At 42.1% G+C, this 72,089-nt stretch overlaps 1 protein-coding gene across 2 annotated transcripts; it reads right to left on the bottom strand.

Annotated features, from left to right (window-relative positions):
• Positions 1 to 23,638: 23,638 nt before the first annotated feature.
• Positions 23,639 to 53,818, bottom strand: LOC124146125 (probable G protein-coupled receptor 85). 2 transcript variants are annotated; one of them, XM_048387195.1, is made up of 2 exons: positions 53,741 to 53,818; positions 23,639 to 28,184 (listed from the first exon to the last, which is right to left on the bottom strand). In XM_048387195.1, exon 2 carries the CDS (start codon positions 26,026 to 26,028, stop codon positions 24,535 to 24,537), a length of 1,494 nt encoding a protein of 497 aa, XP_048243152.1. In that variant the 5' UTR covers positions 26,029 to 28,184; positions 53,741 to 53,818; the 3' UTR covers positions 23,639 to 24,534. The 2 variants fall into 2 exon arrangements, with proteins under 2 accessions (XP_048243152.1, XP_046372207.2); XM_046516251.2 differs by lacking the exon at positions 53,741 to 53,818 and adding an exon at positions 40,520 to 41,650.
• Positions 53,819 to 72,089: the final 18,271 nt, after the last annotated feature.

Here is a 72,089-nt window from a genome sequence, read left to right as displayed (position 1 = left end):
GAGATAGTCGGAAGTTTAGGTGTGGTGTTAGTGTTATCAAATGATTGAAGTGCTTGAAAAATGACGAGTGCTGTTAGGCCAGATTTTATCAGGAAGTTCGATTAGAGTTACCTCCCCTGATTATCGTAAACATTAGAGCCTTGATCGTTCGAAAAGTTTCGTGATGAAACAGGCAGTTTCGACCCAGCGTGCGTCTTATCTACTTGCCAAGTGCGGATGATATACGTATCTGAAAACACCGAAGCGATCCCAGCTTCCAACACAATTCTGGAGCCATGACCAGAGACAGGCCTGTTTCAAGATATTCGACAGTGGCAAAGTCTAAACCTTCATGATAGCACTTACAGTAAACTACGGTTATAACGAACTCAAAGGGACCACTAATTGTAGTTCGTTATAGCCGTGGTTTGTTATATGCATATATACAGCATAACTACAGCAAATAGTCGGGACAAAAAAGTAAGTTCGTTATATCCGTCAGTTCGTTATAAGCGTGTTCGTTATAACCGTAGTTTACTGTACATTAATCGGCCTGTTACGTCTTGTTGCTGTCACTCATTTGATCCGTTGTATTGCCTTTGTGATTATGAACCTGAACCTTTGTTTTTGAATATAATTTGCTAACTACGTATTGATCTTGTGTAGTCTTTTACTTATGTCACAACTTACTTTTGTTCAACTCGTAATAACAGAAACAATGTCCACGTTCCATACATGGATCTAGTGCATAGTTGTCTAAAGATGGGAAGAACATTGACAACAGAGCTTAATCTCCCTTAAACACCAATTAACAATTCGTTTTTCAAATTTAGCCGTCAAGTCGTCCGCTGCGTATCTGGACATTGTCTTTGCTACATTCACGTTGGTTAACAAACCAACCTGTCTCACGGTAATATCATTAAGGAACATTTTCTATCATCGGTATAAATGTTACATGTTTTCACACATTTCATTAAACTGCTCCTAACCAAGATGTCAATATTACAACACATTTTTTAATGTTCTTGTAAATTAATTGAATCAATAACCAACAGTTGTCAAAACGAGAGAGGTGTGTGTATTTTTAAATTCCAGAAAATAAAATAATTTCCTTCCCTTGGTACTAGTTACCTCGGCTGAGAGATGTAATAAATGTTTGGTTCCATTATACGCGATAGCCGCCATTGTCTTTGACTGCCAGGAATCCATCCCTTTGGCACGCACATACACTGGTCTTCCATTATCAGCGTCACGCGAGGCTGTTTAAGACAATGAAATATTTCCAGAGGATTATCGAGGATGATAATCAATCTAGATTTTGATTATAAAGGTTGGAAATGGCAACGTGATTCACGTTGCTCATTGTCAAGCCAAAGAGCATCTACAGTGGAATTTGGACGGTAACGTATGTGTCACATGGGTTCATTGGACTTTCCCGGGCAACTGTAAGGCGCGTGGGGCATTTAATTCATCCCCCTTGATTACAAGGCGACATATTAATGCAACTTGAAATATGCTGGATGATGCTAACTAGACGTTGGACCCTTATTACGAATCCTGACCAAAGTCTTCTCATTCTGCGGTTGTTTCGGTTTACAGTGTTCGATAAATTGTTGATGATACACGCGTAAATCTCAGCAATATGTCATAGCATTTGGCTACTGTTTGGACAGTTTAATGGTAGATGATCCCACGAAAAACGGGTCACGGGTGTCCCTTTTTATTTTGTTGTTGTTGTTTAACGCCGCACTCAGCAATATTCCTGACCACCCGATCCCGTTAGTCGCCTCTTACGTTCATGAGCGTGAGCGTTCATGTCATCACACCCAAAGACTGTTAGAGTCAGCGAAGTTTGTAGAGCGCTATTTCTGCATTGTACGTGCGCACTGCCCTCGATTCTTAAAAAAAGAAGAAAATGGTTGCTTTTTTTATCAAACAAATAATTCCCGGTTGTACTCTGGGATTCTTCATAAAAAATGGATGGTAAATTAGATTTCTGTCACTCCTGGTCAGTGAAAGGAAAATGCAAGTGTTTGGACTTGACGCCCTAAATAATTTGTATAGAACGCAAAACTCAAACAGGGAGTCAATGGTGAAACAGGGAGTGTTTTAGTCACTCTGCAGTAGACCGCCTCCGTGGTCTTGTGGTAGAGCGTCCGCCCGGAGAGCGGAAGGTCCGGGGTTCGATCCCCGGCCGCGTCATACCAAAAGACGTTAAAAGATGGTACTTGTTGTTACCCTGTCTGGCGCTCGGCATTAAGGGGCTAAAAAAAGGACTGGTCGGCTCGGAGTCAGTATACTGTGTCTGAGTGGGGTATTCATGTTAAACTGCGGCATGGTATCTCAGTGAGCTAGCACTATAAATCGGCATCAGTCCGGACTAGTACAAGCAGCCACACAAACACACACACGTACATGCACGTCGCTATATAAGTGCAATAATCTTGGACGCGACGTTAAACCAAATTTGACCTCACCTCACCACACCTCACCACTCTGCAGTAAGCTGGAAGGAATCATGGATTCAGTGTCGTAAGGGATTGCAGTTAAAGATAGAATATTTAGAAGGAAAGGCCACGACAACATGATTAGAAAATACGTATCCGGTCGTAAGTCAGGTAGATCAGCGAGTGATCGATTGAGTAGAGAGAATAGCATTGTTCCAGATACCATAGGGTCTTCCACATTCATCCCATATTGGGGTTTGATCCAGGGTCTTCTGCATGACGAGCCATCGTTTTAACCACTAAGCTACCCCACAACCCTGTTAAGTATTGAGGGTTTTACCTTTTTGAAATAATTGTCTCACAAATTGTCAAGGTTTTTATTTTAATTTATCTTTGGAGATATTAAGACGTGTGTATGGCTAAAACTTGTCCTTACATCGGATTTTGCCACTGAGATACTGTCAACAATTATTCTTGAACCAATCGGTGAGTATAAAAACGTTTTCCATCATTGCAAATGCAGGCCGAAGAAGTAGATTTTGAAATTCGACTGATTGTTTTGTGATTGAAAACGACGCTGTAGTGAAGACGACGCTGAAGATCTATTGCGTAGAGAAAAAAAATTTAAAAAATTTTTTTTAGGGGGGGGGGGGGGGTCAAAAGCGCCGATCATAACCCCGATCTTGATGATAAATTGCTGAGGACATTTGAACAGCTTCCGCTCTCCGTCTTCCATTTCCGTATCTTGTTAAAAATCAAAAACATGTTAACATAATGAATTATTGATCACTTTACATCCACAAGTTTTTTTGTTATCATTAGTCATCGCTGTTTTATTCAAAGCATTCTCCAACTGTCGACTTCTTGCTATCTTGCCCCAAACCCCAAGATAAAAATCGACAGGTTCAGACCCTCACAACGGAGACACAAGTCCCTTTGCTCTTCCTTCGTCCGACATGTCACGTCTTCTGGAGGACACTTGCTTGAAATTATTAGCCAACATGCAGCAAGTCCTTGCCCCGCGGACACAATAAAGGTCACTGCTTGGGGGCACTGCAAGGATGCGCCCTCTGTCGGCAGCTGTCCATCACTCTGTGCCTGGGCCCGAATTCTCGGCTGGGTCTAATTACTTTTCTGGCCAGGACTGACAATTCTTGTCGTCAAATACGACTTTTTGTTTTGTGTTGAATTGCATGATTCTCAGGACGGGTCAGAGTTGGAGGCAGTTCATCAGATTATTGACCGGTTTAATGCAGTCTGAGATGACGTTCCAACACTTCATGGCTATCCGAGGGAAGATCTTTTCGTTAAGGAAATATTTAATTTGTTCCGTGCACTTTTAATGTCATGATAAACAAGTTCTTTACAATGTTAACCAGGACCTTTAATTTCGAGGAGGTGCACGTGCTATCTGAAGTGTCAGGACAGAAACAGTTAAAAAAAAGACACCGTTCGATTTCATGTGATTTGAACATGATGGATAATGACTACATAACCGGAGCTCTCTTTAATTTCCTTGACAAAACCGAAAAGAGGAAAACCATCCAACAAATAGTAAAAACACCCTGGAAAAACAATAACATGTCCAACCACACTGGACAAACAAACCAATAAATCAACAATTACCGGAAAAGGAAAATCGTTCAACAAGAAGATGGCAACAAGGTGACGTTTGGAAACTTGGAAAGAAAATTTGAAATGGACGAAATACATCACTTCACAGACATTAATACTCTTTTACAATTTTTTTCAGGGTGATTTTCACAGATTTGTTTGTGCTGTATTGATGAAAAAAACCAACGATAACGATCCTGAGAATGAACAATGTGTGGAACTGATTTTTGTTCAAATCCGTCTTTGTGTGCTGTCACGCGCCGCTTCATGTCAAAGGCTGCTAGGTTTTGACTTCACAGGGACATTCTTTGTCATCGCTGTTTGGTATTTACAGGAACACGTAGTGCACGTGCTTGGGTGAATGGCATTTGGAGAATCAAGTCTCCCTGTTTGTATTTGAATACATTATGCATCTGTGATTGATAATCGTGACTGGTAAAATGCTGTGATAACGCTGTTAGATTCCACATCAAAACGTTATTGTAGTAAAGCAGTTGAGTGTCCAACCGATTCATGCACTGTCAATCATGTTCACATCTCTACTTGCACATTTACATCTTCTGTACTGTCAATGTACATTTTCCGATTGGATAGTGATCCATCACCACAAACTTGTGATATAGTCGGAATCGTACTATGGCCTCTGTTTATGGCAGATATTTTGTTAGGGTTATGTCGATTATATTTCAGATTATGGAAAGGGTTTTGTCGATTAAATTTAAGACTATGGAAACGGTTTTGTAGATTATATCTAAGATTATTGAATGGGTTTTGTCGATTATATTTAAGAGTATAGAATAGGTTTTGTAGATTATATTTAAGATTATTGAAAGGGTTTTGTAGACTATATTTAAGATTATAAGAAGGGTTTTGTCGATTATATTTAAGATTATAGAATAAATTTTTATTGGTTTTGTAGATTATATTTAAGATTATAAAAAGGGTTTTGTCGATTATATTTAAGATAACGGAAAGGTTTTTGTCACTTTTTACTGATATAGGTAGGGACAGTCCATTTTATAATCTAGGGATTGATTTTGGAATATCTGAAAAAACAACTTTGCCTCATGCATGTTTTACAACTAGGCATGCCGGAATCCCATGATACTGGGTACAAATCCCATATTTCGCGCTGATTATGATTCTTGGTTTGACAACACCATTACTGTGCTCGTGGGATTCAGCCAACGGATAAACGTGACCTAGATATCGAGAGGCTTTCCTCTCACGTGGAAAAACTGAAATATTACATTATTCACAGCGGCGTTAAACACATCTCACGGAGTCTCTCTAATCCACAGCTGAGATCTGAGCTTTAGTTTCACCGAAATTGAAATAATCCAGTGTTAAAATCTAAACGCTGTGTCTCACACAATGATGCTATGTTTTCTGATTAGTGTTGTCATACATATCAATTCTTTGACTGGCATTTTCATTTATACTACATAAAGTATTTGCTCAACAGAGCGTTATACAGCTCTTGTTTGAATGGTTGTTTGATCAGGGTTCGAAAAAAGATTTCAAAACGTTTTATGGTTGACATGTGGAGGACATTTCAAATCTAACGCATCAGTGATCGAAACGATGTCCGATGCAATTTCCTATTTTAACTTGTACCATATATGTTTATATGTTCCCGTGTTTGTTAAAGTGAACACTTGACTTGTCTTTGCATGTGTTTATGAATCATACCAGCGGTGGGGCAGGATACACTTACCTTTTTGCGAACACCTGGCAACATTACTATCTGAATAGTCAGTCATAACCACATACTAATAATATAGTCGGAATAGTGCATTAGACAAAGAGATTTCTTATGATAATAGAAATGGTTTTGTTGCTTTTAATTAAATTGAAAGGATCGGAAGGCGGCCAATGGATTAATCCCAACCGCTACCTACAACTAGAAGAAACGCTCAACATCGATGTACTAGTGTTTCAATTAGCTTCGGTTGTAAGGCTAGTAAAGTTGCAAAGCGATCCCTTGTCCTCTTCAGGTGGAACTTAAAACTCTTTAAATGGTCCAAATAAAATATGTATTCTAAATAATTTGAGTTTACCCAAGCGAGTGCACAGCCTTCATCCCTCAAACCAATGAACGTACGTCGGTCTTTGTCAAACACACTTCCCCTGCAGACCTCTTGGCGCGGAGACCTTACCTAACCTCGCCGTCCCTCGCCTGTCATGTGACCTTACTCTTGTGCGACAACACAGTTGATGCCTGTCTGACGCCTGTCCTCAGAGGAAGTGAAGACAAACACGTCATCATTGGCAGGAGACGTGACTGTCTACTAAATAAGTGAATATTGAACTTCCTAGTGCTGCCTTGCGGGCTCGCGATGAACGTCCATGTGTCCATCAATGCCATGCATTTAGCATACATTTAATTACTTTAATAATATGGATCTGTTCACAAGATTTAAAGAGCGTCATATGACTCTTGCTGAAAAGTTGTTTGATCAAGTGTACAATATACAATGTCTCAGTAAAGCTTTCAAAACGGTTTACGGAAGACATGTGGAGAACGTTTCAAAATTTGAGGTGAGGTGAAGGTGAGGTTAAATTCGGGTTTAACGTCGACGTCGCGTCCAAGATTATTGCACTTATATAGCGACGTGTATGCACGTGTATGTATGTGTGTGGCTGCTTGTACTAGTCCGGACTGATGCCGATTTATAGTGCTAGCTCACTGAGATACCATGCCTCAGTTTAACATGAATACCCCACTCAGACACAGTATACTGACTCTGAGCCGACCAGTCATTGTTTTAGTCCCTTTATACCGAGCGCCAGACAGGGTAACAACAAGTACCATCTTAAAACGTCTTTTGGTATGACACGGCCGGGGATCGAACCCCGGACCTTCCGCTCTCCTGGCAGACGCTCTACCACTAGACCAAGGAGGCGGTCATAATAAAGATAAGGATGGTGGTATACAATCTAATGCAGGACAAATAAAACCACATGTACCCATCATGACACTGCTACAACATCTGTGGTACCTCGGCTATCAAACATAGGGTTATTTGGTACCAATATTAAGTGTGATACGTTTGATTTAAACTTTCAACTCACGGATGGGACTCAACCCAAAAAACTCCGAGCAAAATTTGACGCATCAGTGGATGTCCGATGCAATTCCCTATTTTGACCGTGTTTTTCAGGTGAACTGTTTACTTGCCTCAGCGTGTGTTTGTGACAGTGCCACCGCTGGGTCAGGATACGCTCACCTTTCCGCGAACACCTGGTATGACCACTCTTTGATAGTGATTCGTAAAAACATGCACGTTATATAGTCGGAATCGTACAATTGACTCAGCTTTGAGCAGATACATATCATGAATATCGAATGGCTTATATTTGAATAAAGTTGGTGCACCATTCATGGATTTGGGTGATTGTATGTAGATCGTGATCATGGGGTTCCTTGGCAAGGCCTGAAATATCTCTAGCGCTAACGCGGGAGACGAATAGCCGCCGTCACATGGCAGGACATGTTGTCCAGCGTCAGGCTGCAAGGAAACACTCACTTTTTGTGAGTGGCGGGTGCTACCGATAGGGCAGGACAGGGAAGGGCAGGATTACCTTTTCGAGAACACCTGGTGTCACCACTGATTTACAGTCATCCATTCCTATGATTTTCACCGCTATTTCGCCTCAGACGTTCAATGGAATTTGTTTGGGCGGACACTCGATACAGATTATTCTCTGGCGTTGACATGTTAAATTGACACGTTTGCTCGTGACACAGAAGACCCTGGTGGAGTCCGTTCATAGGTACGCAGTTTAAAACCCATTCTTGGTGACCCCTGGATTGTTTTGGCTGGAATGATGCTAAAAAGGCGTAAAACATACCCGCTCACTTACTCACTGACTTCCAACATCTCGCGAAATGTGCTGTGATGATTAACAACCATGATATCTCACATTTTATCAGACCCGTGAAGATCCGGGGTAGAATAGGTCTTCAGCAACCCATGCTTGCCGTAAAAGGTGACTATGCTTGTCATAAAAGTCGACTAACGGGATCGGGTGGTCAGGCTCGCTGACTTGGTTGATGCATGTCATCGATCCCAATTGCGTGGATCGATGCTCATGATATTATTCATGATTGTCTGGTCCAGGCTCGATTATTCACAGACCGCCGTCACATAGCTGGAATATTGCTGAGTGCGGCGTTAAACAATAAACCCAACCAAAAACATTTTATCAGTCCATGTCCAAGGTGCTTTTGTCGAACATTACAAGTCACGCAGAACCACTTCCATGGGTCGTTCTCTCAGCACTACACTCCTATAATTGCCCATTGCCCGATGACGTATAGACAAGGGTATTTCTTACGTCCAGGAGATGAAAAAATATTGCAATATGCGGATTCAAATCATATTTCCAGCGTGATTTCCATCCGCCAGCTCCTCTAATAGACATGAATACGAGGCACTGTCTGATGACTTGGCTTCAGTCTGGCACCCGCAGCAGGAGTCCATCGTCATATGTTTCAGCATATGTCAAGAGAAGCGGGACGTAGCTCAAAACAACGTGATAGATTAAGTATTGTCTGAATTGATTACACTTCGGGGCAATTTGTTGAAAGCCGTTGTGATATGAGCGACTACCGTGTCATCTGAATCAATGTTTATGAGCCCCACCATGATATGCGAAGACAACCTGGCAGCTCTCCCCGACTTAATACCCGACCATATAGACAATATTCATATGGACTAATGACAATCTCTATGGGGTTATTTACTGATGGACGTTCTGAAATGAAGAGCAATAAGTTGAAGTTCGGTTGGTCGATAGAAGAGTATGGAGAATGTGCTTGGAAGGGACTCTGTCGTCATTAAATAATGATATATTACGTATCTATAAAGTGAAGTCAAAACTGTGAAACTTTTAACTTGATCGCTTAAATATCCTTGAAGACTGGGTCAGTCATGAGTCGGTCGATATTTCACCAGATTTCAGATCTCTTCCCGACACTGTGGCCTTGTAGATAGAGCGTCTGCGCGGAGAGCGGAAGGTTCGAGGTTCGATCCCCGCTCGCGTCATACCAAAAGACGTTAAAAGATGGTACTTGTTGTTACCCTGCATGGCGCTTGGCATTAAGGAGCTCAAACAAGGACTGGTCGACTCGGAGTCAGTATACTGTGTCTGAGTGGGGTATTCATGTTAAACTGAGGCATGGTATCTCAGTGAGCTAGCACTATAAATCGGCATCAGTCCGGACTAGTACAAGCAGCCACATATGCAGGTGCATGCACGCCACTCTACAAGTGAAATAATGTTGAAAGCGACGTCGAAAACCATTTCATGGCCGCTCTGTATCACATTACGCGTTACCTTTCTACTGTATTGACATAATAACATGATCTATGATTTCATACGTATAGTTGGCCAATTGCCAATGTAGATGCTATGATAACGTGGTAAAGTCTAAGGGTGAACATTTCCAATAAATAATGATACAATATTGGCCTCGCATTCCGAAATACGCTTGGTCACTGCAACAATGCGAGGCAGATATTAGAGCACAGATCAAGTTAGAGCATAAGTGAATAGAACGCGATATCCTTTGAATTTTTTTTTCGTAATTGGAGGATGTATTGACAGATGAATTTATTAGAAAGCTGCAATATGATATGAATAATAATTCTCTAAATTCCCACTCGCACTATATACATTCTCGCCCATAACAAATGGTCCAATCTCTTAAATCAACATTGTTTTTGAAAGAATTTTTTTATTAATTATGATGATGATAATAATGATTGTTTCAGAAAGGGGACTTAAGTAATCATAACGATGTATTTAATTTCGAAATAATCAGAGCATTAATATATTTAACATATATAAGATCATATATCCTTTACATACGTTTTGTGAAATTAGCAACACAATAGCTATCTTGTGATTACACGAAGTCTTAGAAATATGACCCTCCATAAATCACTCACTATGAAAACTTAAGGCATAAACCATTTCGTTCATGAAGATTTATCATAGGAAAATTGATTAAATTTCCGTTACATAACCCTTGGGAAATTAGAAGCAAATCGTGTGCTAATACAATGGAAATTGTTAAAAAAAAAATCGCACTATGGTTTGTAGCACATTTATAAACCGATCCTTATTTCTATATTCCATCTCGGTTACCGACTTGTTATTGGAACATTTTCACACAAAATTTATGTTCCATTTTGTGTGAAATATGCTGTGTGCGATCACGAACGCTATTAGCAGCTACGTATAAAAAGACGCGCGTTTCACATGTCAACGTTTTAAATATTAGTGATCATCTCGTCCTCATCGCTGCTACTTTGTGCTTGTGAAGACTGCGGCTGACTCATGCTCAGACGTGCATCGCATCCACTTGTCTGCTGGCTTGACGTTAATACACGTGCATATCCCTTGTGAAAAAACGCGCGTTTCAGTTTGCCAAAAATAATGATGCACGTGTTTTGTGTGGAAGTGACGGAATGCTGCCTGAAGCGGACTCTCAGACAAAGAAAGTCGGTTCGACCTTTTTTCCTTTCCAATCCGAAGTCCACAAATTATGCTAATACTAAAATAATTGGAACCGGCGCGCGTGATTATTTGGCTACCATCTGTGTCACAGGAGAACGAGATCGACATTGGGTGCGCTTTTTTCTAATCCTCACGACACTCAAAATTCCTGTACTCGTAGCTCGATAATGAAACCTGTTTACAGAAATGCCTTCAAAAAATACAATCGCATGTGTTGAAGCAGGTTCTCACTGGGTGCGCTTTCTCGCACCGTCAGATGAACTGTTGAGGGGTTGACTTAGCTGCTGAAGCTGCTCTCAGAGCGAGAGGGATGTGACAAGGGTTTTCTCTGTGTACTCCTCTGTTAAGAGGCTTTGATGTTCCTCTGCATTGAAGTCTTTCTCAGAGACTGTAGAAGACAAGGGACATTTATCCGTCAAAGGATTCCGAAGAATGTGTCAGGTTTCCTGTTTGAAAAAGTGACGATTGTGATGACTCAAGTTTTCAAGAAGAAAGGATTTATCAAAGAGAGATGGCATTTTGCTTTATAACTTGATTCAATTAGTAATATTAGAATCTATTTACTTTTTCGTATTGAAATGTTGACCTTTTTATCCAAATCAAATGTGACAAACTGCTTTAATGTATGATTGCTTTCCTGAGCAGGGCAGGAGATTTCAAAATAATAATCCTCATTTAAATTTTATAAAAAAGACATCATTTCCCATGATTAAAAAAACCAAATTGCTTTTAAGCACTCACGTAATGCCTATAGGTAAATGTGGTGTTTTTAATTAGCTCTAAGGTTCAAGTCGTTTCAGTAAAATAGTATGCAAGGGATCAGATGTTGCTGGCATATATTAATTGCATATGGTCTATTTTAGTCCTCCAAATATTTGTTAACCTTCGTTACGTTTTAGAGCCAGTGAGTGAGTGAGTTTGATTTAACGCCACTTTGAACAGTATTTTCGTGATCTTATACCTGTATCAAGCATATACGTCAGACCGAAATCCAGACCCGTGACCAGATGACCTAAGGTCAGATTATCAAATTCTCCTTTCCTGATTGTTATTCATTGTTAACTTTCTCGTGCTTTATTCGAATTGACCTACGTCAGTATCGACACTTTATGGTTTTAGAGTGTCTAATACATGTTTTTTGGTCATATCAAGTTTGCATTATCATATTCATCATCACATATCAGATGCATATTTTTTGTGGAGGGTCACACTAGGTATGAGTAGTAAGCCGGAAGATTCATTCATGACCGTTGCGTTATGTATTTATGCGCCGCTGCGATCACTGAGAATAGACAAATTGTGCGTCAATTCGCACAGGCAGTCGTCTGGTAATCTCTATGTCTCAGTGCGATATAAAATCGGCAGAATCGAATCTTTGTATTAATTTCAGAATAGTTATGTAAAATAAATGAAACGTCTTAATCATATAATTGTAAGCATTCGGATGAAATAAACATATTGTAAAATAACTTATAAATACATTTAACATCTTTCTTACAACAGGAGGACCAAACAATATTAAAAGCAATCCAGTGTGTGAGTGAGTGAGTGATACGTATTCCACTAATATGACTGTGGGGGACACCAGAAATGGGAATCACAGTTTTAATCGAATTCGGACCTCGGCACTACTCCAGTAACATCACGATGATGGACACAAGAAATGGGATTCACACATTTAATCGAATCAGGACCTCGGCGTGATGAGCCAACGTTTAAACCACAAAGCTGCCAAACCACCCAAGATAAACAGTAAACATGAATAGAATGGCATCCTAAAATCAACACCAAACTATTCTGAGATTTGCAGAGATTTTGTATCATCATTTATAGTTTGTATATATAATTATTAGACTATATATAATAAAGGCCAGCGACGCCTCTTGGTGGCTGGGTATTTTCACCTAACGGAGTTGGGGACAATTTAGAGTAGATGTTGTTTTTTTTTATCACATCATCTCAGTGACCTGTCAAATCCGCCCGCCGCTCCTCTGAACATCTTTCAATGCCATGCCTCCAACTCTGGCTTCAAGTGGTCTAAACTGGTTACTATAACCGGATTGTCTCGAGTGCACGTGCTGCACGAGAAGAGGTCTGCGACTTTTGTTCACTGGAGAACTCAAACAAAGACCTTATCTTGGACTTGCCCAATACAATTTACTTCAGAGACAATGCATTATCAATGTTTGTAATTATTGCATAGTAATTGAGTTAGGGGTTTAGAATTTGAATTAACTAATTTAGATGGGATAGTCAGAATTTTAATTGCATTTGATCTCTCCTCTGTTCAAAGATATTCCTTTGTGTGTACGATTAGGGCGAATGGCACTTAAACATGCGCTCCGGTGTATGACACTAACCGGAAGTCTCGCCGCTCTTCTCGCTCTCGTTATAGTCATGTTATAAATCGAGATACCCTACGATTGGAATACGTCTATTTCTGTTAAAACCTCGCTGAAGCCTTCCAGCCTTGTGGTTAAGGGGGCACGGGTGGCCCAGTCGTCTAAGGCGCCGCGATTCACTGTGCAGAGTTGCGTCCCTTGGGCACGCCAAAAACCTATGATTGTGGGTTCGAATCCCGGTTCGCCCCAATTATGTTTCTAGGTTTGTCAGCACCATACCCGTGCTCGTGGGTTTCACTGAAGTGGTAAACGTCTAAGACCTGCATCACTTCGGGCTTTCCTCCCACATTATGCTGACACGCCGCGATATAACTGGAATACTGCTTAAAGCGGCGTTAAACCCAACTCACTCACTCACTCAATATATCCTTTTAAAACATTGAGTACTATATTTCAACCTGGGTGGCTTTTTACAAAACAGTCTCAGCGCTACGACTGTCGTAAGTCAATGTTAAGGTATGGGATCATCTTAGCGCTAAGATCGTATTTTACAACGACACCCAGTTGTTCCTGCATCACTTCGGGCTTTCCTCCCATATCAAGCTGACACGCCGCGATATAACTGGAATACTGTTAAAAGCAGCGTTAAACCCAACTCAGTCACTCACACCTTGTGGTTAAACCCTTGTTAGTTAAAGCTTCTCGGTTCCCTCTTGCGGTCATGACATTACTGGATTATTGATAAAACTTGTGTAAAACGATACTCACTAACTCTCTCAAATCGCTCAATAGATTACAATATATTTATGAAACATGCTACGTTATTTACATCTGACCTTCTGTCAGATATGTCATCCGTGTTCCATGTTTTTTTCCAGATATGTTACATGTATCATAGCTGGACATTATTGTGGGATATTTCACATGTTTTGTAGTCGTTCATTCTGTAAGAAAGATTATCTGACTGTTACAGAACCGTGGAGAATAGGTCTTCATCAACCCACGCTTGCCGTAAAAGGTGGCTGTGCGTGTGGTAAGAGGCGACTAACGGTCAGTCTCGCTGACTTGGTTGATGCATGTCAATGTATCCCAATTGCGTGGATCGATGCTCCTGATGTCAGTCTCTGGATTGTCTTGTCTAGACTTGATTATTTACAGACCGCCGTCGTACAACTGAAATAATGCTGAGAGCGGCGTTATACAACAAACAAACAAACATTCAAACAACAACATGTATGACAGCTCGCATCTTCCCGAGGCAAGAGAGTTAACTGACTTTAAAAATCCAGTTTCCACCCTTGCCGAACTAGGCTGGAATTCCTGGACTCGATCGTAGCGCCACCAGTGACGGTGGCTATTACGGGTTATGTCCTTTCTATGCCTCTCCTATTGACCAATCAGATTCAACCTCTCGTATCACCTGCATTTGCTTCAAACAAAACGGTGGCGCCCAGTCAAGACGATCTGATTGATAATCAAGATCTATATTGTGATGAAACGAGTCTTACATCGCGAAATGCATCAAATCACGTGAGCACCTTGATTAAAAGCATGAAAAGATTTAGAAAATATCTGTTGACAACGCGTTAGCGGTGTACATGCTTTGCAAATCCTGCAGTCGACCGAAATCTGCATGACACTTTACGAACCGGATTTCGATTTCCATGCGCGATTTTGATTGGACTATGCATAGACTCGTTAGTCCAGCCAAAATGTAACTCCATAATACCAGCCTAGTTCGGCAAGGGTGGAAACTGGACTTTTATAGTCAGTTAACTCACTTGCCTCGGGTCGATGGACAGCTCGACATTATTATGAGATATTTTGCATGTATTTAAGCTGTTCATTCTGTCAGATAGGTTACCAGATTGTTACAATTATAACGGTTCAATCAAGTAGCCTTGTGGTTAAAGCAATCATTTGTCACGCTCATTTCTGGGGACACGGGTGGCCCAGTTGTCTAAGGCGCCGCGATTCGCTGTGCAGTGTTGCGTCCCTCGGACACGCCAGAAACCTATGATTGTGGGTTCGAATCCCAGTTCGCCCCGACTATGTTTCTAGGTTTGTCAGCACCATACCCGTGCTCGTGGGTTTCACCGAAGTGGTAAACGTCTAAGACCTGCATCACTTCGGGCTTTCCTCTCACATTAAGCTGACACGCCGCGATATAACTGTAATACTGTTAAAAGAGGCGTTAAACCCAACTCACCCACACACGCCCATTTCTGGTGTCCCACGCCGTGATATTGCCTTCCTACTGCTCATTCAAAGGTTATTAACTTATCATGGCAGATACGTTTCATGTGTTATAAATGTTCATTCAAAGGTTAGTTACATCACTCGTATCAGACATACTTCATGTCTTTTATCTGTTAAAATAAGTTTACAAATAGATGATATCCGACCTGGATCATGTGTCACAGCTGTTCGAATTCACTGTATTAACTCATATAGGAGTTTTATCAGTTCGTCTCCTATCGTTTTTATTTTCAATTACGTTTTATATGCTCTTTCAGATCTCCGTCTTTGGAGCAAGAAAGGCCCAGGCGCCTGAGGCGCCGCAATAACATTTGCAGAGTTGCGTCCCTTAGGCGTGTCAGGAAGTATGATCGTGTGTTCGAATCCCGTTCGCCCCGATTATGTATCTAGGTTTGTTACACCATATCCTGCTCGTGGGTTTTATCAAAGCGGTAAACATCTAAGACCTGCATCATTTCGGGCTTTGCTCCAAGCTGACACGCCGTGACATAACTGGAATACTGTTCGTTAAGCAGCGTTAACACCATCTCACTCAGTCACTCACTCACTAAACGTCCACGACATGCATCACCCGGGCACATCAAAAGGTCTCTTAGTGATATGTAACTGATATAAATAATACCCGTGCTCGTAGGTTTAAGACCTGCATCACTTCGGTCTTTTCTGGCACATCAGTGAGTGAGTGAGTTGGGTTTAACGCTGCTTTTAACAGTATTAGTTATATCGCGGCGTGTCAGCTTGATGTGGGAGGAAAGTCCCAAGTGATGCAGGTCTCAGACGTTTACCACTTCGGTGAAACCCACGAGCACGGGTATGGTGCTGACAAACCTAGAAACATAATCGGGGCGAACCGGGATTCAAACCAACAATCATAGGTTTCTGGCGTGGCCAAGGGACGCAACTCTGCACAGCGAATCGCGGCGCCTTAGACGACTGGGCCACCCGTGCCCCCAGAAATGAGCGTGACAATGCCACTTGATTGAACAGTTATAATTATAACAATCAGGTAACCTATCTGACAGGATGAACAGTTGGCTCATCAAGTTTCCACGTCGTGATTACCGTTCAAGGCAGTGTTGAACCCCACGTTCTCTGTTTAAGGTCTGTTTCAGCAGCCGTTTTTCACTTGTTTGATATGTTTCCTTTTAAGCTGTTTTCTCCTAAGGGATCTGTTTTAGAAGTGTGTAAACCTTAATTAAACGAATTCTGACTAAGCCTCTTTGAATAGGTTTTTAGTTACATCACGACATGTCAGCTTAATGCGGAATGAAAGCCTGAAGTGATGCAGGTTTTAGACGCTTATCACTTTGGTGAAACCCATGAGTAGGATCGGGAGGAAAGAAACACCCATAATCATAATATCGCGTATCAGGGATTCCAACCCTGGATCATAAGATCATGACACGGCTAAGGGACGTAACTCTTCTCAGCAGAAGTGAGATGCCTTGAACGACCGGGCTACCTTAATAGTAAACTTGAATATGTTGTTTAGAGCGTCTTAGGATACGGACATGATTAAGCTATAGGTTGTGTAGATGCTTGGTTCAATATAAATAGCCACGCGAAGACGTTAAACCTTATAAATAGTATTTTTTGGCTCTTTGTAACAACGTTTCAAGGCTATATTTGCCATTTCACCTGTGATTACTGAGGGGTATACAACCGTATTTACCTGATGAGGGTAGCAGCTCTGAAACGTTGTTAAGAACAATAAAGAAGTTGTTATCCATAAGAGTTTCACGTCTTTACGTTCTTCCAAGTTCTAAATAGCAATATTAAATATGTGCATAACATGTTCTATCGAGGTATAGTCTTTTGAAATATTAATGATTGCGTCATCTCTCTGCCATCTCCTCGGACATTCTCTGCTCTTACAGCAGAACATCGTCGCTGTATGGTTGAAAAGATGCCGATGCGACGTTAAATTTTAACTCACTCACTCACTCCAGCAGAACACATTTAGCTTAGGTGCCGACCATTTGATATTCTCTGGGGCTGGGGTTTTATCGAAAAGGACATGTTGTCCCCGAAAATGCTGGAAAAAAGTGATCACGCTTGAGACTGTTAAAAAAAGTGAAATTGCCTGCACAAAAATACTTTGTTGCAAGATGCAAAAATATAATTTAGGCTCATAGTATTAATTTTTAAAAACATCTGGTTTTGCAGATGTAGCTGAAAACATATCTACTCTCCATACAAAATCCCACCATCATCACCCCATCGGAATAATGGTCGGTCGGTCCCTAACAGATGCCGTCCTTCGATGTGCCTTTATTGGTAGAACAATGAAGTCCTAACCCTCAGGCTTTCTGTCAACATATCTTGACATATGGACTGAACAAAGTGGGACAGTGTTTACTTTGATTCGGGATTGGACACACGATAACCTTGCTGCGTCAAACCACGATTATATTGGGCTTGGTCTGGCGAGCTAGTGCGTGCATGCTCTCAGTGTACAGACGTGACACTGCACCGTGACACTACTGATGCTCCAGTTAACCATCTAGACTCAGTCACATGGAACCAGAAACTAGTTGACGCTTTCAGTCAATGGGCTTCAAAATAAATGACCAAGTTTGATTTAACGCTGCTCTGAAGAATATTTCAGTTGCATTACAGCACGGACCTATGTAACTCCGTGATTACAGCATCTCAGTTTGGTGTGTGTGTGAGTGAGTGAGTTGGGTTTAACGCCGCTTTTAACATTATTCCAGTTATATCGCGGCGTGTCAGCTTAATGTGGAAGGAAAGCCCGAAGTGATGCAGGTCTCAGACGTTTACCACTTCGGTGAAACCCACAAGCACGGGTATGGTGCTGACAAACCTAGAAACATAATCGGGGCGAACCGGGATTCGAACCCACAATGATAGGTTTCTGGTGTGGTCAAAGGACTCAACTCTTCACAGCGAATCGCGGCACCTTAGACGACTGGGCCACCCGTGCCCCCTTGATGTGTGAGAAAAAAAGTCGAAGTAATGAAGATCTTGGGGTTCGAACCCGCGATAATAGGGTTCTGGCAAGCTTGGGGGACGCATGGCCACACCATCATCGGTACGTGTCATATTCACTAAGAATTAGATTGACAGAAACTAACATTTCTGAATTTGTGATCTAGTGAGGACTTCGTTTTGTCCTGATATTGTGCTCACAATTTGGAAACAATTTTCTTGTTTTTTGCCAAACAATAGTCAATGAATTGTTGTTATAGTTAAAGGGGGCCTTAAAGGGGTCTTAGACCTGCATCGCTTCGGGCTTTCCTCCCACATTAAGCTGACACGCCGCGTTATAACAGGAATATTGTTAAAAGCGGCGTTAAACCCAACTCACTCACTCACTGTTATTGTTAGAAGTTGTTTTGTAATCCGTAAACGTTAACAATATGATACCCTCTGCCATTAAGCTTCGCATGTTACACATGAGTAAATGAATGGTCTATGATGTACCAAGAACCTGATTGTGTATTTAATCCCGCTGCAATAGCTTTTATTTGATGGTGTTTTTTGTTTAACGCCGCACTCAGCAATATTCCAGCTATATGGCGGCGGTCTGTAAATAATCGAATCTGGACCTTTATTTGATACATACTCGTACCAGCTGAACCCATTTTATATACAACAACCCCTCCAATCAATATCTATTAAGAAACAACTGGTATTTCTATTTGACATAGATGCTTGGGGACTAATGACATTCTCTCAAAATGTTCACTTTCTTGGAAAAACTCGTAATGAACCCTTTCATCGTGGAGAGATGTCCATTATAAAATTGCACATTTTAGGAGCGTGCATCTCCCCATGTTTCAAGTGAGTCTGGTAATATTGTATTTCGGAAGATGAAAGCAACAGCACAAGCCTTAAAAGCCTCCGAGTAACAGTCACGATAGAGTTGGAAATAGGCCCAAATGTACACGTCTGATAAGACTCTGAAGAAAACACTCATTATTTGAAATACTTTGTTGCAATTGTTAATCAAACTTTTATTTTTTTCCAAACGAGCCACCTCGTCCATTCCAAGATTGCTAATTCCAGGTGCGTTCTTCTTCATCTGTGGCCACTTTCGCTCTGCAGAAACCATCGTAAAAACTGAAAAGATTGAACCTGTTTGAAATGATGGATCAACAGTCTTTGTTAATGCACTGCAGGGAATAATTTCTTTCATTTTATTTCCATTAGAATCTTTTTCACGCGACCCAAGCTGCAGTATGATAATGACAAATGCGAACAGCCGCTGATAAATTCTTCAGGGATAATTGGTTGAAATGCAACTTCAGAGAACTTCAGATTAATGGATGACGAGTTATATTTGAAGCAAGGACCAGTAATACGTTTTTTAATTGTAATCCAAACATAATCAGCACGGGGATTAAAAGGCGATGACAAGGAGGTTTGTAGCAAGGGAAAACCTGACTACGATTTGTTAACATGGTTCTAAAGGAAAAGGGAAACAGCTCATCTGGAATATTGGAATTCCTTAGGTCAACCATACAAGTTTGCCTTGGAGAAATATGCAAACTTGGAAACAGGCGGTAACGTTTATACAAGAACTCATGAAAATTCCAATCCGCCACGGATAAGGAATGAACATTGTAACTATCAAGCATAAATGGCTCCGTTCAAATGGTGATTAAAGCCTTCATTCCAACTCGTGTCTGTGACGTCAGTGCATCCTGATGAATGCATAATTCATAGTCTTTATTCTGCGAGACAAACGCTGGGTCGCCATTTGACATGGAGGGACGAAGCCCCATAAGGGACCGCACCGCCCTATTGATTAGGGGCTTATTACAACATCGCCAGGATAACACTGCTCTGTGAGGGCGGCTAGACTAAAAGTCCACGAGTATGGGGATGCATAATTCAGCATCCGAAAACTTTTATGGCGTCTCATAAAAAAAGGATGATGTTTCAGACGAGAATTGCATTAGCAACATGTGTGAGACATCTTAAACAAGAAAGAGCTAGGGGAAATTGCAGTTGTAGAAAACCAACCTACTGTAATAGATAGCTGCGTAGGTAGACAGGCGGGCTGTTAGACATACAGATAGAGAAGTAAGTAGGTTTGCAGATAGACAGGATAGATGGGTCTATAAAAGCCCGTCTATCAATTCAGGTTATTCTAAGCTAGGGTTTTATTGATGTGTCTTAAGACGTAAAGCCTGACAATGGTAGAATAACTCTTAGGATAAATTCAGAGTTAAAAAAAAACGTATTCTCTAGTGTTTGTTTCAAAAATATAGTTATACTTGTTCGTCAATCTGAGCTAAATCCGGAATTTCGACCCCTCACTATTCCGCATTTAAATGGGAACAACTGGGTGTCGTTGTACAATACGATCTTAGCGCTAAGATGATCCCATACCTTAACATGGACTTACGACAGTCGTAGCGCTGAGGCTGTTTTGTTAAAAGCCACCCAGGTTGAAATATACTACTCAATGTTTTTAAAGGATATATTGAGTGAGTGAGTGAGTGAGTGAGTTGGGTTTAACGCCGCTTTTAACAGTATTCCAGTTATATCGCGGCGTGTCAGCTTAATGTGGGAGGAAAGCCCCAAGTGATGCAGGTCTTAGACGTTTACCACATCGGTGAAATCAAAGAGCACGGATATGGTGCTGACAAACCTAGAAACATAATTGGGGCGAACCGGGATTCGAACCCACAATCATAGGTTTCTGGCATGCCCAAGGGACGCAACTTTGCACAGCGAATCGCGGCGCCTTAGACGACTGGGCCACCCGTGCCCCGGATATCTTGAGTGTCCTGGTGGGTTGTGAATGTCACTGATGTCTTTGGTATGTCATACGTTTTACGTTTGGTATTCAATATTGCCAAGGAACTGAGGTAAGCATCATTGCAAATAAATTCAACACATGTACACAATTCACTGAATTGTCTCCTTGTTTCATAACAGTTTGAAATATTTCAGTATCCCAGTCAAATGTTGAGCAGTATACATCTTCAGAGAACTTAAGATTTGTAGTTGTTTATGCGTTGTATTGGAAGCAACGACATTAATACATGTATGTTGTCTGTCATAAATTAGCATCGAAATTATCCAAACGAGGAGATATGCCCGTGCACGGATGTTTAACGGAATGTGAGACACAAGTCCATACGTCATATTACTTGATTCATATGAATAAATAATTTAATACAAAGGTCAGAATCCGCTAGCTGTAGTACATAGTGTATAGCGTATCAAAGACTAGTATGTTGAGTGAGTGAGTGAGTATGGTTTTACGCCGCTTTTAGCAATATTCCAGCAATATCACGGCGGAGGACACCAGAAATGGGCTTCACACATTGTGCCCATGTCGGGAATCGAACCCAGGTCTTCGGCGTGACGAGCGAACGCTTTAACCACTAGGCTACCCGACCGCCCCGACTAGTATGTTGAGACCATATTTGTATGTATGCCGATATAAAACACCTCAACACCCCGACAAGCCCATTAAAATGTTCATAAAGCAGTGTTCTAGGGCTTGTTTGAATATCAATAAGATATTTGATACAAACACACCACTGCCCAACATAAAATTTGTAACAGCTGATCTAATTCGTTGTTTCAGGATGTACAGAATTATGTTTGTTTGTTTGTTTGTTGTTTTACGCCGCGTTCAGCAATATTCCAGCTATATGACGGCGGTCTGTACATTATCGATCCCGGACCAGACAATCCAGTGATTGACATTATGAGCATCGATCCACGCAATTGAGATCGATAACATGCAACAACCAAGTCAGCGAGCCTGACCACAAGATCCCGTTAGACGCCTCTTATGGCAAGCATTACAAAAGAGTGAGTAATTGGATTATTTTAACGCTTAAAGCACAAATCCAGTCGCGGGGGGATATCAAGAATGGACTTCACACATTGTACTCACAGACTGTACCCTAATCAAATCCTTGAAGATCCGGGTAGAATAGGTCTTCAGCAACCCATGCTTGCCGTAAAAGGCGCCAACGGGATCGGGTGGTCAGGCTTGGTGACTTTGTCGATGCATGTCAATGTATCCCAATTGGGTGGATCGATGCTCATGATATTAATCACTGGGTGGTCAGGCTTGGTGACTTTGTCGATGCATGTCAATGTATCCCAATTGGGTGGATCGATGCTCATGATGTTAATCACTGGTCCAGACTCGATTATTTACAGACCGCCGTCATATAGCTGAAATATTGCTGAGTGCAGCGTTAAACAACAAACCAACCAGCCAACCAAACCCTGATCTTCGGAGTTGCCGGGAAGCTTTCTCCTCATGCCGAAGATGATTATATGGCTTCTCGATATCCTGACCCAATTAGGGGATCCTACTCACATAGCCCATCTCTCATACCAGGCACATCGTCTCTCACAGACCCAGCCATGCACTGACAACAAGCAAACCATGGACCTGATCAATCACGGCAGATTGTCGTATGAAATAGTCGTTGTGACATAACCATTAGTCATTTCCTGTGGACATTGAGATCTGTCTGACAAATGTCATCGCTTATCTCCTTCAAATGGACGGGCACAGTCGGGTGAGACTAAAGAACATCTTACTGCTAACAGGGTAATCGGGCAGGCTAATTAAGTTAAATTTAGGCAATGGAAGAGATATTAATGTTTGGAAACATCTGCGATGGAAGACTTTGTCACTGACTTACGATGAAACCATGGAAGAACATATTTATTAAGGGACATTGTGCTTTAGTAACCCCCATAATAAAAGCGTATAAATGAAAGCGACAAAACCCATAAGCGTCCATCATCATAAGAGGTCTCTGCTAAAAACCAGAATCCATTGTACGATTTCGATAATACCGTAAGATAATACCGACTGCGTCAAAGGCCGACATGTAAGGTTGGATTAAGGTGTGGATTCTCCTGTATTTTATTAAGATATAAATCCACTGATGCTTGAGAGGAGGGGGTGTCGCATTCATATTAATTTTTTTAATCTCATTCTTATCTCATTTCTATTCTATCCTATGTTTTGATTACAGTTAAGACTAATTGTTAAGTGAAAGGTTTTTATATATATACATACATATATATATATATATGTGTATGCGTGTGTGTGTGTGTGCGTGTGTGTATATATATGTATGTGCGTGTATATATATGTGTGCGTGTGTGTATATATATGTGTTATATATATATATGTGAGTATATATATGTGTGCGTGCGTGCATATATATATATATATGTGTGTGTGTGTGTGTGTGTGTGTGTGTGTGTGTGTGTGTGTGTGTGTGTGTGTGTGTGTGTGTGTGTGTGTGTGTGTGTGTGTTCGAAGTATGTGTATGCAATCGTAGTCCGTAGTTCAAACGAAATCACAGCCTAATCACAGCACCTGAATACCCGATCTCCTTTTCACGCGTGTAGGATCTACTCTGATCAAACGCACCATAATCCATTCGGGGGGTAACAGGTCCGCGCTACACATTACCTCTCAACGGTACACATGAAAACATACAAACATACTCTGATTCACAGAATCATAAAAGTTTAATTCAGTGACATACAGTTTTGATGATTCATCTTTAAAACTTTCACAATCATTTGACATAAATCGCATAAAAGAATATGATTCATAGTAGTCACACGACGTACAACACACACTGTCACATTCATACCCTCGACACCATGGAACACCTTCTATAGCTTACAGTGTTTGGCACGCTGAATTCTACACGGAAACATTGGCTCTTTCCGGAATTATCACACTAAAGCAAACACACTCAAATTGACATAAGGACAACGTAACAAAAGTGTATAATAAGCTGTAACAAAAAAAGCGGCATTCAAGGAACACGGTCTGGAAGTAAATTTGGTCGTTGGATGTCTGCAATTGTGCGTTCACTAACAACGTTTTGGGATACATTTCGTAGAGTAGTCATCTCAAAAGGATTATGGAATATTTCAGTTGAGCAGACATGATGTCCAAATTGGTTGTCAGATATGACTTGCTCGTTTGTCAAACCGTATTATGACAGTCATGGAAATCATGTTGTTTTTGCAGCAATAGGAGTAGAATTAACAAATCTAATAATTCTATTTGAAGAATTGAGTAAAATAACTAGCTCGGGAATTATGACATGCTACCTAATCGAGATTGAAACTCGTTCCGAAGATTTAAAAAAAAATCCTTTATAATTTGTTTTCTTTACTTTGTAAAACATATTCTTGTAATGCATTGGCGTCTCTTGAGTCGATAAAAAGCGTTATCATCAAAATAATAATATTATCTCTATCCACTTTCCACGGATGGCATACATATACATTCTCATCAATATCTTCATACAAGAAATGCGTTTATATGGTAAATACTGAAATAGCATATAACGTTTATTGAATCTATCACAGAACGATTGATTCGTTCATTTCCTGTTCCTTGTTTCCAAAAGAAACTCCTTCTTGTCATTTGCATCAAGCACTGTCCGAGAATGCTTCCTGATTGGTCCACGTGACACAATATACATAAGAGGGCACAGCGCCACCTGGGTGTATGTTAGCCAAGCAGCAATGGTCACGAACACCGATCCAATTGTTCCAGTGTCACCAAACATTCGCCAAAACGCAAGCACAATATAGGGAAACCACAGCGAGCTGAACGAACAGGTTACGACAAAAAATAACCTCGTGAGGTGTTCATTTTTCACAATATGCAAATTCACAACCCTACCAAAATTTGGACGCACCTGCATACGTAGCGGGTTCATCGCCGGATTGGCACCGAATCCATTCATGACGTTAACAAGTGCTTGTCCATTAGCCCCCGGGCCAAAAAATGTCCAGTTGGAACTCCGAGCAGGCTGATGTTCCAGCGGTCGCATCTTCCTGTGAGACCTCAGAAAGGAGAACACCCGCAAGTAGAGAAACACAGATACGAAGACAATAACGGAGAACACAAGCATGAATCCAAGCGTATCGTTTGACTTGTAGTATCGATGATGAAAGGTGCACTGGCTTTCCTCTGGAATGAAGACGTATGTACCTATTCCTACCACAGGGGGGAAGGACATTGCAAAAGCGATCGTCCAGCCAACAACAACCACAATAAGGTTAACCAGTCCTCTGGATCTCCGTTTGTAAAATTTGGAATACACAATTGAGAAGTGGCGATCTATTGATATAGCTAATATAGCTCCTGATGAACTGTAGATGAAGAAGGAGTTAGCAAAGGCAAAGAGTTTGCAAGCTGATGTTCCATATTTCCAAACAGACCCTTGCAGAACCGTCATTAGCACGAGAGGAACACAAAACACTGCTCGGGACAAGTCAGACACACAAAGGCTTAGCAGGTAATAAAATGGCGGACGATGGAGATTACCTTCTTTGACAATTGTGTAAATGATGAACCCATTGCCAGCAACTCCAGATAATGCTATGAGCACTAGTGAGACTGTTTTTAGCACGAGTGCATCAATTGGTATTCCCTTGTAAGCTTCGTGTGATGTTATGTACGTGATAACAGTGGTGGCTGTTGTTACAAAGTCTATCACAGGCGGTGTCGTCCGATTGTAACCAACTGTGTCGTTGCCAACGTATGTTAACGTTTCAGTGAAGTAATTGGTCACGGCAGACGTTGTTTCCTTTATCCAATTAGCAGACGTCAAGTCCGAAGACAAAGCAGACGACATACTTTCAGACGAAACGTCACTTGTCCACAAGTCTGTTACTGTGTTCGTCCACGCATCTGTCACAAAAGATGATGTTTCTGGTGCCACAGATGTCGTCTCTGACGCCGCATGTGACATCTCCGACGTCCACACAGCCGACACAATTGTAGAATTGGACATCCCTGTGGTCGTGTTGTTTCCCACAGCCCAGTCGGTTAAATTGGAAGCAGTTGAAGTAACGTTATATTCCATAGCTCTGTATCTATCGATATGGTCACATCACAGGCACGCGTTCATTAAGTTAGCAGCGCTTGCAGCCGATATAGTTAAGTCCCTCTGGACCTATCATGCCCAAATGCCAAACTAGCAGTTACTGCCACAACGACGAAAACGTTTCTGTCGCGCCTGAACAGCAACAGATGTTAGTCATATGCATGAACTCCAATCAGCCTTTCAGTTATTTCAAACTATAAAAAAAAATACTCCAAAACTTTACTAAAATGATTCCCTTAAGACATTTTGTTTTGCTGAGGAACTGATGCTGTACCGTTGTCTCGTCTGTATGTCCAGGGAAGTGAATGTAGTTTAATTCGTCTGTATCTGTCTAAGATCAAGCGCATGGCTTCGTGCAAAACCAATAATCATGTTTGGCCACAGTAATCAGGTTTAAAGCCTCACATGGGCGTTTTCCACCGCAACGTGCAGCCAGCTCCACGGAGATTTCACAGCGTCCAACCCAAGTCCATACAAAGCCAAATGAGACCAAAATTACAAGCCAGTGCCGGTGAGGCCCCTATGAGACTGAAATATGATGCTTGATCAGCAACAATGCGTGCCTGTATGTAAAACAACAGACGTCGTTTAAACAATCAATTTCATTTGATCATACACACGCCAAAGATGGAATTATGTCCATTCCCTGTGTTAATCATACTGTGGCACGATTTCATTGACTAATATTCAAGTCAAGCTGATTTACGGTCCTATCTCTACACGGTCAATTTGTCCTTGAAGAAATACGATATAATTACTGTAATTATATTTCAAGATTTACCCAATTCCTGCGTCTCCTAGCACTTGGCTCCCTTTAGGTTCCACGTCTACCAGATTACTCTCGGCTAAATGAGTTTTTTATATAAAAAAACGTCAATTGTATGAGATCCTCGTCTGCAATCAACACCTGTTCATCCTCGGGGCGTATCTGACGCTGGGGATATTGCTTCTCAGGACATTAGGTTTTGCGATGTCCATTTCTCATACAGTTAAGGTCACAGTAATGTAAAAAAGTACAATTAATGTAAACACGCCCTTCTAATTAAATGATAGCGTGGTTATAATTCCAAAGTGTATCCTCTGTTAACAACTATCATAACGATTACAGATTGAGAAGTCAAGAAAAAGTGCCAGTTACAGAATATCTATAGTTATGTTTGAGAGACAGGCCAATTTGCAATATGATCGGCTCGATAAAACTTGAAATTACATAAGCTCCTTAAACCATAATGTCATGGGTCTCATTACATTAAAACTATTTCAACTGACGTAAATCCCATTCCTGATGTCTCGTGGGCACTTTGCAATGGGTGTTTGCATCAGTTACAAGTCGTTTATGTCCATCAGAAAGCCATAAATCAACCATCACAGGATGAAAAGCATCAAACTCCTAAGCTTCCACTTACAAGGCTTTTAGGCTTTTCTGTACCATATGCATCTTAAGAGCTTCTCTATATCACGTATCTGAAGTTTGCCAAGCTTCTTCCACGCATGTTACCTTTGCAGCCCCACTTGCTTTTCTTAAATGACATCTGCTGCAGAAACCCCTTGACCTTTCGTCAATGATAAAGTTAAACGAATATTGTTTGCTCACTGTTTGAAATGCCTTCTTCTGTGAAGCTAAGAGCAACTTCAAAGACAATGTAGACCGTGCGGTCTGTGATAAAATAGTGCTGCGTATGTTGGTTTCTTATTGAAATCGTTGTCTGCTACATCTGGACATTTAAATCAACGGTGACTTTCCTTTGAAATGAGACCGCCTGCTAATATTAAAACTTCTAGATCGGTGAACAAGCTGAAGTTTTCGTCTGTCTTAAAGTCTGCATTTAAAATTCCCTTTTGCCAGCCTCGATCTATCACTGGCCTCGTAAAAACTCTATTTGTTTTTTTATTGTCGTCTGCTGCACCGGGAGCAGACGTCAGTCTTTGCGCTCATCACTTTTTTGCCTTGCAATAAGTCCAATGATTTCTGAGCATGCAATATTCAGCAAGTTGGTTCCATAATTTACAGCATGGCGTCATGGAACCCTTACAAATCTTCCGTTTTCCTTTGTGTGGCGTTGACGTTTGCGTTTTTGGCGACCAATCATATCTCATCGAACTGATCATGTGACATCTGGAAGGTTACGTTCCTCCTGAAACGGAAAAGAAGTTCGGTGACATGTAATACATCAAATTCACTTTACTTTAACAACAATTTATTTCAATTTAAGGTTCAACCAGTTCCAATACAGTAAACTACGGTTATAACGAACTCAAAGGGACCACAAATTTTAGTTCGTTTTAACCGTAGTTCGTTATAAGCATATATGCAACATATATACAGCAAAAGACCAGTACCCAAAAGACCAGTTTGTTGTATCCGTCAGTTCGTTATAAGCGTGTTCGTTATAAACGTGTTCGTTATAAGCGTGTTCGTTATAAACGTAGTTTACTGTGAAATTTAATTCCCATTTTTAAAAATATACTCTCCACTTAAATTTATTTGTTTTATGCATAAGTTATATGCATTAATTGCGTCCTAAATATATTTCATATCAGGTGAGGTGAAATGGTGTTTTAATGCTGGGTTTAACCTCGGAGGCGGTAATATCAACGGTCGATGGTGAAACCTGGTGAAACCGTTCGCTCGTCACATCCGAACCTGGGTTCGATTCCACACGTGGGTGTATGTGAAGCCCATTCGTAGATTCCCCGCCGTGACATCGCTATGACATGATTGCATCAAGACGCGTAAAATCAACCTCACTCCCAAGTTTATCAAAACCATGAATCACTTAATGATATCGACGCTGTTGAATTATAGTGTCTCTTTAATACCACAGCATGTTTCAACATTTGCCGTAACTTGCTCTTATCTCGAATGGACAAAACAGGTGATCAATAGCCAGGCCGCTGAAGCAATCATTATTTGCAATTTCCCGATTTAATGGCTAGTTTGATAAAGGGTCTTGTTTGGCTGAAACTGCTGGGTAAAGATCATCTGGTTCTAATTTCTGAATGCTTTACTCTTTTATCACCTCTCTGGCATCTTTTTTCATTCTTCAAATGTTTCACCTTCAATTTTTTCATTGTTTTAGGACGTAGTAGTTATATTGACAGATGAGATGGTATTTGAATTTTGTTTTACATATCCGACAATTCATAATTAAGGGCTTCCGAATAATTCAATTAACAATTTTCTAAATATTTTTTGGGGAACATGCGAATGATCACTGGATCCTAATGACAAAATCCAGCACGTAGCCATGACAGAAAACCCGTCTGGCAGCAAGGGACGTGTCTCGTTAACGATCCAACGAAATCGTCGCAATTAGAGCAATTATTACTGAAGAAATGTTCCGTAGCCTTGACCTTGCGGTGGTGGGTTACACCGCTAACAGAGCTAGGAACTGCTTGTGGCAATTCTGGGTACGCCACTCGTAGCAGATACATCAGGGGATGGGATGACGCGATATCAAATCAGATCATTTACAGAACCATCCATTATACAATGACGTAACCTGCTGTATGGAGAAATGAGGAAATGAATCTGCGAGGGATCTTTTTGGAACATTTCCCATTGTTCCATGAGGTTAGGTGAAATGGTGATTAACGTCGCGTTCATTTATATAATGACGTGCATGCACGTGTGTGTGTGTGTGTGTGTGTGTGTGTTTGTGTGTGTGTGTGTGTGTGTGTGTGTGTGAGTGAGTGAGTTGGGTTTAACGCCGCTTTTAACAGTATTCCAGTTATATCGTGGCGTGCCAGCTTAATGTGGGAGGAAAGCCCGAAGTGATGCAGGTCTCAGACATTTACCTATCGGTGAAACCCACGAGCACGGGCATGGTGCTGACAAACCTAGAAACATAATTGTAGAGAACCGGGTTTCGAATCCACAATCATAGGTTTCTGGCGTGCCCAAGGGACGCAACTCTGCACAGCGAATCGCGGCGGCTTAGACGGCTGGGCCACCCGTGCCCCCGTGTGTGTGTGTGTGTGTGTGTGTGTGTGTGTGGCTGCTTGAACTAGTACGGAGCTATGCCAGTTTTATAGTGCTAGCCCACCGAGATACTTTCCCGCACATTCGTGACCAACTCGTGCTTTTCCGGGACAAGCCGAATCGCGACTCGTGCCCCTCTCATGGCCATTTTTGCGACCGGATTCCGTCTTAGCGCAAACGGGCATACCTAAAACAATTGTCAACTCTTTGCGTAATGGTTAACATATATTTCCCCATATATTATATATATCTCAGATGCAAGTTAAAGCACATCGGGACATGCGGAATTATACAGTATGGTTGAACACATTTAACTGTGTCTTGGGTAGATCTATATTTTTAGATGAAGACATATATAAAATCAAAAATTATTTCTGAGGGATTGTTTGACGAAGAACTTGAAATCATACGCGCATTCTGATTGGTTTGTCGTATTTTCGCACATAACATTCATCGATAGGGGGACGGGTCTTCTTGCAGGTTACGGAAAGGGGCGAGTGGTGACGAATGCTTCCCGCAGTTTAACATGGATACCACACTCAGAAACATAATATTGACATGTTGTACCCCTTTATGCCGAGGGCAAGGCATATGTGTCATATTTGAAACTTGTTAAATGAAAATTAAATTTAAATGTTTTTAAGTATCATCAAATCGTAAAACTTCAATCGCAGCCCAGCCCAGCACCTTCATGGATGTTCAAGTTCGTGATGTGAAAATATGGATGCTCAATGCTGAATACAGTGTCCACGTCCACCATCCAGCTACAGAAGGTCGTAGTCGCAACATTATCACGTACGTGTGCAAGCCATCTGCATCAAATGGCCATTAGCACCTCTGTAGATACCACCTCGAGGTCCTCGATGCCACCAGCGCAGCTCCAGGACTTGACCTCACCCGGCCAAACACTGGCAAGGAGGCAATCGCGTGTCATCGCAACCTCGTCAGCCTCCTTGTTTGGATTGTATCCCTGGTGGATACGGCCTGGGTCAAGTGTGAAGTTGTTATGCCAGGACCAGAACAAACACACAAGACAAATTGTAATTTCATGTCAGGCAGCCGCTGGAGTTTCCCGTACCAAGAGTTGTCATCTCCAGGGCCCACTTGCACAAAGCGATCTTAGTGCTAAGACTATTGTAAGCCTATGTTAAAGTATGGGAATTATGATCATCTTAGCGCTAAGATCGCTTTGTGCAAGTGGGCCCTGGTCCTGATCACTTACTTAACGTCACTACCTTCATCTCGAAGGATATATACATTCGAAATAGATAAGGCGTCTTTGTGTTTCCATCAACTTCGAGACAACGGGTTCATTGTGATTTAATATTATTTTCAACATCTTCTTTATATGAGTCAGATTCAAAAGAATTTGGGTTATTCAGCAGGATTTGTCTTCCGAAGTTGATTTGAACGCGTGCGGGGTACGCGTGTGGAGTATTGAGTTCTGAGTTCTGCAGGCAATAGGGGCTTGGGTTCAGTTCGCATTAATGTAAAGTTATATAGATCTATTTGTATATACTTCCATGTTGTTGTTGCGTCGGGTCTTATTTCAGAACTTTGAAATGGGGTGCGGTCGGGTAGCCTAGTGGTTAAAGCGTTCGCTCGTCACGCCGAAGATCCGGGTTCGATTCCCGACATGTGTAAAGCCCATTTCTGGTGTCCCCCGCCGTGATATTGCGGGAATATTGCTAAAAGCGGCGTAAAACCATACTCACTCTCTCACTCACTTTGAAATGGAGCTCATCAATGAACGGGTCTTCATTCAGTTGGACCATACCAGTTCACATTAATGTGAAGCTCCACATATAGTCTCTATATATCCATCGTGTCGTTATTTTCAGGTCTAAATAAAGACCCAATTTCTAAATCCAACTGATTGAACTCATTTGATTTATTAACCGTTGACCAGACTCATTAGTATCTAAGAACAGACTATTATCGTATTGATAAATTGATGCCTCAACTGTAGAAGTCAAGGGCATTGCTAAACGGTGATAATAAAAAAGAAACTTGTTTACGGGGTATGCCTCGATAACAAACCAGGTGTTCATATTAACCAGGGGCGGTCGGGTAGCCTAGTGGTTAAAGCTTTCGCTCGTCACGCCGAAGACCCTGGTTCGATTCCCGACATGGTTACAATGTGTGAAGCCCATTTTTGGTGTTCCCCGCCGGGATATTGCTTGAATATTGCTAAAAGCGGCGTAAAACCATACTCACTCACTCACTCACTCATATTAACCATGTATGGTGCATTCCCATTCTACCAGGGAAGAAATATCGTTTTTGAACCCTCACTAATCCATTTTCTCCCTCATTACGGTGATTTGTAAGAAGTAAGTTTGGTGCTATTACATGTATTCGTCGCCAAGAAACTTTCTAATATACGAAATAAATAGATGTATGAAATGCACTCGTGAAAGGCCTGTTATATACATCGCTTTGCATTAAGGAGTCTGTCCGGGATTGCGGGTTCTCTGAGAGTGGGAAGGTATGATTGGATAAATAATTTCGTTGATCATATTCCGCGTTTAGGGATGAGAGAGATTTCGGAATTGGAATACATAAAAAACTAGATTCATGTTAAAGGAGAGTTATTTCATTTTTCTGATCTGTGTCAGCTCTCGGTGCTAACGATGTTCTGACTGGTATTCATGGTGAATATGGAACCGTATACTATAAATATTAAACACGTATTCAGTTGGAGATCAACGCACAAACTCACCTATTTCACAAAAGTTATTATGTTTCATACAGATCGATACTTTAATGTCGCATTGATTAAGTTTAATGATTCAGGAAATAGTATGTAAAATCCAAACTTAGATGAGTTCGACGTTAGTCTGTAACTCATAAAGAACGTGTTTCAAATAAATTCACTTCATTCCACTACAATTGTGGTGAAATCACAATCAATCAGGATGGGGAACGATTGAAGGCAGCGCAGTTTTACTATTGCAGTAAGTACTGCGGTAGTTAAAGGCACTATTGCGAAACGATTACAATCCATTTTTGTGTAATCTATTTTAATTGTGCGAGTGGTTTTGAGGTATATCCCTTTGCTTCGCCATCACTCGTAACAATAGGTACAGCGATTGCATCAGTCGTGTCCTAGATTGAGCACGGTGCTGGGGAGGATGGTAGAGAGTACGGGAGGTATCCCTGACAACTGTCTGATATATAAATGTGAACGCTATCTGAATGTATATCCACGTGTCTATATATGCCGGTGTTTATTGGATGAAAGCAGAATGGAAACGTAAATGGTCATATTTCCTTTTTTTCATCATATTACGTGTTTCGATAGTGGAGCACGGCACCGATGTTAAATATTGATATATTAGCTTCTCACTGAGCGAATGAATTGGGCTTAACACCACTTTTAACAGTCTTCCAGTTAATCACTGCGTTTCAGTTTAATGTGGTAGGGCATCCCGAAGTGATGCAGGTCTCCGACGCTTACAACGTTAGTGAAACCCACGAGCACGGGTATGGTGCTGACAGACTAGAAGCAAAACGGGTTATGGACCATGCTCAAACTCTTATAGAGCTGGAATCAGTCAGTGAGTGTCAGTGTTTAACGTGGTTGTCAGCTTTAACACAACAACGACCGCATGTACAAATTTTTGTTATATAGTTACCCTGTAAAGCACAAAGTGGTATCAGTTCATCTGATACATCCTAGAGGAGTGCTGATTGGGTCTTATTGCCACATGTGGTCGTTCTCGGAATGGTACATTGGCATGCAGTGTTGTATCGTTATTAGATTAAACTGACATAGATCGCCCTGTATATACAACCAGATGCGTCCGTTGGTCTCTGGGGGACACGAGCAAGGGTTATAATGATTACATTTGGTCTGACACACTATAAGCCTCCTCTATTCGTGAGTGTGTTTTCCGTGTTTCGAGTGAGTGAGTGAGTGAGTGAGTGAGTGAGTTTAACTCCGCTTGGAACAGTATTCCCGTCATATCACGGCGTGTCAGGTTGATGTAGAGGAAAGCCCGAAATGATGCAGGTCTTAGACCTAACTGCGAGCATGGGTGCGGTGCTGACAAACCTAGAAATATAATCAGGGCGAACCGGAATTTATAGAACTACGATCGTGAGTTTCCGGCACGCTTAAGGGACGCAACTCTGCACAGCGAATTGCGGCGCACAAGACGACATTGCGACCTGTGCCAACTATGGTCTCTGACATCAGCAGCAATATCTAGCATCACACGTGTAGGAGCGGGCAGCGAGTGAGTGAGTGTTGGTTTAGACGGCAGTCAGCAATAGTCCAGCTGAATAATGGTCTGTAAATGATGGGACCCGTGAAGTTTCCGGGTAGAATAGGTCTTCAGCAACCCATGCTTGCCGTAAAAGGTGACTATGCTTGTCGTAAAAGGCGATTAAGGGGATCGGGTGGTCAGGCTCGCTGACTTGGTTGGTGCATATCATCGATCCCAATTGCGTGGATCGATGCTCATGATGTCAATCACTGGAATGTCTGGTCCAGACTGGATTATTTACAGACCGCCGTCGTATAGCTGGAATATTGCTGAGGGCGGCGTTAAACAACAAACAAACCAATCAAGCTGTAAACAATCGATTCCAAACAAGTGAAACCAGCGACGGAAAGTAAGCACATGGGTCCACGTCATCAGTGTAACATGGCATGCCCCCAGCCTGACCAGTTTGACCGTTAAGGTGTCTCCACCAGGCACATTGTTGCACAACGATCGACGCAATCAGGATGCTATAACACACGATCATCCCAGTCACACATTGTGACCATTCGATCCCCATTTTAGTCGGCTCTTATGACAAACACTGACACTGGGGACCTACTCCACATGAAATCTCTAAAGACACGGTGTGGCATGGACTGGGATCATTACTTAAAATGGCCATCGATCACTCATTTCATTTTCTCATTCATCCCCAAACGAGGCTTACTTTGTTGTGCTATTTTGGGCAAGATATTTATAAACAAAGAGTAACTGGCGTCATGTGCAAGTGTGACATTTTATTGTAGTCACGTGTTGCGTGAGGTGTGGTGAGGTGAAATTGGGTTTAACGTCGCGTCCAAGATTATTGCACTTATATAGCGACGTGCATGCACGTGTGTGTGTGGCTGCTTGTACTAGTCCGGACTGATGCCGATTTATAGTGCTGGCTCACTGAGATACCATGCCGCAGTTAAACATGAATACCCCACTCAGACACAGTATACTGACTCCGAGCCGACCAGTCCTTGTTTTAGCCCCTTAATGCCGAGCGCCAGACAGGGTAACAACAAGTACCATCTTTTAACGTCTTTTGGTATGACGCGGCCGGGGATCGAACCCCGGACCTTCCGCTCTCCGGGCGGACGCTCTACCACTAGACCACGGAGGCGGTCACGTGTTGCGTGAGGTCTGCCTATTGCTCGATGTCTTCTTTTAACATGCTATATCACGAATGAAGTCTCGCTGCTCTCGACGTCGTCGCGTAATGTTTGTTATCATCATAAAATTCGTATCATCATCGTAAATATTCATATAATCACAATCATGATAACCGTAGAACTACGGCAGTACTTCATCATAATTGGTGATGCTGCTGTACGTATAGTGCTAGTAACTCATTGAACGATCACGTCTACACCAAGACGTCGTGCACATACGCAAGCCTCGTTTCCGATATTAGCCAAAAGATGTTTTTTTCCCGTTTCTGTACATAATAGTCCGGCTTTTTACATCATACGGATAATAAATAACACTAACAATGACATTATTTGACACTAATTATGATTACAGTAATCAGGCGGAGAAAGATGATATTACCCGTGTATCAGCTAATCGATGAAGCTATTTCAATTATTTCATTGCGTGTGCCAGGAAAAAGATGATTTACTGAAAGAGCAAATTACTCAAGCTGAACAATTATTAATTCATTTTCTACAGATTATCTTGTTCACTGTGGCTTTCACTCCGAAACATTCCGCCATTCGTAGTTTCAGTGGGCCTAAAATTGAAAATTATGGATTCAAGAAAACGTGATGGCTGAAATTCGATCTGGATAACTGTGCCCAAATTTCAAAAGTGACATTTTATCTGTGTTTATGCAGCCTGGAAACTATCACTTCGCTTTTCAAATAACAAAAACAAAATCGATGTCACAAAGAACAATTTGTTCAGAAACGCTTAAAAGCCTAGGGATCGCACTTGCTGATAATTCACCCACAGTACCATCTTTTTTGTGTCGTCTTTTTTATTCAAAAGAAATAGATTTCATTAATGTATCCCCTGGTTGGGCAGCATGTAATTTTTTGTGATGTTTTAACATGGTATTAATGTATTCTTGGCACGATTAGTTTCTATTACACGGTTTCATTGAAAGAAAAGCGGGGTTACTCTTGGTGATTGATGAACATTGTTGGCATAAATTGACAGTTGACAAGTGAGAGCGACATAAATATGCATGTCTCTGAACCTATGATACATGATCAAAACAATATGAATATCAATGATTTTTCTCCCGAACTTAGACACTGATTGAATAAAATATAACAAAGCTTATAATATGCGTACTGGTGTAGGCGATCAGAATTCAACCATATGCTATCCGCGTATGTAATGATAGACAACTGCAACCATCTGTCGTATGTTTCAAGAGGTGAGGTGAAATGGGGTTTAACGTCGCGTCCAAGATTATTGCACTTATATTACGACGTGCATGTGTGTGTGTGTGTGTGTGTGTGTGTGTGTGTGTGTGTGTGTGTGGCTGCTTGTACTAGTCCGGACTGATGCCGATTTATAGTGCTAGCACACTGAGATACCATGCCGCAGTTTAACATGAATACCCTACTCAGACACAGTATACTGACTCCGAGCCGACCAGTCCTTGTTTTAGCCCCTTAATGCCGAGCGCCAGACAGGGTAACAACAAGTACCATCTTTTAACGTCTTTTGGTATGACGCGGCCGGGGATCGAGCCCCGGACCTTCCGCTCTCTGGGCGGACGCTCTACCACTAGGCCACGGAGGCGGTCCCTATGTTTCAAGAAGGTACCGTGATTGATATGACTGGTCTGATTCTAGGAGAGTAATACCAGTTTGGTCAGAATTGGAAATGCGATGCAATAGAACGCCCTACTGTAGATTCCCAATTTGTAGCAGAAGTCTTTGACAATTGCGCCAGAGCATACCAGTCTACCATTATCTGCCGAAACAGATTCATTGGGCGTAAAAGGCAAAAGAGGGGTGAAAATGATATGAATGGATCACTGAAATTCAGTGATGACACCAGGTGTTTGCGAAAAGGGTCAGCATGTCGTGTTCTATCATAAGCATCCGCCACTCACCGTAACTGTCCCGCTCTTTCATACCCCGTCAGATTAGTGAGTATTGTTTTACGCCGCTTTGAAAAGTCGAAGATGTTTTCCATTTTGGTGAAACCCACACGCATGGTGCTGACAAACCAAGAACCATGCCCAGGGCGAGTCTGGGATTCGAACCTACGATCATAGATATCTGGCATCCATCCCCAAGTGACGCAACTCTGCACAGCGTGCCTTTTCATACTCTGTCAGAACAGGGGCGGTCGGATAGCCTAGTGGTTAAATGGTTCGCTCGTCACGCCGAAGACCTGGGTTCGATTCCCGACATGGGTACATTGTGTGAAGCCCATTTCTGGTGTCCCCCGCCGTCATATTGCTGGAATATTGCTAAAAGCGGCGTAAAACCGTACTCACTCACTTACTCACTCTGTCAGAACACACAATCAATACGTGTGGGCTGGACAGGTGTGTTGGAGGATGAGGGGTGGTTTATCCTTTTTGAGAACACCTGGTGTCATCACACTGATTTTCAGTGATCCATCCATACAAATGTCAACCGCTTTTAATGCTGAATGAAATCTGTTTCCCAGTTAATCGATAGTGATAATTCTCTGGCGTTGACGTGTTATATTTACAGAAATGAAGTTGTTCTGCTCTCAATGTTCTGGCAATGATATATTTGCCAATAGTTTACATACGTACAGACCGCCTCTGTGGTCTAGTGGTAGAGCGTCCGCCCGTAGAGCGGAAGGTCCGGGGCTCGATCCCGGCCGCGTCATACCAAAAGACGTTAAAAGGTGGTACTTGTTGTTACCCTGTCTGGCGCTCGGCATTAAGGGGCTAAAATAAGGACTGGGCGGCTTGGAGTCAGTATACTGTGTCTGAGTGGGGTATTCATGTTAAACTGCGGCATGGTATCTCAGTGGGCTAGCACTATAAATCGGCATCAGTCCGGACTAGTACAAGCAGCCACACACACACACACACGTACATGCACGTCGCTATATAAGTGCAATAATCTTGGACGCGACGTTAAACCCAATTTCACCTCACCTCAACTCACATACTTACAGTTTAAATTGTTTTATTTGTGGTTCTGGCCTCAATCTCAATCAAATAATAAATGTTAAACTTGTAAAAAAAAGAAACTTAGTAACTATCACCCATATTATTTAAAAATACATGATTAGCTGGAAACACACTCAAGGATTGGCAGGTCCGGAAAGGAGCAATTCAGACTCGTGGGTTTATTTCCTGATATGACTAACAATAACCTGGTTCAATCAGTTGTTGAGACTATAAACGGCCACACATAAACGTTTTATTGCTTGACAATCTCACAAAGACGTCCACGCTATAGCTGTTCCAAGTTGATGAAGGTGCTAAAAGCAGTGGCTTTAAATAAAATCATTGAACGGCTAAGGAAATAAGTCCTATATGCTGTATCCAATAACATCTCTTGTACGTCTTCATCACCAACATGACGAAATTAAACTCTGTTTGCAGTAATCTAAATGAAATACGTCTGAATGTGGTAATGTTTTCAAACAACACAGCGCCCAAAACGAACCAGGGTTAATGGCCAACTCAATCAAACGTCATTAGCGATCTGAAAGTCTCAAAAAACAATAGGAAGTGAAACGCAATGAAACAAGGTCTCATTACGACATTAGTCTCGCGATCAACATGGTCATCGTGATGGAAATATCCCATTAACGAAGGGGTCACATCAATCCTGTACCAAGATCAGAGCTGTGTAAATCGTTCTGGATCTCCAATCGCCCGAAACCCATTTTCCCATGCTGATTAAGACGTACGCGTTTCTCATGCCTCAAAGGCAACTTTATGCAACGTGTGCTTATAAAACGATGGCTTTGCCTATCGATGCCGTGTATGTGTTATGGGAGAGACACTATAGATCTTTTCTACGAGGAGAACTTGGAGATTGGTTTCCTAAAGATAAGGTCAAGTAGTGTGCCCAAGCCATTTAGATGTACAATAAGAGGAACTCTTTGGAATACGGACGTTTAGCCTCACTGTATGTCAATCAAACTGAAATATGTTACTTGAATGGAGGTAGTGACATTTTGATTAGGATTGAGGTCTAACAATACTGGCATTGATACAAGGTCCTTTCATTTCCTTTGCCAGATAAAAAACATACCTATAGTTAATGGTGGAACTGGAAAACCGATAAAGGAGGCATTTTTCAGAATTTAAATCGCGCACCAGGCTTCTTGGCTGTAACATGGGATATTTATAAAGCTTATTTCAACAAAACTTTATTTATGCCCCAATAAAATTCGCCGCAAATCCTTGCCGTTAATATACTTCTCCTTTCGAACTTACATAAACTCTTTTCACGACTGACATATTGTCTTTAACAGACTGGGTAATCAGCTTATCAATGTGTTTTTGAAAAAAGTGTTCCTATATTCAAGTAATCCTTTTTGATTGAACAAAAATGCAGATTATTATAAATCTGAAATTACAGGAGGCCTTGTTGATGTCACAGTCTAAAACAGTATTTCTAGGTGTTTGAGGAAACAATAACAATTCGGATACCAATGAGGTAATTAGCTTTGAGAACATTACAAGCCACTTAAAATACGTTAACCATAAAACAAATCGTGAATCTATATCAAAATAGAAAATAATCTAAACGTGGTCAGTATTACCAGAAGATGATTTATGATTAATCAAAATTAAAGTTTCACATCTCTTACTCTCGTGAAATAGGATTGATCGCTATAGTATAATATTACATTAATCAAATTCATGTATATTTTAGTAAGTGAGTGAGTGAGTGAGTATGGTTTTACGCCGCTTTTAGCAATATTCCAGCAATATCACGGCGGGGGACACCAGAAATGGGCTTCACACATTGTACCCATGTCGGGAATCGAACCCGGGTCTTCGGCGTGACGAGCGAACGCTTTAACCACTAGGCTACCTGACCGCACCCTATTTTAGTAAGTATGGCAAACAACACCTTCACAAAAATAAATGAGAATCTAAAGCACCGTTTGTCCTCAAGAACAAGGACATGGCGTCAGCACAATTCGGACTTACAGAGAGGGCGATAAAACTCCCTTAAGACCTTACAGACATACATGAAGTCACTGACACGTCTTAAAATGCACTTACACAACACAAACGAGTTGCGAGAAATCAAAGATAACTTACATGTCTGTCCATATTTGCATCTACTCGGGGATCCGATCACACACAAGCAGCCTTGATTCAGGAAATTGATGAAGTTAAGCTTCAAGCACCATGGAGCTCCAACAACATCAGTAGCTAACGGAGAAGATACTTCCGACCTGCCGGCAAGGTAAACACTCTTATGGCCAGGCTCCCTGTCACCAATCTGTGAGGAACTCGCAGGACCACGCAAGCCTGTCAGTGAATGGAAGATGAGGCTAGAATCCTGGGTGAGATATAGGAGATGCTTGAGGATTAAAAGTCCTTACACAGGTGTAGATCTCGTTCAGCTGTCGTTAAAGACGAGAAGTGCACCTGGAAGCAGATCTTTGAGCCATTTGCGCTTTTGATCCGAATTTTTATAGTAATTATAATGGCATGTTTGATGTATTTGGGCTAACCTTGGTTCCAGCTGTCTGTCTGTTTAAACTTAAGCTCCTTGTTCTATGATGACGGTGTCGCTGTGACTACTTCTGCTTGATGGATGTGGTTGTACATTGTTCGATTTTCGATGTTCCTGGAATTGCCAATACCTAGCAGGAACACCTTTATAAGTTTGTTTTCAATCTCATAATGGCCCCGTATCCTACAACCGAATCGCGAAATTGCCCTTTAAAGAGTGTCACAAAATAGTTGAAGATTTCGATTCCTTTTTTATCCGTGTTCGTGCAATGATCTGTAAAACACGAACGGAGCAGACGACACTTCCAGTGATTCCGAGGAGCGCGTGCACCTCACGTGACTTTACACCGTGGCGTTCATTGCCAAATGAGTGCGGAAGAATTCCTGCAACAAATTTCACTCATTGTTATGAACGATTGGTTGAGCTGGTCGGTTTAGGACTGCGGTGAGCAAAGGCACCATTGACGGTAATTAAAGCCATCGATTGAAAAGCGCCTCCCATCTCTTGGCAGAACCCGGCACGTCTGTCCATTCATCACAATTGTACATTTGTAGCTCTGCTAATTTCTTCAAGTCGTAATGCGACAGGAGAAGGCATGGGTTCATCCCCTACACCATAGTTCAACGTTGTGGTGGACCGTGGACAACGTCCCCCATGCCAGATCGATCGTTATATGTCTATTCACAGACAAAAGGAAAGCCTGTAGCCTATCTATCAAAACAATGGCTCAGTAGCAGTGTCCCTCTCTGAACTGAGCTTCAACATAAAGCCGACTGGCTTCTCTACGGAAATTGATGCTGAGGACGGACGTAGTAGTCGGATGATGAGGATGCCTGTCTTGTTATATGTCTACATGATTAATAACAGTTGGGCAAAATTGTTCTTTTAACACACGAATCATGCTTCACCTTTAACGTAAGAAGAAATATTGTTCAAGGCTCTTGTAAATAGTAAAGGAATGGATTTAGCTTCATGCGGCAACATTGATCTTCTCACTGTTGACTATGTGAAAGTTTGGGCACGGCTGGCCCAGTCGTCTAAGGCTCTCCGCAATTCGCTGTGCAGAGTTGCGTCCCTTTGGCACGCCAGGAACCTGTGATCGTGGGATCGACTTTCGGTTCGCCCCGATTATGTGTCTGGGATTGTTAGCACCATACCCGTGCGCGTGGGTTTCACTAAAGTGATGAACATCTAAGACCTACATCACTTCGGGCTTTCCTGCCACTGATACGCCAGAAAGCTCACTCACTATATGAAAGTATGTATGTACAGTTGTAATCATGTACCGAAACACCAGCTTGGTCAGACGCAAACAAAACAGACAATCAGTTAGTAAGATAGTAAGTTAGTATAGGTCCCCAGCGCTCTGTTAATTTTTATTTGTTTGTTTGTTGTTTAACGCCGCATGATTGTCAACGTACCCTAACTACCCGTGAAGATCCGGGGTAGAATAGGTCTTCGGCAACCCATGCTTGCCGTAAAAGGCCACTATGCTTGTCGTAAGAAGCGACTAACGAGATCGGGTGGTCAGGCTCGCTGACTTGGTTGATGCATGTCATCGATCCCAATTGCGTGGATCGATGTTAATGATATGAATCACTGGATTGTCTGGTCCAGACTCGATTATTTACAGACCGCCGTCATATAGCTTGAATGAACCTTCGGATGTTGCTGGCATAACGTTAAAAGCGAACTAACACCCTACTCTCTCTCACTTTTATTGTGAGTTGAGTGATTTCAGCTAGAAACATCTTCCCAAGGCAAGAGAGTTAACTGACTTTAACAGTCCAGTTTCCACCCTTGCCGAACTAGGCTGGAATTCCTGGCCTCGATCGTAGCGCCACCAGTGGTTATTATGAGTTATGTCCCTTCTTTGCCTCTCCTATGGACCAATCAGATTCCACCTCTCGTATCTCATGCATTTGCTTCAAACAAAATGGCGGCGCCCAGTCAAGAAGATCTGGTCGATAATCAAGCTCTATATTGTGATAAAACGGGTCTTACATCGCGAAGTCCATCAAATTACGTGAGCACCTTGATTATAGATATGAAAAGATTTGGCAAATATCTTTTGACAACGAGTTGGCGGTGCACATGCTTTGCAAATCCTGCAATCGACCGAAATCTGCATGACAGTTTACGAACCGGATTTCGATTCCATTGCGCGATTTTGATTGGACTATGCATAGACTCGTTAGTCCAGCCAAACTCTAACTCCATAATACCAGCCTGGTTCGGCAAGGGTGGAAACTGGACTTTTAGAGTCAGTTAACTCTCTTGCCTCGAGAAGATGGCTAGAAATAGCATTATGCACGTTGTACTATCCTGCAATGTAGCTCCAACAAAGACAGACTCCACGTTGCCAAAGGACTGCCGAAATCGTGAATATGTTAAACGATTTATTAGTATGACACCAAAACAGTTATTTGATGAATAATACTTTACATAAGCAGAGAAGCAAGAAGATAACGTTACGATGTGTCAGAATATATGAATATGTCCTTGGATGGAGATGTCAATATTAAATGTTAAGCTAAAAATGGATTATATCTTTGTCATACAAGCCCTTTTAAAGTTTTGATCTTGTTTACAGAGTGAATGAGTGAATATTTATTGACACGCCTTTTCAACAATATTCGAGTGAGTGAGTGGGTGAGTGGGTGAGTGGGTGAGTGGGTGAGTGGGTGAGTGAGTATGGTTTTACGCCGCTTTTAGCAATATTCCAGCAATATCACGGTGGGGGACACCAGAAGTGGGCTTCACACATTGTACCCATGTCGGGAATCGAACCCGGGTCTTCAGCGTGACGAGCGTACGCTTTAACCACTAGGCTACCCGACCGCCCCTCAACAATATTCGAACTGTATGAAGAGCGTGTACCACCAGGAATGAGTTCCACAAATGCACCCATGCGGGGTATCAAACCCGCGTTTTCGGCATGAAAAGGCAACGCTTTGATCTCTTGGCTCCTGCACCGTGGTGATGTTGATAATCGGTTTTAAGCCAAACCGGTTTTGTAAGAAAACAACATCGGACTAATTAACAAAAAATACACCTTTAACTCGTTTAACCTGCCTTCATGTGGCATAGTTACCATAAGGTTAAAACACAGCTGTTACAATTACATCCGATACTGTCGACACAAATATTATTTACTGGGAAAAGCTTGAACAAAAACTATTTTGCTGTCTTTGTGCAAAAGGAAATCCACTGCCAGCAGCATGTGCTCAAAATGAATGATCGACGTTGGCAATTAGTTTGCCATAATGTTTATGTCTGGAGAGAGGAATTGTTTTATGCTGAGGAATAAGCCACGATATAATCGCCCCTTTCTCTTAATTGGTGAAAAAATGACTGTTTGGTAGTAAAATTCCATGGGATCTGTCTTAAACGATACTCTTATCAATCGCCATCGATCACCCTGTTGAGTAAAGTGGTCCCATCTTCGTCTAGAATATACTGACATGTTTACCCATTGCAGCGAATTAGGCTTGTGTCTCTGTTACCATGGAAACATCCCTTTCATCATCATGATGAACTCCCATATGTAATTATCTGCTAGTCAAAGAATGACTTCATTATGCCCCTTGTCATTAGCTAACCATGTAATCAGCTCAGGTAAATCAAAGGTAATGCAACGCGCGAGCAGCTTTTAATGGCTTCATTTTGAGTAACATGAACTCTCTAGTTTTTCAAGTTAAATGGCTAATGGCACGAGAGAATATTCTATTCCGGTTCGTCATATTGTCTGATGGGTACTTTAGAACCTGCACTTAAAGATAAATCTTCATCGCGTAATTGGGTTGACATTTACGTTTGGGTAAGGTGGTGGGACGTGGTCCTTTGTGCTGCGTACATGTCACAAGTCATAAATCAGACAAAGTTAAGCAACACTGGTTGCGGAGAGTAGGTGGATGGGTGACCGTGTTCGGCTTGACTCCTGACGGCTACTGTCCTGCTCATACGGGTTACATGTGGTGTCTCCGTGAGGCAAATGACTCTGTTGGAAACATGCCTCTGTTTCAATGGGTACCCGGTAGGATGATACAAATTTGTGACTGTAAACCTTTATCCGATATTCAAATATTGAATTCATTATTTTGCTGCTATCAAATACAAAACGTAGTCAGCTGGGTAAATTATCATTATTTTCATTATCTTGCCTCTTGTCACTGTCAGACCGCCTCCGTGGTCTTGTGGTAGAGCGTCCGCCCGAAGAGCGGAAGGTCCGGGGTTCGATCCCCGGCCGCGTCATAACCAAAAGACGTTTAAAGATGGTACTTGTTGTTACCCTGTCTGGCGCTCGGCATTAAGGGGCTAAATTAACGACTGGTCGGCTTTGAGTCACTATACTGTGTCTGAGTTGGGTATTCATGTTAAACTGCGGCGTGGTATCTCAGTGAGCTAGCACAATAAATCGGCATCAGTCCGGACTAGTACAAGCAGCCACACACACATACACATGCATGCACCTCGCTATAAGTGCAATAATCTTTGACGCGACGTTAAACCCCATTCCACCTCACCCAACCCTGTCACTGTCAAAACCCCCTGAAGGTTATTGAAACAGAAACTGTGACCTCATTTTCTCAACTGTTATAACAAAGCCAAGCTGAACATTAATCCTTGTGCAAATATATACATTTCATCTTATCTGGGATGACAAACAGTGCAGATCGTGTCCAATGAATACTTTACTTGTTGTCCGTTTACTTATAAATCACCCGCATGTAGTGCGGTCACAATTCATCAGAGGATTAATCAAGGTACTTAATCTAATTTTTGTAAGTAGTCCGCAGGTGGGCTTATATTGAATATTAATCCCGATATCTCAGGACAGATATGACCAGTGGACGAGATGAGCACGCTCGCGACACACGCTATCAGCGCACGCCACCAACATGTTTCATATGCGGAGTTTCCACATTTCACCGCAACACAACACGAACTAATTATTTGCATTGTGAGACACCGGAACCAGTGACGGGAAGCCCCGTGGGTACGGCCATCGTGCAGCTCCCCGGGGACCGTGTGCATCTACAGTGACTGGCACATGGGCTAATGAGCCTGCGGGTGTACACGTTGGAGGTTCAGGAGCTCACCTTACACGGTCGTGATTATACAACACTGGCATAGTGAAGCTGTGGGAGTCGTGATGAGTGAGTGAGTGAGTGAGTGAGTTGGGTTTAACGCCGCTTTTAACAGTATTCCAGTTATATCGCGGCGTGTCAGCTTAATGTGGGAGGAAAGCCCGAAGTGATGCAGGTCTCAGACGTTTACCACTTCGATGAAACCCACGATCACGGGTATGGTGCTTACAAATGAATATATTTCCCACCTATTCGCTTCTTCCCGAGGCAATGGGGTTAACTGACTATGAAAGTCCAGTTTCCACCCTTGCCGAACTAGGATGGAATTATGGAGTTATACGTATAATCCAATCAAAATCGCGTAACGAAATCGACATCCGGTTCGTAAACTTCGATTTCGATCGAGGATTTGCAAAACATGCGTACCGCCAACTCGGCGTCAACAGATGTTTTCTAAATCCTTTCATGCGTTTTATCAAGGTGCTCTCGTGATTTGATTGCATTTCGCCAAGTTAGACCTGTTTACCACAAAACAGATTTTGATTATCGATCACATCGTCTTGACGGGGCGCCGACGTTTTGTTTGAAGCAAATGCAAGTGATATGAGTGGTTGGATCTGATTGGTCAATAGGAGGGACATAGAAGGGACATAACTCACAATAGCCACTGGTGGCGTTACGATCGAGCCCAGATATTCCAACTCAGTTCGGCAAGGGTGGAAACTGGACTTTTGTAATCACTTAACTCCCTTGACTCGTGTGTATGTGTGTGTGTGTGTGTGTGTGTGTGTGTGTGTGTGTGTGTGTGTGTGTGTGTGTGTGTGTGTGTTAGTCAGTGGTCTAAGGCGCGACAACTCGCTATGCAGAGTTGCGTCTCTACGCCGTACCAGGATCCGATGCCATGGGTTCGAATTCTATATTCGCAACATTTTTTATCCTTTGTCAAAACCTCATCCAAGCTCTGGGTATTATCGTTGTAGTAAACGTCTAAGATCCCCCGCCCGCCCCCTGTCGTGATATAACTGGAATACTGCTCAAATCAGCGTTTACCCCAGGTCCCAGGTCTTACAAAGTAACTGGCTCGGCTGGTCAGGCTCAGCGCTTTGTGATAGTGACTGCATATCATCGACGTCCTGGGACGCTGCACACACTATCACTATTTGTCTGGTCCAGACTCAATTTTTAACTGGTTGCATTCATATAGGTAAAAATATTTAAAACGTCAACACGTCAGAATAATAAGTCTCGATTCGATTTGGCATAAAAGGCAAAAGAGTGGTGACAATTATTTGAATGGATCACTGGAAATGACGCCAGGTGTTCGCGAAACTGGTAAGCATGTCCTACCCTGACGGTAGCTACCGCCACGTTTGCAAAAGTAAGTGTTTGTTCGTTGCCTGTCGGCGCACAACCGTACTCCTGCAATAGGACATAAGCTATGATAAACAAGTCCCTCCCGCCCCTTGTCCATTGTTTATGAGTCCATCAGCTCACCATAAGATGCTTCGACTATATTGACACGGGAGTTGTATGTTGATAAGGAGTATCATTGGCTCTGCACAAATATCATCTCAGAAAGGTAATCAACCAAGAGAGATTGTAGAAGCAGAATGCCGCCGCGGAATGTTTACTGTCAGACAGGACAATGAGGTTCCCTGGCCTTAAAAATTTGGCTTATCAAAGACCTTGGTTCGATTTCCAACATGAATGCAATACGTGAAGCCCATTCTTTGCGTATCGTTCCGTGATATGGCTGGCTGGGGTGGTGGGGTAGCGTAGTGGGTAAAGGCTTCGCTCGTTACGCCGAAGACCCGGGTTCGATTCCTGATATGGGTACAATGTGTGAAGCCCATTTCTGGTATCCCCGCCGTAATATTGCTGGAATATTGCTAAACCCGTCGTAAAACCATACTCACACACTCCATGATATGGCTGGAATATTGCTAGAACGACGTAAAATCTTACTCATTAATTACAGTATGCCGGTTCAGAGCTGTTGAAGAGTGGTGGTCAAACTAATATACAACCTAATGCAATATTAACTTCTTCGAGAATTAATATATTGGTATAACGATGTGCATACACGATCTGCTTGCTCTTAATTCACTTTACCACGGACGTTAGAATTGTAACTTATCAATTATTAATTTCATACAGACATTTGTATGGCATAAGGTTACAGTCTGTCCTCGTTAAGATGGTTTGTTGTTTTACGCCGCACTCAGCAATATTCCAACTATATGACGGCGGTCTGTAAATAATCGAGTCTGGACCAGACAATCCAGTGATTGATATCATGAGCATCGATCCACGCAATTGGGATCGATGACATGCATCAACCAAGTCAGCGAGCCTGACCACCCGATCCCGTTAGTCGCCTTTCACGACAAGCATAGTCGCCTTTTAGTGCAAGCATGGGTTGCTGAAGACCGGATCTTCACGGGTCTGCTCGTCAAGAACAAGACTCAGAGTGTGTTCCGAGCACATATATGTATACGAAAAGATCATCCGTCAATGCCAGAGTATAACCAGTATCGATTATCCGACAAAAATGATTCCATTGGGCGTAAGGAATTTTATTATAAACTAAAAAAATGTTTTCTTTTCTCCAGAAAATGCTTGAAAAAAAACAAGAATGCGTCAGAAAAGAAAAAAAATGTCTGCAAAAAGACATTGTCTGCCACAAAAAATACATATTTACCAGAGGCTTTCAAGTTTTTTTAAGTTAGGCTCATAGTTTCAATTTTTTTTTTAAATGTCGGGTTTTACATGTGTAGCTGAAAACATATCTAGTCGGCATAGAAAATCCCGATATGATACCTATCTACTTGAGAAGGTCGCATCAGGTAAACCTTTAGCGATCCCTGACCCAATCAAAACGAAGGATGCATGTGTCCTTGAGAAGATGAAATGTGAGTTTTCTAAAAGGAATCGGCTTCCTATTATACATCGATTCGGTTTGGAAACAAATATAGAAATCCAACTCAGCACTCAAATATTCCTTCGACGAGTGTAGATACCATTGCGCTCAGAAACGACAAGGTATATAAAATATCCGCACCAATATAACAGCGCGGTTTTTATCATTTACATTTTGAACAGCCCGATTAACGTCGTTTTTGAGATACATACATCAGACATTCTGGTCTGAATGTTTCGCTCATTCCTACCGAGAAACAAGAGTGAGTGAGTATGGTTTTACGCCGCTTTAGCAATATTCCAGCAATACCACGGCAGAGGACACCCGGAATGGGCTACACACATTGTACCTATGTCGGGAATCGAACCCGAGCCTTTAAATCCACTAAGCATCCGACCGCGAAGATCCGACGCTCATTGACTCATTAGAAACTCCGCGGAGCTGTCCACAGATCGTCCCGCTGAGAAGTAAAAACATGAGTTTAATAATATTGAAAAAGTATCAAATTTGACCATTTTATGTGGTCTCCACGGCCCGTTTTTTTCAAACGTACGCATTTGTCGACTACACATTATTTTTCAAAGCGTTTTACCACCGTGTTATTTGTATTATCAAACACTACATAGCGTCACGATAGTGTTATGGTTACCAAAGCTCCTCACAGGGACATTCTATTCTGTATCAACTGTGCCTCTCGCTTCAATGAAGCCCTCTCACACACACTGTTTATTGGCTTTATTTGGGGCGTCACATTCATGAGGGGTAGCGACAGAATCCTTTATTCTGATTGATCTATTTCAGCCGACAGTCATATTAACATTGCCATTCTGTACAAGACAGGGTAATCAAGGCTAGTGTCGGGGGACTTCTTGCAGCAAGTCTGAAATAAAAATAAAAATTCGAAATCTAATATATGTGTCAATCCAAAAGTGACTTGCGCCTTTAAGGCCGCTTTATTTAAGTGCACCCCTCCCTTAATCTTATTTCACTCTGATTCAGCTTCTTACTGGAATTAGTCTGTAATTTGATAACAGGTGCCCCTCGCGGTGAGCTGTTTACCATCAAGAATGTATAATCATTACATACAATGAGACCAAGACTCTCCAAACACCCCTGATCGACTATTCCAGGCACGCCAATTCCAGCACCACCTACATACAATAGTTGTTAAACCAATTATCGGGTTTAACAAGATTCTTCAACCACCCTGAGCGTTGTCGCCAAATTCGCAAATAACGGTGCGAGGTTCCGTCATCGACGACACCCATCTCTGCAGCAGCAGCCACGCCGCTGTCGTGAATATTAAAACAATTAGCCCGCACAGCGCACGGGACACAAGACCGAGAAACGCTAAATTTGACAACAATTGGCTTTAGGTGAATTAGATCTGAGCGACAATATTGACGATAAGGGTCTGGGTTGTCTCAAATTTGCCATGAGGATAGGTCGATTCAGAATGGGAGGAATACCAGATGACTCCTTGTTCTATCGCGGCGGAGCCTAATCAGGCATTGTAGGCATGTAATAGTCCAACGAAACAAACGAGTGTACATTGAACTCCCATTATCACAACCTTCGTTATCTCAACATCCCCCGCTATATTGGCACTGGTACCTTGGAGAGCCCTACTGGTCCTGCGGGGTGCAAAATCGCCGCATCTCCAATATACAAATCAATGCGCCACAATTATAGCTAGTTGTAATGAAACCCTGCAATTCCGGACGGAACTGCTGTAAAGAGAAATTGTCCATATTGACAAATGTCCGCATTAACAAATAAACGCTAATAGTATAATCCTTCTAACTGTATATTGGGGGCACGGGTGGCCCAGTCGTCTAAGGCGCCGCGATTCGCTGTGCAGAGTTGGGTCCCTTGGGCACGCCAGAAACCTATGATTGTGGGTTCGAATCCCGGTTCGCCCCGATTATGTTTCTAGCTTTGTCAGCTCCATACCCGTATTCGTGGGTTTCACCGAAGTGGTAAATGTCTGAGACATGCATCACTTCGGTCTTTCCTCCCACATTAAGCTGACACGCCGTGATATAACTGGAATAATGTTAAAAGCGGCGTTTAAACCCAATTCACTCACTCTAACTGTATATTAAATAAATGTTCCCAAACTAATAGTCCACAAGGCCATTATTCAGAACGAGCGCGGTTTCATTGTATTATACCAGAAGTATGTAGATCCTAATCGTTTTTTTGAATGATTAAATCGAATAAAGTGTATCCTGTATTGCCTAATTCCAGCAAATGTTTCTCTAAAAACGATGCTTCATATTTCTCGACTAAAATCAACACAAGGTTGTGATGTTGTTTAACGTCGCACTCAGTAATATTCCAGCTATATGACGGCGGCCTGTAAATAATCCAGTCTGGACCAGACAATCCAGTGACTGACATTGCGAACAATGATCCACATCGTCGGGGCATCATCCAAGTGATCGAGCCTGACCACCCGATCCATTTAGTTGCCTCTTACAACTTGGGGCGGTTGGGTAGCCTAGTGGTTAAAGCGTTCGCTCGTCACGCCGAAGACCCGGGTTCGATTCCCGACATGGGTACAATGTGTAAAGCCTATTCTGGTGCCCCCCCCCCCCCCCCCGTGATATTGCTGGATTATTGCTAAAAGCGGCGTAAAACCAAACACACTCACTCTTACAACCAATATAGGTTCTAAGGGACCAATTCCCCGTAATCTCACGGGGATACAAGGAAGTAGACATATATACGAAGCTGTTATATTAATTACATGTAATAGCTTTTGTTACTTGATTACAAGTTCTTGGAACCTTTAAAATGTCCCTTCAATAGTGAGATTTTCTTTAGACCGAGAGTGAGTCAGCCGACTGACGACACTGGTGAGTGAGTGAGTGAGTGAGTGAGTGAGTGAGTGAGTGAGTGAGATAGATTGGGTGACGGTGGGTCAGATTGAAGTGGTATGAAAGTCCGAAGGAATGTAGATATTGGGTGAACCCGCTAGCCCGGGTATTGCACTGACAAAGAAAGAATCAGGGCCAATCTAGAATTTTAACCAAACATGAGACGTTGGCAGCATAAGAGACACAGCGAATGGCGGCGCTTTGGACGACTGGGCGTCCGTGACCTGATGACGCCGTCGTATGGCATAAATACTGTTACGTGGCGGCAGGCATCTAACACTTACATTTTGATGCAAATTATGTGAGTGGCGGTGCTACCGGTAGGGCAGGACATGCTTACTCCCTTTTCGCAAACGCCTGGGATCCATTCATTATATTTTCACAGCTGTTTAGCCTTTCACGCCAAATGGAATTTGTTTTGGCAGACAACCGAGACTAATTATTCTCTGACGTTGAAGTTTTATATTTGGGATATGACAAAACATAACACTGCCTTGCCCAATACATTGTTCAATCTCATGATTGAGAAAGGTTTATGCTTTGTTTCCCTCCTTGCTCGATCATTCATAAAAATGCATTCTTTCGTCATACAACGATGTTTGTTTGTTTGTTGTTTTACGCCGCACTCAGCAAAATTCCAGCTATATGACGGCGGTCTGTAAATAATCGAGTCTGAACCAGACAATCCAGTGATTGACATCATATGCATCGATCCACGCATCAACCAAATCAGCGTGCGTGACCACCCGATCCCGTTAGTCGCCTTTTACGACAAGCATAGTCGCCTTTTAGGGCAAGCATGGGTTGCTGAAGACCTATTCTACCCCGGAATCTTCACGGGTCCTACACATAATGAATACTTCATTTGTGAATATATCTATCCACATCACTAATGTGATCTATTCACTATTCTCTGAAATATAAAGCACAGTGCCTTTAGTTTATCAAAATCACCGGGAATGCATTTGTATTCATCTAAATTCAAGACAACCAATAAATCTCCGTTGGAAAATGAAATCTATTTTGAGAAAGAAATATATATATGCTACAATGCCACTTGTTATCCATTGACGTAACAACTGTGTCATAAAACATCATGACGTCATTAAAGGAGCAGGTGTTGCTGGCAGACATTTTCAGACAGGTTTTAGTTATATGACACTTTCATCAATGCTGCTGTTGACCGCCTCCGTGGTCTAGTGGTAGAGCGTCCGCCCGGAGAGCGGAAGGTTCGGGGTTCGATCCCCGGCCGCGTCATACCAAAAGACGTTAAAAGATGGTACTTGTTGTTACCCTGTCTGGCGCTCGGCATTAAGGGGCTAAAACAAGGACTGGTCGGCTCGGAGTCAGTATACTGTGTCTGAGTGGGGTATTTATGTTAAACTGCGGCATGGTATCTCAGTGAGCTAGCATTATAAATCGGCATCATTTCGGACCAGTACAAGCAGACACACACACACGTGCATGCTATATAAGTGCAGTTATCTTGGACGCGACGTTAAACCCCATTTCACCTCACCACCGATGCTGCTGTTGATTGCAAAGAATATCGACGTCAAGGTTTTTTTAAATGACATGTTGACATAATCTCATTCCTACCAATTTCACATCTTACAAAGATGCGACTCTCTTGATATTACCCATTTTGTCAGGCAAATCGACATACACGATAGTAAACATCAAACTAAATGTTAAAAGAAACTTATTCATCAACATACGAATTTGTGTCCAAACCCGACCCCATACACGTTACAAGTTAATGGGGGATGTTATAAAGTAATTGAGTAAATATCGATCATCCCAGGTATCAATAAAACCACAGGGATCGTAGATGAAAGGGATATAACAGCAAACGGTATGAAAAGCCTTGAACTAACAAGACGACAGAAAGCTTGGAGTACTACCGACCTTCCTCGTTCTTCCTCTTCCAAACATCCGGTTTTTCCGGCAGTTATTCAACAGCCATTCCCGGATCGATCTACCGGACTCAGTGTCGAGACTTGACGAGCGAGGCAATTATAGCAAAACATAATACGATTATATCTTGCCTTTCACCAATCGACTTGTGGACACTCCAGTGTAAACATCTCTTCCTCAATTCCTCCAGGTCGATAGTCAAGCATAGATACAGTGATCAGGCAATCAGAAAAGACGATATCTTTCGCTAATATTTATTTATGAATTCAATGCCACCAAAAGATGCGACCGTATCCAGCCCAATTACCATTTCATAAGAATCGAGTGTATTAGATCCAGCAATATCTTCACATGGACCTGTTGGATTTAAAAATTACTGTTGTCATGTCAACGGGGTAAAAACTCACACGTTTCCGTAATTTGATTGCAGTTGAATATTTAGGAAGTTCGGGAAGATTTGCTTTTTCGATGGTTTTGAAACGTCGTTGGCGATTTTTTGAACTCACGGCTTTATGCTTTCATTGTTGCTTTTTGTTCGAACTCCTCGGAGTAAGAAACCCATTCCGGCCACGATCAATCATTCACTCTTATTTACATTATCTTTAAAGCGTGATTACAGCTCGAAGGGCTATTAGAAATGACTTGAGGCAATGCGGAGGATACAAAGATCAGTGAGCGTTTCGTTGAAGATAAAACTCAGCGCTACCCAAAAACTACAGGGAGATGATGGAGCTAGAATAAGCAGAGAATTCAGTGGAGCATCCTTCAGTTTTTCATGCTGCACAATTTGTACCGAGATGTTTAAGGGGGTCCCAGTCGATAAAATAAACACTGGAAAAGCGTGAATTACTTCAAAAGCGCCTTCGCTTTCCGTTTAGGACACAGACAACGCATTACTAACAAACAACAGATAAAGATTGAGGCAACTATTTGCAAAGTGTTACGTCTTTTCTACTGCAAAGTCGATATATCTAGATTAATAACTGAACATGTTTTTGACAGATGGACTTCAAAAGCTGTACAAAACAATGATGTACAGCTGAAAAACAAGAACAATATTGGGTTTATTGGAAACAGAAGCATATTATGTTCTATGTGAAGTTGTATTATAAAAATTGTTTTTGTCAGTGATATAAGGCTTCTTCTTTAACGTGAAATTATGACACATGGTGGTGGGTAATGATATGATTATACATGTATGTGCAATCTCTGGGGATTTCTATTGCAAACGGAACAAAGGTCTCTAAAAGAAGGCAACTTTACGATCTGTGATGAAACCGAAGGTGGAACTCAACAACATTTTGCGAATTGGAATTGCTACATCACCGCCGCTCAAACACCACAGCTGATAGCTTAAAATGTGACTTCCGCATACCTTGAGGAGCGACTGGGGAACATTTGAAGGCACATTAGTCTGAATTGTGATATGTCCTGTCTGTAATTACTTCCACATTAAGTGAATCCCTCTAAGGAGGCCACCATTACGAAATGCATGCTTCATTTAGCTTCCGGCAGAAATTCTGTGACTTTACCAGCTCCGCTGCAATCTGTTTACAAAAACTGCATCCTGGGGAAATTTTCTCAGTTGACAGAACTTTGCCATCAGTGGAATGACTTTTTGAGATCTGCCGGCCAAATTTAACATCCCAGGGGGCCGGACGCAGGGACAAGATGGCTCCCCTGGTACTTCCGGTTCGAAGCCGTCGGCAGATTGCTGCGCATGGGCAGACACGGTATGCATGGATTTCCGATTAGGGGCATCTTTAGTTGATGAGAGTGCTCTGTTGGAATCCCATATGTTCAAACAGGACATGACACTACGCTTTTAGGTTTTTCCCATTCTTGTGTGAAGTACAAAACATATTTGTGAAGATAGGAATTACATGGGCAAGGAGTCATCTGCGCGAATCTGATCAGTGTAAATAACACTTGACACACTGCACTTTAGGCTATTGTCATGAGGTGTTGAGCGTTCAATAATGTGAAAAAAAATATAGGTTATTCTCGTAAAAACAACATTCTCATCAGCGATGATAGATTTCATTGATTTCTCCAAAGATCTTTCTGCCCAGCTTGCATTTATTGTCTGCTCTCTACGCCTCTATTTCGAAATATTTTTTACCTCTGCAAGGATATTCTATAAAAGGAACAACCCTAAACAGTTTACCCCCCTTAAACCGGACATTGCAGTTTCCATCCCAACAATCCATCTCATCGTAGTTATAAATACTCACTATTCTGAACCCAAGATTCGTTAATCCGGACATGTTTGTTTGTTTGTTGTTTAACGCCGCACTCAGCAATATTCCAGCTATATGACGGCGGTCTGTAAATAATCGAGTCTGGGCCATGCAATCCAGTGACAGACATCATGAGCATCCATCCACACAATTGGGATACGAGGACAAGCGTCAACCAAGTCCGCGAGCCTGATCTCGTAAGTATCTCGGCATGTATTAATCCGGACTGTGCCAGTGGGTATTTGTTACAACGGTGCTCAAATCTAGTGTACCCCACCTTTTTGTTGATGGAATAAAATTAAAAGCAGATAAAACCCCAACTCATTCACTCACAATTTGAAGAATTGTTTCTCTTTGTTGTGCCAGAAACCTAAGATCGTGGGTTCGAATCCTGCTTATGTTTCCAGGTTTGTCGGCACCATACCCATACTCTTGGGTTTCACCAAAGTGGTAAACGTCTGAGACCTGCATCACATCACTTTCCTCCACAAGCTGCGTTAAGCCAAACTCACCTCTCACTCCCTCAGAATATAATCTAAAAATGTGGGTTTAGATATAACATTAATCACCGTGACATTATGTTTAAATCATTTGGTTGCATCTGCTTTTGACATAACACCTATCGACTCTTACAAGACAAGAAACGTGGAATGTATTTAATCTCAGCAAAATTGTGTCGGAAGAGATAAAACAGAAAGGATGTGTTTTATTACTGCCCCGTACAAGTCATCAGTCTATTGATGCGGTTATTATTTCCCCAAAATACAAGACTTTGCGATATTAACCAATAATGATCTCATACATATTCATAGACCCTAAGCCGGAAACAAATGATATGGTACGACCCTCGTAATTAATCATAAATTAACACTCGGGAATGGAATTTTCGGCTTGATGGAAAACTGTTATAAAGAAAGACCGTTTTTCGACCTTTTTTGACACATCAAAAAGTGACTCACGGCCGTCATGACTAAACTTTCATAGTTCTTCTCATTCCTATCCGACTTAGTGCGGGAATGCCACCATGAAGGAGGGTATTTCCCCCTTTACTCTTTGTCTGATTGTGTACTAATCCTGTTTGGGGAAGCCCTCTTACAATAAAAAGCCAGAATTGCAGGAATAACGGTTCCGTATAATGACAAAGGACATTAAAAGAAGCTATTTGCCACGCTGCCTAATCGAACATGTGTTTGTACAAACATACTTAAGCAACAGACTGGGGTTATAAATCGTATTAGACAGTCTGGTGGATGAAGACAATGATAAGCAAGCACGTCTGATGGGAGACAGTGAAACTGACACTAGGCTCTGTTAGCGTTGAGGGAGGCACGGGGATTAAAATGGATTGCTGGGAATTAGAGAGGGGTGATATAAGGTGCTGGTGTATGAATGAAGGAATTGGGTTTAAAGCCGCTTTGAACAGGATTTCGCTTGTATCAGAGTGTGTCAGCTTTATGTGAGAGGAAAGCCTGAAGCGATCAACTAGTACGTCATAGTGCTGAGAGATCAAAGATCCTAGTCAGGGGTAATCCGGGATTCGAACTCAAGATCATCGGATTCTGACGCAAGTAAGGGAGGTAACTCCGCACATAAAAATGGGCCCTGAATCACCCGAGTGAGTGAGTGAAGTTGTTTTGCAAACTCTTAGCATCGTTCCAGCAATACCAATTTGTATGTTTGTTTGTTGTTTAACGCCGCACTATGCAATATTCCAGCTCTAAGACGGAGGTCTGTAAATAATCAAGTCTGGATCATACACTTGGTACGGCTCATTACACAAAAGTGGTCTACCATTCTAGTGATGAAAAAGTAGTTAAACAGGTTAAAAACATTATTTCTTGGCACGGATAACATAGTTTAGATAGACAGAAGTAAGGACAACCTGTAATATACGTGTTTGTCTACCGTTTGGCTGAAGAACAATTCTGTTTGTCTCCCGCCCGGACCGACACCAACGGAGGAGGTACATCTGTATGAAGAAGATGTGGTCGGGCGTGTAGTGATTGAGTGAGTGAGTGATTGATTGATTGAGTGAGTGGTTTAACGCCAGTTCGAACTATATATATAGTACTGTTATATCACAGCTTGATATGAGTGGAAAGCCCGAAGTAAGGCAAGTCTTTAGAAGTTTACCACTTGCATAAAACCTTCGAACATGGGTATGGTGCTAACAAACCTAGAAACATAATCAGGGCTTTAAGTCTGGAGTTCGAGTCAACGATCATAGGTTTCTGTAAGTATGAAAGTATGATGTTGAGAGTTAAAAGCTAGTACCTAACGGTACGACAGGAACTATGGCCTCAGTAGCGAGGGTCGATGTCAGTTGTGGCGGTGTCTGTGGCTGTGTGGCCGGTATCATCTTCCCTAGGCAAGGGAATTTACTGACTATTAAAGTCCATTTTCCACCCTTGCCGAACAAGGTTGCAATTATGGAGTAACATCCTGTTCGTAAACAACATGGATTTCAACGTGCAGATTTCCCTCGACTGCCGGATTTGCAAACTGGGCGTCGACAGATAGTTTGCAAATTCTTTCATGTTTTTAATCAAGGTGCTCACGTGATTTGATGCACTTCGCGGGATAAGACCCGTTTTATTACAATACAGACGTTGATTATCGAGCAGATCGCCTTGACTGGGCGCCGCCATTTTGTTTGAAGCAAATGCAAGTGAAATTAGAAATGCAATCTGATTGGTTAATAGCAGGAACATAGAAGGGACATAACCCGTAACAGCCACTGCTGGTGTTACGACCGAGCCTGGAAATTCCAGCCTAGTTCGGCAAGGGTGGAAACTGGACTTTTATAGTTAGTTAACGCCCTTGCCTCGGGAAGATAGGCCGGTGTTTGGGAATGGTAAGTACAAAATAAGGAAGATGAGGAGGTTTTCCCTGGGAATGTAGTGCAACGGGAAATTGTTTAAGAAAATATGGCGGTTGTCAGGTTTAGGGGCCGGGAGGTAATGTTGTTTGGTGTTTTGTCAAAGTGTACCGATTCATAGGTAGATTTTCTTCGGGGCGGAAGTAATGGCAGCGCATTTAGAAATAATCGAATCAGAATCTGACCGGTTAATAGAACGAACTTGTCTTTAATTCAGTAGTTGGCATTTCGATCTTGTTTCAAACCATCCATAGGAAATATACTATCTTAAATATAAAGCTGAATGTTAAATGGTCAACATATATTTGAATTAAAAAGAGGGACACTCGAATTAATACCATATTTGATATATTTGTCAGACACAAATTTGATACTTCTGTCAGTCACACATTTGATACTCCTGCCATTCACACATTTGATACTTCTGTCAGTCACACATTGGATACTCCTGTAAGCCACACATTGGATACTCCTGTCAGCCACACATTTGATACTTCTGTCAGTCACACAATTGATACTCCTGCCATTCACACATTTGATACTTCTGTCAGTCACACAATTGATACTCCTGCCATTCACACATTTGATACTCCTGTCAGTCACACATTGGATGCTCCTGTCAGCCACACATTTTCTAGTTCCCATTCTTTACATACATAACGTCAAATCGATAACAACATAATCGATCCGTAAAAATAAACAAAAAACATGATACTCCATGTCCCTCACCGCCTCCGAGTTGTCTCGGAACAAACACTAAACCAAGACGGAGCACCGTCTACACACCGCCATCAGACGGATTGCTGGGATGTTAAATACATACTTGAGTACAGACGTAGCTGATTGGGGACTCAAAAACAGCGTCTGCGACATCGGTATCATACACGTCGTGATTGGCTTCGTCTCGGGGTTACAACTGCTATAACAGACAGCGCTTAGCCTCATCGATACAAGCGTGGCTCTTTGATGGTTTTATGACATGGCTGGGTGTACCTGTGTGCTTCTCAAGTATCGACCCATTTGATTAGATGAGTTCTTGTGTCTGGCCACCGCTTCTAAGACTATTTGCTACAGATTGGTATCATTAGGTCATTTTACGGCCAACTTTCTGATATAAGTACATGTGGATGAATGGATGAATTAGACGTTTATCTTGAATTCAGTGAGAAAATATGTCTTAACGCTTCGTCAGCAGATTTTCGGCTCCATGTTTTTGTATATGTCTTGCGATCCTTTGTGAGTCGTTAACATGAACGATCTGCTGGAGCCAATAACATCTACTTCCACGTGTATAAAGTTGTTAGTGATATATTTATAAGACAACATTTTTGGAGACATCAGTGCAAGCAATAACTGTACAATAACGCTGTGATCAATGAATTGTGATTCCTTCCAATATATATTCACCAATAGAAGGGTGCGACCCCTGATTTTTCTGGCCCTACGTCGATTATATATACAAGCAGACAGTTATAAATAACTCTCTTTCCCCCCCTCTCTCTCCTCTCCCCCTCCTCTCTCCCCCACTCTCTCGTCTCCCTCGTCTCTCGCTCCCTCTCTCCTCCTCCTCTCTCTCTCTCTCCCTCTTTTCTCTCTTTCTCCTCTCCGCTCTCCCTTCTCTCCTCTCTCCCCCATCCACTCGTCTCTCTCTCCCCTCTCTCTCCCTCTCTCTATCTCTCCTCTCCCCTCTCTCCCCCACTCTCTCGTCTCCCTCGTCTCTCTCCTCTCTCTCCCTCCTTTCTCTCTTTCTCCTCTCCGCTCTCTCCTCTCTCCCCACCCACTCGTCTCTCTCTCTCCCTCTCTGTCTCCCTCTCTCTGTCTCTCCTCTCCCCATCTCTCTCCTCTCTCCCCCACTCTCTCGTCTCCCTCGTCTCTCTCTCCCTCTCTCCCTCCTTTCTCTCTTTCTCCTCTCCGCTCTCCCCTCTCTCCCCCCCAACTCGTCTCTCTCTCTCCCCTTCTCTCTCCTCTCCCCCTCTCTCTCTCCTCTCCCCCCCACCCTCTCGTCTCTCTCTCTCTCTCTCCTTTCTCCTCTCTCCCCCACCCACTCGTCTCTCGCTCTCTCCCCCTCTCTCTCCTCTCCCCTCTCTCTCTCCTCTCCCCCCACCCTCTCGTCTCCCTCGTCTCTCTCTCTCTCTCCTTTCTCCTCTCTCCTCTCTCCCCCACCCACTCGTCTCTCGCTCTCTCCCCCTCTCTCTCCTCTCCCCCTCTCTCTCTCTCCTCTCCCCCCCACCCTCTCGTCTCCCTCGTCTCTCTCTCTCTCTCCTTTCTCCTCTCTCCTCTCTCCCCCACCCACTCGTCTCTCGCTCTCTCCCCCTCTCTCTCCTCTCCCCCTCTCTCTCTCTCCTCTCTCCCCCACCCTCTCGTCTCCCTCGTCTCTCTCTCTCTCTCTCCTTTCTCCTCTCTCCTCTCTCCCCCACCCACTCGTCTCTCGCTCTCTCCCCCCCCCCCCCCCCCCCCCCCCTCTCTCTCTCTCTCCCTCTCTCTCTCTCTCTGTGAAGCAACTGATTGTACAAATGGAGCGTCACATTGTATTTTCTTTGCTACATTCACAGTCATGTGAGTCGGATTCCGGCATGTCGAACCTAGCGGGACCGCGTTGTTACTTCGAGATATCCGGATAGCGCGGCACTGACAGCCAGCCAGACATAGCAAGTGCCAGACTGAGTATTATAGATCCAGAGCAATACGGTTGCATACACGTTTAACAAAAAATACAACAGGTGTATTCGATGACTAATTCAAATAAATTTCGCAGGAGATGATCAATAAAAAATATGAGAATTGCCCATGTGTACGAAATGCATGACGCACAGGATTGACAACAGCCCATTGAGCTGTACATGTTCTTGGAATTTACACAAACTTGAATTTTGTACGAGAACAATCGGGGACAGATGTTAGTTTGCACATACTGCGCATGGCCTCTTTAGATAAAACTATAGACAATGTTGCACGGGATCTCTGGGTTTGACTTCATCCCGGGTTCCACAGTCTGTATCTTGGGGAATTTCTCTCATGTATTTGAAATGCTTATTTATGCTTCTCAAGGCTGTTAATGTGGCAAATGCCAACTTCGAGGTTCAAAATTCCAAAGTAAAGTCAAAGACGGGATCGACTCCAAGGTTCGAGATAGCGCTATGTACTTTAATCTCGAATTTGAGATAAACGGTCATATGTATTTATATATTTAGGAAGTCTTGAGCGGAGAAAAGGTTCGAGATATCGGTACATTTGAGATATCGGTACATTCGAGAAAACGGTGTCCGACTGTATATGATAATGCAGGTTTCTATAATTTGTTTTGAATGTTTATTATTCATTTGTAAATAACACGTGACTATTATTGTATATTGATGTCCTTTATTTTATTTGATGTATTTCGGAATCAATCTGACACTGATCCGTTGAAGGTCGTGGTAACTCCACAATCTCAGGCGACCGTCTACTCAGGGATGGCTGCGTCAAAGCTCAAGGACCGTGTCCAGGATAGGTCACCCTGCCACACGAGGATCACAGAGTTCTGACGAACCCCCGATGATATTTCCTAAAGGTGACCGAGCACTGGGGAGGCATTTCTGGTACATTAGCTTCAAATCAATTTACAATGGGATGATACAAGTGGCATTTCAGACATGGTCACCCAATCATGACTGTCTGAACTTCAAACAACGTTATTACTACACCCAAGTGCGCTTGCATATTGTTATGACAATTATAATCCATTAAACATTTGCCATCGCATCAGTATCATCCTTTGTTTGGAAACACTTACATTGCTTCATGTAATGCAGTAGGGTGGCCATGGGATCGCTTACAGATGCATTGCACTTAAGGTGGAGGAATTCAATAGTTTTTGTAGACATGTTCAACCAGTTTGAGGAAAGTGTTTCAGGTCAGTGAGTAAGTAGGGACGGATGTCGATATAAACGCCATTGCAGTCACGTCACGACGGCGGCAGTGCAGGGCAGTCCTCACAAGGCAAACCGAGGCTGATTGCCCATATGAGATTGAGTACAGGGGCCTACGTTGGTTCATTTCAGGGGTTGTCATTGAGTTTCAGTGGATGAGGGTGAAGATGTGGTGGTTAATTTACAGCGTGAGTTGGACAGATATTTAGAAATTACGGCAATGTAGTTGAAGAAATTTGATACAGATTTCAGTTATCGGCTGTTTAAAATAAGTCATGGAATAAAGTCCTGTCGTGGATCCACTTCGAGGGGAATGATTTTAAGACTTATATGCGTCATTGATTGCAACACACGCACGCACATACACACACGCACGCACGCACACACACAGAGACACACACAGACACACACACAGACACAAACACACAGACACACATTCTCGTAAATAAACTGAATCGTCGGTATATAGTTTCAGTGACGTTAAACTAATAATATCGTGGGAATGTCATCTTGAAGGTTATACTTATACGTCATATATATGTAATGTCATTTTACATTGATGCTGTGTTCTAATATCGGTGACCACCTCAGGTCTAAAAGATAGAGCGTCTGCCTGGAAGTCGGTGGTGCGATTCTTGGCGCGCCTTATAGAGGACGTTTAAGTTGGTACTCGTTGTTTATCTGCATGGCGCTCGACATTAAGGGGATAAAACAAGGACTTGTAAACCCAGTATACTGTCTGACTTGGGTATTCATGCTATACTGCGGCATGGTATCTCAGTGGGCTAGCACTATAAATCGGCATCAGTCCGGATTAGTGCAAGCAGCCACACAAACACATACACGTGCATGCACGTCGCTATATAAGTGCAATAATCTTGGACGCGACGTTAAACCCCATTTCACCTCACCTCTTATATGTTCATGACAGCTATAAAGGCAAATGGTGGGCGTTTAGTATTAATTGGTGAATACGTCGTTAGATATAAACCGGGCCTTGCCCATAAGCCTGGTTAGATGCAAGCCAGGTTAACCTTAAGCCTGACCCACCTAGGGATAGCATTAACAGCACGTGTCATCTTGGGAGTACGCACGTTCAGCCTGGCTAAAGACCACATCGAAAATAGATCCATAGCAGCAACCACCTGGGGGTATGCACATCAACTCGGAGGTACCTCAATCGAGTGCTTGAACGTCAACAAAGCCAGGAGACGATAAAGCGAGTCCATAGATAAAGTCAAGACCAGCTGGGGAGTACATGATATATCTATGATCTTTATATATATCCAGTAAATACCATCCGTGAAGTATATTTATCTCAGGGAGGTTATCTATGAAGTACAAAAACCCAGTCAGGACCATCAGTGAAGTACATAGACCCAGTCCGGACCATCTTTGAAGTACAAAGACCCAGTCAGAGCCACCTATGAAGTACATAGACCCAGTCAGGACCATTTGTGAAGTACATAGACCAAGTCAGGACTATCTATATGGTACATAGACCAAGTCAGGACCATCTATGAAGTACATAGACCCAGTCAGGACCACCTATGAAGTACATAGACCCAGTCAGGACCATCTATGAAGTACACAGGCCCAGTCAGGGCCATCTATGAAGTACACATATCCTACGAGGACCACCTATGAAGTACACAGGCCCAGTCAGGACCATCTATGAAGTACACAGGCCCAGTCAGGGCCATCTATGAAGTACATAGACCCAGTCAGGACCATCTATGAAGTACATAGACCCAGTCAGAACCATCTATGAAGTACACCGACCCAGTCAGGACCATCTATGAAGTACATAGATCAAGTCAAGACCATCTGGGGAGTACATGATGTATCTTTGATCTTTATATATATCCAGTTATTACTGTAAATACCATCCGTGAAGTACATTTATCTCAGGGAGGTTATCTATGAAGTACAAAACCCCAGTCAGGGTCATCTATGAAGTACATAGACCCAGTCAGGACCATCTATAAAATACATAGACCCAGTCAGGGCCATCTATGAAGTACATAGACCAAGTCAGGACCATCTGGGGAGTACATGATGTATCTATGATCTTTATATATATCCAGTTATTACTGTAAATACAATCCTTGAAGTACATTTATCTCAGGGAGGTTATCTATGAAGTACAAAAACCCAGTCAGGGTCCTCTATGAAGTACATAGACCCAGTCAGGACCATCTATAAAATACATAGACCCAGTCAGGGCCATCTATGAAGTACATAGACCAAGTCAGGACCATCTATGAAGTACACAGACCCAGTCAGGACCATCAGTGAAGTACATAGACCCGGTAAGGACCATCTAACTGTATGAAGTACATAGACCCAATCAGAACCACCTATGAAGTACATAGACCCAGTCAGGACCATCTATTAAGTACATAGACCCAGTCAGGACCATCTATGAAGTACATAGACCCAGTCAGGACCATCTATGAAGTATATAGACCCAGTCAGGACCATTTATTAAGTACATAGACCAAGTCATGACCACCTATGAAGTACATAGACCCAGTCAGGACCATCTATGAAGTACATGGACCCAGTCAGGGCCATCTATGAAGTACATAGACCCAGTCAGGACTATCTATGAAGTACATAGACCCAGTCAGGACCATCTATGAAGTCCATAGACCCAGTCATGACCACCTATGAAGTACATAGACCCAGTCAGGACCATCTATGAAGTACATAGACCAAGGTCAGGACCATCTATGAAGTACATAGATCAAGGTCAGGACCATCTATGAAGTACATAGACCCAGTCAGGACCACCTATGAAGTACATAGACCCAGTCAGGACCACCTATGAAGTACATAGACCCAGTCAGGACCATCTATGAAGTACATAGATCTAGTCAGGACCATCTATTAAGTACATAGACCCAGTCAGGGCCATCCAATAAGTACATAGACCCAGTCAGGACCATCTATGAAGTATATAGGCCTAGTCAGGACCATCTATGAAGTATATAGACCTAGTCAGGACCATCTATTAAGTATATAGACCCAGTCAGGGCCATCTATTAAGTACATATTTCTCACGAGGACCATCTATGAAGTACACATATCACACGAGGACCATCTATGAAGTACACATATCACACGAGGACAATCCATGAAGTATACATATCACACGAGGTCCATCTATGATGTACACATATCCCACGAGGACCATCTATGAAGTACACATATCACACGAGGACCATCTATGAAGTACACATATCACACGAGGACAATCCATGAAGTATACATATCACACGAGGACCATCTATGAAGTACACATATCACACGAGGACCATCTATGAAGTATACATATCACACAAGGGCCATCTATGAAGTACACATATCACACGAGGACCACCTATTAAGTACACATATCACACGAGGACCACCTATGAAGTACAAATATCACACGGGGACCACCTATGAAGTACACACATCACACGAGGACCATCTATGAAGTACACATATCACACGAGGACCACCTATGAAGTACACATATTACACGAGGACCACCTATGAAGTACACATATCACACGAGGACCATCTATGAAGTACACATATCACACGAGGACCATCTATGAAGTACACATATTACACGAGGACCATCTATGAAGTACACATATCACACGAGGACCATCTATGAAGTACATAGATCTCAAGAGGACCACCTATGAAGTTCATATATCTCATGAAGACATCAATAAAGTACATGAACTACCCCGAAAGGAAACGCACAGGTGAAAATATTTACGCATGTAAAATATACCGAAGCAAATATCCCTGAATGTAATGAAAGTCATAGTGTCTATTGTCAAATCTGACTGACATAAATGTCACACAAACGTTCACACAGCGTGATATGGAAGCGTTAAGGTCAGTTTCTGTTATTGCCATCATTGGCCTGTATCACAGTCCTGTAACGCCACCTATTGACTGAATGAGTCGCTAAATTCGATCCTGTGATATTCGTGCCCATTCACCTAGCAATGTCGACCGAAGTTGCGGAAGCGATGAGGCGGCGGTTGAAATTGTCGAAGATGGCGATCTAGTACATCACATAAATGTTCAATTGGGTTTAAATCGGGCGATCTTGATGACCATGGAAGCGCTGCAATGTTCTGATTCTGTAGAAAATCCATAGTGACACGTGCAGCTTGTGGTCAGGCGTTGTCCTCGTTGAGGGTCGATAACGGGAAGCAGGTGACGTTGGAGAATTTCATCTCGGTAACGTAATGCTGTCAAATTGCCTTTCACTCGCATAAGGTTGGTTCTACGGGTGTAGGATATGGCTCCCAACATCATCACACTGTCACCACCGAATCTATCCACTTCGAATTTTGAGCAAAACGTTCATTTCTACGTCTGTAGACACGGGTTCGGCCACCGCGACGTTGCAGTGAAAAACGAGATTCATCACTGAACCAAACTCTCTGCCAGTGTATCAGATTCAATGCCTTAACGTTCACACAACATCGAACACGTAAACGTCGGTTGCGACGTCGTAGAATAGCTCCGCAGTACGCAAACGGCCTTCGGGATTGAAGTCCAAACTCACGGAGACGATTATATACTGTTTGCGCCGCACCCTACGCAGACCAAGTACGTTGGAGTCGATGTCTGTCGCTGAGACGGCCCAATGACGTAGACGTAAGACCCGGATGAACCTGTCTTGAGCTGCAGTTGTGATCTTGGTCTGCCAGATCTCTTGGAGACCCATAGTACTGTTGGTATCTGTCCCAAAGACGTGAAATTGTGCTGTGGTGGGCGCTAAAATAACGAGCAACTTATTGAGACTCTCCGGCCTCTATACGTATGATGGCGTTATTTCGAGCTGCAGCTGTCGAAAATTACTCACAGTTTAAGCAACAGTAGACAGTTTACTGAAAGAATACCAACCTTTTATAGCCAACACACCTTCCCTCTATTTCCCCGAAAACCAGGCGTGAAGTGCATGCAGATTTTATTCCACACATAATTCGTGATAATTAAAAAACATCCGTTATAAATGTTAATAAATTGCCAAACGGTGCGTTTGGGTGAGATACTCCAATAAGAAAACACTGTGAAGTGTCATTTATAGAATATGTAAACTTTATCAAACATTTTAGCCGAAATCTGCAGAATTTGTATAACGAAAATCACTTGTGCGTATTTTGGGAGAGTATATATCCAGTCATATCAAATGTACATAGATCTAGTCAAGGTATCTAATGGTCATATATAGTCTTACCATCTGCAAAGTAATACAGATCTAGTCTTTATTCTCATCACGAGAATAAATAGGTTTAGTCAATACCATATAGCTACAATATTAAAGTCCAATAGATACAACATCCACAACTTATTGATTGTACATATAGACCATATCAATACCATATAGCTACAATATTGAAGTCCAATATATACAACATCCACAACTTATAGATTATACATATAGACCATATCAATACCAAATAGCTACAATATTAAAGTCCATTACAGCATACACCCCTTATAGATTATACATATAGACCATATCAATACCATATAGCTACAATATTAAAGTCCAATACAACATACACCCTTATAAATTATACATATGAACCATATCAATACCAAATAGCTTCAATATTAAAGTCCAATACAACATACACCCCTTATAGATTATACATATAGACCATATCAATACCATTTTGCTACAAAATTGAAGTCCAATACAACATACACCCCTTATAAATTATACATATCGACCATATCAATGCTATATAGCTACAATATTAAAGTCCAATACAACATACACCCCTTATAGATTATACATATCTACCATATCAATACCATATAGCTACAATACAACATACACCCCTTATAGATTATACATATCTACCATATCAATACCATATAGCTACAATACAACATACACCCCTTATAGATTATACATATCTACCATATCAATACCATATAGCTACAATACAACATACACCCCTTACAGATTATACATATCTACCATATCAATACCATATAGCTACAATACAACATACACCCCTTACAGATTATACATATCTACCATATCAATACCATATAGCTACAATACAACATACACCCCTTACAGATTATACATATCTACCATATCAATACCATATAGCTTCAATATTAAAATCCAATACAACATACATCCCTTATAGATTATACATATCGACCATATCAATACAATATAGCTACAATATTAAAGTCAAATACAACATTCACCCATTATAGATTATACATATCGGCCATATTTCGTAAATAACATTTACCTACTATATATAAATCCAGTACCACATATACCCTTTACAGAGTTAACATATCGACCCAGACTATTGAGTTCATATATCGAGTGGGGGCACGGGTGGCCCAATCGTCTAAGGCGCCGCGATTCGCTGTGCAGTGTTGCGTCCCTTGGGCACGCCAGAAACCTATGATTGTGGGTTCGAATCCCGGTTCGCCCCAATTATGTTTCTAGGTTTGTCAGCACCATACACGTGCTCGTGTGTTTCACCGAAGTGGTAAACGTCTTAGACCTGCATCACTTCGGGTTTTCCTCCCACATTAAGCTGACACGCCGCGATATAACTGGAATACTGTTAAAAGCGGCGTTAAACCCAACTCACTCACTCACTCACATATATCGAGTATTGCGACCTTGCACATACATGTATGTACAGAGAGTACAAAGATCTATCAAGGCTAGAATGGAATACAAGGATCTAATCAAGACCCCCTGAGGAGTACACAAACTGAGCAAAGACGTATACAGTTATCTCCAATCACTGGATTGTCTGGTCCAGACTCGATTATTTACAGACCGCCGTCATATAGCTGGAATATTGCTGAGTGCGGCGTTAAACAACAAACAAACCAACCAACCAACCAAATCCAGCTAAAGAGAGCCGTTGTACAACCTTAGCACTACGACTGTCGTAAGTCTATGTTAAGGCGTGGGAGTTACGATAACCTTAGCGCTAAGATCGCTTTGTACCACGGCACCCTGATCACTATCATCTGGACAGTACATAAATCTCTCGTAAACCACAAAGGAAGAATACAGATCGCATCCAAACCATCCAGGGAATACACTGATCTGGACACAGGCATCTAGAGAGCACACAGATCTACTCAAGATGGCCAAGATTCTACTAATGGTCACTTTCATGGTAGTCATAATCTGATCAGGACATTCAACACTAAGCCAGGTCCCTCACGCCACGGACTACCCAACTGAAATACATCTAGGCTTTCAGTATTTAAATTGATATGTCTCGGTAGAGAAATAATATATAAGATGATAGGCTCTGTCTAGATATGTAATTGCTTTGGTCTGAAATAATCGCCCACGGCGATGTTGTAGACAGGGCATTACTTTATAGAGGTGTATTTAAAAGCCATATTGATGGAGCGAGCAGCCATACTATTGTCCCAAAAGGTTTCTGTATCGTAAAATTTATTACTTGGCTTACAGGCATTGAAACGTTAACCAATAAAGATAAACATTAAAAAAACCCACAATTCTCCTTACAGTCTTAAAAGCAAACAAGAAAGCTTTCTTATTAATTTTCTGAGAGAAGTGTATTGCGTTGGCGTCGTTCTCAAGTCCATTTACGTGAACTATAGATAAGTTAATGTGTTTTCTTGCCTGGTGCATGCTTTACAGATAACATAATACACAAAGGTTCAAGTAGGCCAACACTATCTTACTGAGTCTGTCATACATGTACTAAGTGAAGGTGCAATCAGTCTGTCTGGAGAGGTTCTGGTAGCGTTGCAACTAGAGGCCCAACTCTTCTAAATCAGAACCAGCTGTCGTCCGGTTTCGTACATAAAGATGAAGCATGCAGTCAGGATGCTAGCAGCTATGATTGGATGACATTATGATATATAATATTTTGTAAATCTTCATCCACCCGGTGATTAAAACTTACCATGTTTTTCGGTAGTAAGTGCTGTAATATTTATTTGGCATCATCGGTTATGTTCGAAGATAATTTCACGATTGAAACATTCACTACAGAACTGTGGTTGGTGTGTTTCGCATCCATCTTGTGCTTGGAAATGGCCTTTGTGGCATATTTTGTGACTTTATTGCAGTTAGTCATGAGAAAGCTGCTTTAGAATTCTTTGGGAAAGTTCGTATTTTAGTGTTACAAAGACCATATTGTTGTATGTGACTTAGGGACCAAACGTCTGCTTTTACGCAAAGAAAATCGTTCACTGGAAATGTTTAGTTTGAAGACACATAACAATCATGTGTTTCTTTCATCCTTTGAGAAATTCAGAGAATATTAAATGGTGGGTTCCTAAGTCAGTATATACCAAGGTCATCGACCAGCGATCACACCATCTCAGATATATAACCATCCGGGCCATATGGTTACTCTTTCATCTTGCTCTTCCACAGCATGGGTGAAAAATTGAACCACGACCTGTCAGTGGAACAAAAGACCTCAGGTGGATCGAACGTCAAATATGTGTTACATTTATACTCCATGCGAAGAACAGTCATCACGTGCATGAATGGTGACTGTAATTCGAAATACAAGTAGATTCACATATTTTATCATCGTTTATGTGAAACTGAAAATATCCTTTCTGTTGGTCGATGTTACAAAATTTTCCTTCGGTGAGCAAACGCATTATTGAATCGTGTACGGTCATCGTACAATGACCGATTGTTGTAAATGGTCAGTGTTGAGATATCCCTGACCCGAGCGTCGACACCGATTTGCATGTTCACAAGGGGAAGCTGTGCTTGGGCGTTTCTCACTCCTCTATTGTACAGACATTTTCTGCCATCTTTTGGTAGTTAGGTGTTGGTGTACAGTCGTGTTGAATCATGAGGAGTCGACTTGTAATTTTATTTTATTTTATTTTTTCTACACAGTAAGCTGAGGAGAATATAGTACAAGAAAAACAGGAAATAAAGAGACTTACGTAATTATTGGCCCGTCTGAAATATCACTTGCCACAGGACAACGGACAGGCAGCTATTTCGACCCATGCTGCGAGCATAACATATGAGTGTGTGAGTGAGTTTTGTTTTACGCCACTTTTAGCAATATTCCAGCAATATCACGGCGGGGGACACCAGAAATGGGCTTCACACATTGTACCCATGTCGGGAATCGAACCCGAGTCTTCGGCGTGACGAGCGAACGCTTTAACCACTAGGCTACCCGACCGCCCCGCATAACAGATGAAGCACCGGCAGTCAGAGTGTGAATCCATCATTGCGTCGGGGTCGCAGAATGGCCAGCCTTCAGATTCATATCCATTTT

This window comes from Haliotis rufescens, unplaced genomic scaffold, assembly GCF_023055435.1.
Source record: "Haliotis rufescens isolate VD_foot unplaced genomic scaffold, xgHalRufe1.0.p SCAF_68, whole genome shotgun sequence".
In the NCBI taxonomy this organism is placed as follows: Eukaryota; Metazoa; Mollusca; class Gastropoda; order Lepetellida; family Haliotidae; genus Haliotis; species Haliotis rufescens.
The sequence above is the reverse complement of the archived record's forward strand: the minus strand, read 5'-3'. Positions and strand labels throughout refer to the sequence as shown.

Bases quoted from the DNA above. Each gene is read 5' to 3' on its own strand.
- LOC124146125 (XM_048387195.1), bottom strand. From the start codon at position 26,028: ATGGAATATAACGTTACTTCAACTGCTTCCAATTTAACCGACTGGGCT.